General features: G+C 39.2%; 2 protein-coding genes, 1 long non-coding RNA gene and 1 pseudogene across 4 annotated transcripts; 2 read left to right on the top strand and 2 right to left on the bottom strand.

The window, feature by feature from the left end:
* Window positions 1-26228: 26228 nt before the first annotated feature.
* On the bottom strand, window positions 26229-27064 carry Krtap15 (keratin associated protein 15). Its single transcript, NM_013713.2, has one exon. The coding sequence runs from the start codon at window positions 27024-27026 to the stop codon at window positions 26574-26576; it is 453 nt and encodes a 150-aa protein (NP_038741.1). The 5' UTR covers window positions 27027-27064; the 3' UTR covers window positions 26229-26573.
* A 2863-nt stretch (window positions 27065-29927) lies between these two features.
* Window positions 29928-30782, top strand: Krtap14 (keratin associated protein 14). Its single transcript, NM_013707.2, has one exon. It carries the CDS (start codon window positions 29984-29986, stop codon window positions 30485-30487), a length of 504 nt encoding a protein of 167 aa, NP_038735.2. The 5' UTR covers window positions 29928-29983; the 3' UTR covers window positions 30488-30782.
* A 4398-nt stretch (window positions 30783-35180) lies between these two features.
* On the bottom strand, window positions 35181-57181 carry 4930553J12Rik (RIKEN cDNA 4930553J12 gene). The gene is made up of 4 exons (NR_138570.1): window positions 57131-57181; window positions 56356-56414; window positions 40061-40152; window positions 35181-35931 (listed from the first exon to the last, which is right to left on the bottom strand). It is a non-coding gene; the product is annotated as an RIKEN cDNA 4930553J12 gene (long non-coding RNA).
* Window positions 43853-44633, top strand: Gm20741 (predicted gene, 20741; annotated as a pseudogene). The gene has a single exon (NR_045150.1). The product of NR_045150.1 is annotated as a predicted gene, 20741 (transcript).
* Window positions 57182-72089: the final 14908 nt, after the last annotated feature.

The following is a 72089-nucleotide window of genomic DNA, read 5'->3' as shown; positions in this document are numbered from 1 at the left end:
ACCCTCTACCTACTGTGGTTTTTGATATTATGGTTGTTTTTGCTCTTTGGTAAGAGTAGTTACTTACTCTTGTCTGCTTTTGCTTTTGTTGTTGTTGCTCCAAGGGTAGATAGCTATAAAATACCAATAATAATATTAACTTTTGCAAACCAAAGGTATAATGAATAACCAATAACAGCATTTGAAGGTAGTTCAGAACTAATCTCGTGTCTATGAAATTAATCAAGTCAAGGAACTGATTGATTTGTGATGTACCATGCACAGCCAGGTTGTTATTTACACTTAACTTTTCTCCTGAATTTTGATGTATGAAAGATTTGATCTGTAGCAAGACATCAACAGCAGCAACCTTACTTTCATGGCAAAAAGACTCAGCTGAAGAAACAACTTAATCTCAGTAAAAAAGGTCCCAGCATAATGGTTGGCCTTGTGTTACCTCTCAGCCTTTTTGGCCCCTTTGTGTTATAGTTTTTCGGACTTAAAGAACCTGTCATCCGCCATGGGGTCCTGCTCCTGAAATAACTTCCTAACTTTGCTAGGGCTTGACTTGGTTTTACCTTTCATGACAGCACTATTTTTCTCTGTTTATCTTTGTTTTGACTCCAGTTATTTTAGTTTTAGTAAACAGTTGCTTTGAACAATGACTCAAGGTATCGATTGCATCTTCTAAATCAACAGTCATGTTGGTATTGCTTTTACTAAGAAATGGTGTTTCCATAGACTCTTGATAATAATGATTGAGAAGATTTACTTCTTCCAAAGAACTTCTAAATATTCTCTGTAACTCCTGATAAAACCTTTGATCTTAGGAACACCAAAGAAGACTTAGACGTCATTAGTGTTAACGGTGTCTGCGGACATGCTTTGTGCTCCCATTTACTCCAAAGAACAACACAGTGCAGCCACAGGGGTCATTCACACACCACATGACACTCTTGGTTTTGGTAGTAGATCATGTTCACTCCCTGCCTCTGTAGCATATATGACATGAATAAACCCTCTGTCCAAGATGTCTTTCAGGCAGTGGTCAAACTTCTAGTACCACCATTGAGAATGCCCTCTAAATATGTGCAGTCATATTTAAGGAATATAACTCCTATTAGAGCAAACAAGTGGCTGAGAATTCTTAGTGCCTCTATACCTTTTACACCTTAACTTATTGTCGTCGTCTATGGTCAATTTATCTTATAGACTACTGTATGATGTGAATTGCCTGTCGGTAGTATTTATATAGCAATCTGATAGACGAATCATAAATCAATAGAGAAAAGTGCTGCAACTTTAGAAAAATTATAGTGTCTCCTGGCTCAGCTAAAACCCGGAACCTTAAAAAAAAGAACCCTTTATTTAATATTTTGTAAAGTATCAGTAGGTGTATACATTCAAGTCTTGAAAAACTCTTGGAACTTCACTTTAAGGCTTATTTTCTTTAGTGAACTCATCTTTACTACTAAAAATAAAAAACGAGTGAACATATGTGTTTTGATGGATGTTGGAGTTATAATTTTGTCTATTCAGACTCAAGCTCCTAGGATTAATTTATTTGAATATAATAAAACCACACCATTAACATGCAATTTTATAATAAAATTTCAGCCTTGTCTTATATATAAATAGATGTCATGAATAACCCTTAAGCTCACTAATTTTAGGTTTTTTTTTTTTGTTTTTTTTTTTTTTTTTTTTTTTACAGTGCCATTTATTCTCATTATATATAAATTAGGCCACTACCTTTGGACTTTGCTCAAATTTACATTACTTCTAAATGTTTTGTTAAACACTGTCCCTACTCAAACACCTTTCTGGCTTGTGTCCCACTGTAAGCATGTTGTAAATTCTAATTAGCAAAGGATGACAGAAGAAGGTACCAAGTCTACCAAGCGTCCTTCAGCAATTTACACAGAAACTTGAGTGGTACAAATACCCTCCATCCTAAATGTCAGGCAAATGTCTGAGTATGAGCCAACGATTGGCGCACTTACACAGGAATTTAAACTTTTTCTAAATGTAAAGGCTGCCCTTGCATGGCACTTAGTGAATGGATATTGGGCTTGGTCTGCACTAGTCCTGAAGGGAATAAGCTGCATACTAGAAGACTGTGTGGCAGGTTATGGGACTTTAGAGAACCTGACCTAAAAAGAAAAGGCCTCTTTATAAGAGAGATCGAGCATTAAGGCTGACTGTTACAACTTAAGTGTTCCTTGACCTCTGCCACTGAAAACTTGAGAAAACCTTACAGATGCATGCCTTCCTTTGTGGCTCACTGTGGTTCCAAAGGAAGTCAACTCAATCAGAATAAGAGATGCATAGATAATAGAAGAAATATTTTACTAAGTTGCTCTCTTTTGGGGGCACAGTGTCCCAGTACAGACGGTTGAGAGTTTGCTATGCACATCTGATTGTTCACGGAGGGTTAATTGCCACATTTATCTTTCATCTGAAGCTAAGAACTGAACATCGGATAAAACAAATCAACCTCTGCTCATTTTAGCAAAGCTTAGCAACAACTACCAAGGCCAGAGCTCAGAAATCTGTAATCATTTCTAGACAAGAGAACACTGTATAATTGTGTCCGCTCTTATTTGGCCTAAGAACTTATTTACTTTTATGCTTGTATTTTGAGTAAAAGCTACAAAAATTTTCTCAAATGGATTTATAAAATCTTAAACCTTCAACAGAATAGTACTATGGAAGTGATACAGTTTTATGGACTATGGGAAAGATAACTGAAGATTAGCAAGGACATTAAGTCCTCTACAAGGGGCTCTTAGGAAAACAAGTGTGGAACACATCCAGATGTTTCCAGCCATCACTTTCTGTCTTCCTAGTTTCAGGGAACTACATTGAGACCCTTACAGACATCGCAAAGGTGAATTATCTTCTGTGCAAGGATAATGACATTGAATCAGGGTATTTAAACAATTTCTACAAGGTCCCAAAGTGAGTTAGTTCTAAAGCTGAGATTTATTGTTTTTTTAAAGATTTATTTATTATTATACATAAGTACATTGTAGCTGTCTTCAGACACACCAGAAGAGGGCGTCAGATCTCATTACCGGTGGTTGTGAGCCACCATGTGGTTGCTGGGATTTGAACTGAGGACCTTCGGAAGAGCAGTCAGTGCTCTCACATGCTAAATCATCTCACCAGCCCCTAAAGCTGAGATTTCAATGTGGATTTCAAGTCTCTCTGTGTTCTTTCTATTGCATCAAGGAAGCACGTGTTATCTGAGAGACTGGGTTTATACCATGTGCTGAGATGGGGGAACAAATAAAGTTGTGAAGACTGCGTGTAAGTGGGTGACCTTCTATAGCCTTGTAGAAGTCAGGATCATTACAGGCAGTGGGTAGCACAATACCTGTAAGTGTGGGTCTCATATCAGCCAGCTGTGAATCCCCTTTAATATTTCTTTTTGTATACCTAGCATTAGAAGTTTTGTACTGTAGCTATCAAATAAGACTCACAATTCTAAGTTAAAAAAGAAAGAAAGAAAGAGAGAGAGAGAGAGAGAGAGAGAGAGAGAGAGAGAGAAAACACTAGCATAAAGATCACTCATTACAAGAAAATTTGTTGTGTTCATGACTACAGCAGGGAACACAAGTAATAATACATTTGGGTAAAGAAGAACAATTGGGTAAGCAATAGCTATCATTTTCTATAATTCATCTTTAAACACTTTTACATTTATATTTGCGTGTGTTTGGTATTTGTGGGCATATGGGAAGGGAGGTGTTGGGCTGAACCCAATACCGTTTTTTTTTTTTTTTGTTTGTTTGTTTTGTTTTTTTTTTGTTTTTTTTTTGTTTTTTTTTTTTTGTAGAGACGACTTGTGGGATCATTTCTCTCTTTCTACCACTTGGATCTCCAGGATTAAAATCAAATCATCAAGCTGGGCAGTAAGGGTCCACTCTGCTGAGCCATTGTGCCAGTCCTCTTCCATCCTTTTTTGTTCTCTTCTCTCTCATACCCCAAATTAAATCTGACACATTTTAAATAAGGTGAATTTTATAGGGTTGTCTCAGAAAGAATAAAGTATTTTATTGAAGATAGATTGCATGTTAGGAAAGAGAATACTTTTCAAAAGTTTTCCAAAAGAAAGGTTATTCCTGAATATTTGCTGAAGTAAGGAAGAAATAGTCTTTCCTTGGCAGAATATCTCTACTAATGTCCAGTATTACCTCTATTATCCTGGTCATCTTGTTGCTAAAAGTATTTGGGCATCAGGTAAAGGCAGACTGTAAAGGAAAGAGAGATAGCACATTAACTGCTAAAGAAAGAAATACTTGAATTTACAAACTGTCGTGGTTGTGGTAAAAGATGGACAATTTATTTTCAATTCCAGAGTCAGTATAAATTCTAGGCCCAGATAAGTTTGGTAAACAGTTATTTGTTGCCTGGCCATGAGTCGCAGTTACAACTTCTGAACACAAGGGGGCAGATTACAATTGTACCCGCACGTAAAGGTCAGTGCCTTGCCCCACTGCCATTTATTTTGAGGCTGATTTTTCAGACTGCTCCTGTCTCCCTTTATATTATCCTGGAGCTCAAAACATAAAATTGTTTGAGAAATCCCACTTTAAATGTAATTTACGGGACTATTGAGAACCATTTTAAGACTGAAATAAAATTCTCCCAACTTTGTATTCATTACCTCTAAGCCTAAACTCTCTGCCTAAGAAGTTTGACAATTCTGTCACAAATTAGGCTGAGCAGGACCTAGTATCTGGGATTAACATCTTTCTGTGTGTGAACTCTAGTTTTATTTCTTGGAACAACTCCCATTAAAATCAGAAAAATCAGAAACAACTAAAGGACCACGGGAAAAATCCTAGAATTTTGTTCATCTGCTCTAGCAAAAATCATTCAGTTAATAACAATATTTTCTTTCAGTTACTAAAATCAGTAGCACTTTTGGAACTACTGTAACATTCACCTTAATTTCAAGACAACATATTGCAGCATTTCTGCATTAACAAAAAAAGCAGAGAAAGAAATGAACGTCTAGCCATTTTAGACAATATGACATGCATAGACTGAATTCAAGGAAGTCTATTCTTACTCGTTCTTGAAAATTTTGTCATTTTCAGTGTGTGGTAGGTATATTAGAGAAAGGAAATTGTGAAGAGCTTGTTTTGTGACACTTGAACGTAAAGGAAACAGAGGTTGTGGTCTCAACAATAGAAAGCTTGTCCTGTGATGTACCTAAAAGAGCCCAGCCATTGCAAGACACGTGTTCTCATGGGTCCGACAACATAAAGAAGAGCAGCTGATGAAGCCTCTCAGGTGTGTCATGCATTATCCACTGTTTATACTCTGGGACTGTCATTGCTGGCAATCACCTATGTATATGGGGTCAGGTAGAGTACTCATCTCCTATTAAAGTCAACTCAAACTACAAAGTGAAGCTCAGTAGCTCTGTTGTGGTTTATTTCTCAAGAGGCTCCGGTCAATTACAAGTACAAAATATATATATATATATATATATCCAGCACTGTTTTCATGTTAGAAGCTTTTTGAAAGAAGTGTCAGTTCAGAGTTGCTTAGCAATGTGATTTCACGGGAGAAAGACTGCAGAATCTGGCCCCTCTCCTTTGAGAATAATGGAACTGACGTAAGGTTACAGATGCTTTAGTTCCCACCTCAAATGCTAAATTAGTTCGTATCAACATTGAAGTCCCAATATCGTGTCAATGTTACATTACGGAATGAAGACACACACTTCCTCTTGGCATGGTTTGACAAAGAGTAAACCCAAAATTCAATTTCCAACTTGTATTTCTGTGTCTTTCACCTGTCTGAAGCTTGGGGTAACTGCCTGTCTGTAGTCTGTCTATGATCTTTGTAACTATCTGACTTATCTGTGTGTGGTGCTGTGTCTCTTTTGTGCCTGTGTCTCTCCCTAGCAAAAGACTTTGCTCTGCATTTATTGAACAACACAGAAAACATGCTATGAGAAAGAATAATGGATTTTCCACAGAAATCTTTAACGGAGTTCTAACAGGAAAGGATTTATTTTGCTGACCCCAACTGACCCAGAAAACCACTCAAAATCTCAAATATAAGTTATAAACCTAAACTCACAAGTTACTTTTAACATTTATGGGATATTTGTTTTGTTTAAGATTGCTTTCAACTTGTTGGTTGCTTTTTAGTAAATAGTTACCAAACACACACACACATACACACACACACACACACACACACATACACACACACACACACACACACACACACACACACACACGAGAGGTGGGGAGGGAAAGGGAGACAGAGAGGAGATTGGTTGGAGAGAGAGGGGGAGGAAAGAGAAGTAGGGGCAGAGGGGGTCTCCATTCTGGATCTGAGTCAGGGGCAAAGAGATTAAGCTTAGCTTGCATTATAAAGTTGATTACATGAAAAATCCTAGTTGTAGAAATCTTGGTTGTATTATTCTCTTAAAGACAAATTAGACTTAAACAGGCTAAGTACTCAGTAGTACAGCAGGCTAATTACATAGTCTTAAATGATCTCAGAGCATGTCTTCAAGGTTCAATGAAAATTCAGTCTCTGTGAAGTCAAAAGATATTTTCAGAAAAGTGTATCTCCACACAATTCTGGTTTTAGCACTAATTCATACTTTATTGAATGTCTGTTACACACTAAGCATTATAGCTGATGACTTCTCTATATTATATATCATGGCCTCTCTCTATATTTTCTAGAGTGTCTATTTTCTTGGGTTTTTTTTCCAATCTTTATTTTTTATTGAGAATTTCATGAACATATACAATGACATATAATCATATCTTCAGTCCCCCCCTCTAACTCCTACATATCCCTTTCAAAATACCCTATGCATATATATGTATATATATATATATATATATATATATACATATATGCATATATATGTATGTATATATATATATATATATATATATATATATATAACTAAGTCCACTAAGTCCAGCTGGTGAAATATTTCTCTTATCCTAGTATTTTTATACCTGCTAATGCCCACAAAGTTAGAATTTGAAGGAAGAGCTTTATAAAAGTTTAATGGAGTACTTGGTAAATAACAACAACAAATTTTTTCTAAAAGTAATCTGTCAGAAGCAGAGTTCCAGATTTGTTGATTTTCATTCTCCAATTTTAGTAAATAGACATGCATGCGTGCCCATGATTCCCAGAGGGAACTGACTATCTTGACAATTTTCTATCTAAATAACACACTGCTGTAACATAGTACCACTTCTGTGTCATTCTGTAAGAGCAATTCCGGACCCCATTTCAACATTGTTGACAAAAAGGATCAATGCCTATTAACCAAACTTTGGTAGTTATCGCTGTCTAGCTGCCTTTCAGGTCCCCTCTCCTCTGTGGAACACAACACTCAGCTGGCTCCTTTTCAAATTTTCTCTTATAGGTGACGGCAGTAAAGTGGTGGGTCAGTGAGGCTTGACTGGATTTGCTTCTAGAATATTCTATAACCCATTCTGTTTCTTTCTACCAGATTCCACTCACAGATTGTCATCACAGATTTTATGAAGTGAATTTTGCCACTGCTGGAGTGTGTGCTTTTTGCCTTGTTTTGGATTTTATTTTGTTTCAAACCTCCCGTAGGCTGCCTACAGACTGGTAATTGGTGTGTACTTAAAGAGTACACATGGGTACCCAGTTGGATACTGTCTCTCTCTTTCCCCCATAATCACTTCAGCAGTAAGTCATTATACTCCCAAGACCCCATACCATCCACAGGAGACTGATGGTCAGGTTCAGTTACAGTAGATTTAATTGCTGTGAGTTTGTGCCTGTTGTGGCCAGGTCATTATTAGAAGGTACTTTGCACTTCTTCTGCTTTCCTGATTCTTTCAGTCTTTTCTCCAGCTCTTCCACAACGTCCCCAGAGTAGTGAGAATAAATATGTTCTTTAACTAGCATCGGTGCAGCCATGGAATTCTGAATTCACCTCATTTCAATACAAAGAGACTTCTTTGATTTATACTTTGAGTACCACTTTTCTGTGTGGACAAAGAGATATTTTGAAGCTGGTTTGATGCGGTGCCAGTTTTGCTGAGCAGCAATATCATCCTCCCCATGATGCCCTAGTTGACCCTGGGTAACCTCTGTGGGACTCAAGATAAAACAAAAATCCACAAAGATGGGGAAGAGATCTGTATGGAAGAGAGGTAGGGCAGCTGAGTGGGGATGGGGAACAGGATCAGAAGGTATGAGAACACATCCAAAATTGTCAAATTTATAACAATTATTATTTTGTTATCAATTTATAACAGAAGGGACCCCTGGTAGAAATAAAAAGCGGAGGTATATAAATACACACACAAAACTGGTGATTTTGACTCAGAAAAGAATTTTTAGTGTAAACCCAAACCAATTTCACTATTAACTCTATCAGCGTTATATCCTTGAAGGTGTCCTTTGTCTTTTATTCTGTTTTTATGTAGCTACACAGGATGTTCTGACCAAGGTCACATAGGCAATCAGTAACCAGGGCTAGGGAGTTTATGCCAATAAGTAAACCATGTCCAGACTTAGGCAGGAAACAAGAGTTTCCAAGTGGTTTTAAGTTGTACTCTTTCCTACAGAGATGCTAAGAGGCTAATGTGTACCCATTCTGTATAAACTCTTTTCTTTCATAGTTACTCTCCCAGTCATAGTTTTTCTCAGCTGAGGAGAAGGGAGACCCTGTAGAAGGACCAGCAGTCTCAACTAACCTGGACCCCCAAGATCTCTTAGACACTGGGTTACCAACCAGGCAGCATACAACAGGCCATATGAGTCCTCCAATAGAGCAGAGGACTGCTGGGTCTGGACTCAGAGAAGATATACCTAGCCCTCAAGAGACTTGAGGCCTCAGGGATTGGAGAGGTCTGGTAGAGTGGGGTGGTTGTAGAGATATCCTCTTGGAGACATGGGATGTGGAACAGTCAGAGGGTGGGCCAGGAGGGGGATAAAGTCTGAACTGTAAAAAAAGATTAAAGAATAAATTAAAAAAAATACATAGTATTTCTATTGATTTCTCATTTACATTTCATCATGTACCCTGATAACATTCATCTCCCAGTCCTTTCATGTCCCATCCTTGAGACTTCCCCTGGCAATAATTAATAATAATATAATAATAACAATTTAAAAAAAACAATCTGTATTACTTATATACTCATTGGAGCATGGTCAAGTTCTCAGTAGCCCACCGCTTAAATAGAAATGAGTCATTCTTTCCCACCACCCCCACCCCCAGCAAGAAGCCATTAATTGTGAAGAACTAACTTCAGCATCCCCATCACAGTTTTTAAGAGTTCACTTTGGTGGCTTCCCATTTAGGCTGCTATGTTTTGGCGAGAGTGGGCTTTAGGGTGGGGTAGGGGTTTTCACAGAAGCGCTCCATATTCTTTCCTCTCAACTATGAGTCTGTAATCATTGATATTGCTGTAAACATTGCTTTCTTGCTCTTTACAGTAAGTGGAAAGACAAACATGAATATGCCCCTCAACTGCAGTAGGACCACAAAGACAAGGCTCTCAAAGGACACCTGGACCCTAGATGTCACTATGGATTCATGTGGTAGAACAGGACATCCAGATCCGTATGGCCTCTGGCGACAGTAGAACCCATGAACATCTACATCAACCTGGCTTCAAGCAACAGCCAACACCACGCACATCATCCTGGACTTCAGTGGCAACTCGACTCACGGGCATCAACGCAGATCCTGGCTACATTAGAACCTCAGACAGGACATGGCTCTCAGTGACAGCACAAGATCTGCACATCACCATAGCCTCAGGTAGCAGAGCAGGCTACCCATATCAACCTGGTCCTGACCACTGTGGTGTCTCCAGTTATGCTTCTCTCCACAGCTCATGTGCTACACTGTGTTTCTATCTTTTTCATCTATCCATTCATTGTAGTGGTGCCAGCTGCTCTTGCTCCAAGGAGGGGCAGCCTGGCTGGCTTCCATGCCCTGCACAGCAAGCCAGGGTGATCTATATTTTTAACAACATACATTGATGTAAGAAACAGCTTTCACCCCAGTGAGTATGAAATAGTGTATTCTAGAACCAACTATGTATGACCGTAAAGGAGAAAAATGGATTCTTTTTGTACCAAGTATCATACTGCAGGCTGACATCAGTTGAATAAACTTTATAAGCAACAGGACAAAGACAGTAATAAATGAAGTCGTTTTTCAAAAATACAGATGAGTTCATCTAAAATCTCTGTTACAAAGCTCTGCAAAAGGCCTCAGATTATCCCTAGCATCATAGTTGGTGAAAAAGTAGGAGATCTATTAATATATTGCAAAAGGACTTAGCTTATGACCATAAGGATATGAGTCCATACATACAAATGGACCATGGATCAAAGGAGCTAAAAATAGCCATAGATGATGTATTACTAAGCTCTGGATCTGAGACATCCAACTTCTTCCTACCAGCAGCTGACTGAGACAGAAGCAGATACTTACACCCAACCATTGAACTAAAATTGGGGACCCCTATGGTTGAATTAAGGGAAAGATTGAAGAAGCTGGAGGAGAGAGTGACCCCATAGGAAGACAGCAGTCTCATCTCACCCAGATCCCAGGGAGCTGCCAGAGATTAAGCCACAAACAAGGCGCATACGTAGGCTGGTCTGAGATTCCTGGCACAAATATAGCAGAGGTCTGTGTGATCTGTCCTTAGTGGGAGAAGAGCAAGGGAAATGGTTGACTGTTAGGATGGGGGTCACATATTTACACACGACCTCTCTGGTTCTGTGAAATTATTTGCCATAATTCACACAGCACACAAGAATTCGATGCTGAACCAATTTTATTTGTTATAAACTAATTGCTGTTATTCTGAGTTTTTTTTTCACCTTTATGGCTTCTCCTTACACATTGTTTTTTGAATGAGGGGTAAGATATCCTGGGTTCATCTATGCTACATCTAATTATGAAGAGATCTGATAAGGTCAGGAATGCTGCAGATTTTTTTTTTCTTAAAGAATAGAAGGAGGGTTTGGTGGCAGAGAACTTGGTCTCCCAACTTACTAGGTTAAAATTAGCCTTTTCCCCTGGAGACTGAGTTTTAGAAATAGCTTTAGTAGATCTGAAATATATAGAGAAATGTGATATGATTGTCTTTCAACAGCCTGATTCACAAAATAGGTTGTGTCACTTATTGATGATAGTCTCCAGTATTTCCAATCAAGTACATTTCTACTGATAATCTAGACATGCGGCAGTCATGGGCTTAATTGCTTTTATGAAAACAACTACAGGTGTGATTGCAGATTTTTAAGAAACAGTTGTATTTTTAATTTTCCATTTTCCATTGTAGGTATTTGGAGTGATTCGATCAGGAAGGCTTTTGTTTTCCATAATATATGATTCTGATTTTGATTAGGACACACAAAGTAGTCCTTAGAGTTTTATTAGCCATGGACACTATGCTGCTGTATACTATGAGGATTACAACATCATATTCAAAAAAGATCTTTGTTCTAAAGGAGAACCTCAAAATAAATGATTTCTAAAAGCCTGCAGAACTGCCTTCAAGAAGCAAGTGATATTTCTAACTCTACAGAAGAAGTAAAATGAAACATAACCATAGCTGCCTATCTGAATCCAAACTTCCAAAAATAATGGAATCTAAACAGTCTCTCTCTCTCTCTCTCTCTCTCTCTCTCTCTCTCTCTCTCTCTCTCTCTCTCTCTCTCTCTCTCCACATATATATATGTGTGTGTGCATGTATACATATATATATATGTGTGTGTGTGTGTGTGTGTGTGTGCAAATACACTTATCTATGAATGTATATACATGTGTGTATGCATATTATGTGTCTGTCTAAAAACATAATAATTAAGTTTATCTACAACCTGAGATCAAAAGACACTTAATTCAAAGTCAAGTTTGTCCTCTTATCTGGGCTACTAATCTTAACTAGTCAAGCCTAGATGTTATGAAATTCACATTATGTTATTATTTTCCTACCTAGGTTACTGCAAGGATGGAGCAAGGTACTGTATGCCCTTAGCCTGGTGCCTGGCACAAGTCTCCTCTAGATCACTTATGCTTCTAGAAGTTACCTATACAGTGCAAGCTTCCATTCATTAATTTATGAAATCTGAGCCATTTGCAAGCAGACACTGTACGAAGTGAACTGAGCAGACTCTGAGGGCAATTTCTTTCATTGCCACTGTCTCTGGATTTTCTGTGCTGTGTGGGGTCAGACTGCTTGTTTGTTTATCGAATCACAGGGAAAAAGAAAATCTACCCAGCCTCTTCATTTTTGAATCATGACGCTATCGATTTTTGTAAGAGTTTGTTTGGTTTTCAATTAAAATTTGGTAGAGTCTAGGGTGACCGGTCAGGTTGAAGTGCCAGAGATAAGAAGGCACCAGAGATACTGTACGGCTTCTCTAAGTTCAAACCTGTTACCCTAGTCAGGCACTCTGTGTACTAAAATCACCGCTGGTGAGCACCTTTGCCTTCTATTGATCTGCTGTGGAGACTGAGGAAACCGCCGGGAAGTAAGCTCCCTGCCTCTTTCCCGACCCTGTGCTCTGTGTTCCAGACATAGTGGTTGTTCCAAACCTGTGGACTGACACACTGACACACTGACTGACTGACTTGAAGGTTCCCGTTCCTTCTCACACTCTGTGTATGGCTCTATGCACATATCACCGTTTCCCTAATCAGACTCAGAAAGCTTAATGGCAAGAGCCGAGGCTTTGAATCATTGTGCCTTCACTCAGTCCTTTGGAATACATGCAATACCTTTAAGGGCCTTAAGAAAGATGAGTGGCAGCTAGCTTAAATTACAGTGATATAATCATTATTAGGATATTTTTTAAGACCTGCCTTTTAGGTATGTCCTCCTCTTTATTACACACATAGTACATATTCTACAGATATTTTCAGGCTAATACCATATTATAAAATTCCTTTCAATGCATAAATTACACTTTTAAATATTAAAGTTATTTTTTTATCTGACACGTGTGTTGGATTTCCTCAACACCGCCTCCCATAAAACTCCAATAAATACAAATGCACATGTCCTGCTTCTGCTGGTAATGTAAATAAGTGTAGTCAACTAATTCCAACCTTTGTAGTTACCACACTCCTGCTGTGTTAGAGCGGGGGACAATGTATTCTCCCTCCGAAAAGGAAAAATTCATCATAACCAAAAGTGCTGATGTTTGATCTGAAAGCTGCACTTCTGAAAGCTTCCTTCGAACCTTGTAGACAAGTCCATCTCTCTCCTTCACCTTCTTTCCAAGAGACTTTCATTATTCTCTTGTCAGTGCCTTTTGCAGCTGCCACCAATCCCTTGATGGCCACCAGCATCCTTTCCTCAAGGTAGCTGACTAGAGTGTGATTCATGTGTCTTCTCCCGTCCCTGACAGAGACCATCCATCAGACTTTAAGCACCAGCAGTAGTGGGTCTGATCCTGTGGACCACGGACCCCTGTGTTCCCACCTGAGTTCCAGTCAGGATTGTTCCATCATTTCCCACAGAGATACTGGCTGCACTTCTGGCTCTTAATCATTCCCAGATCAACTGATACCTTTGAGGAAATTCCAATAAACATCCTGGTACATTAATAGGAAATTTACGTTTAAATATACTAACTCACAATTCTCCATTACAAAAGATATCATCCAATATTTGGGGGGAAATTGTATATTCATAGTACAATACCTTTCACAAGAAAATCAAAATTAAGTATCACATAAGCCACAAAGCATTAGTAGGAAAAAATGTTATGCTGAAATTATTGTTAATATAACTTGAATGTGAATACCTATTTGAGTAATATCCTTCTTAGTTTACTATGTAAGCAGATATGTGGGCAATTTTATAGAATACCGAGTCAAACTTGCATTAATATCTTTTCCTGATTTTCACTGACTTTTGTCAAGTAGAAATTCCGATTTTATTGTTAATTATCTTTCAGTCCAAAGTTTTCAATTTCATCTGATAAAGTACCCAGGAATCTAATCTTTCTCCTATGCCTAGCGAGGGACCATCTGACTGACTTGAGGTTCATTAAGAACTGTGATACACTCAGGGAGAGGCCAGACTAGATTATTTTCACAAGAAAATGGAAACTGTCAGGTTAAAAAAAAGACATGGAATTAGTTAACTTAATAAATCCCGTTCCAAAAAAAAATGTGAGACTTATACTGTTAAAGTAAGAGGGGATGGCAGGAGATATTGTATCTTAGTCTCTGAAATCACATAAAAGATATAGAGATACTAGTTTCTGAGAGCTCGAGGAGAGAGGATGGATGTGGGAGAGGAGAAAAAGACAGGGAGAGATTCTGACGTGAAATATCTTTTTCAGTATGAGTCAAGATCACACAGATTTGAACTCACTGCTTAGAGGCCCATCGATTGAGGCCCAAGCTGGATGCCAGCATCATAGATGTAGAAGACAGCCACCGAGTGGAGCTAGTGGATCTGCATTTGCATAGACTCTAGAGCACTAAAAGGCTGGGAAGTAAGAAAATTCCTATGTGAAATGGCCATTTTGAGCTTACAACTCTTGGGAGTGACTTTATTCAAGAGCTAAAAAGACTTAACTGTTTGTAAAAGAGCTTTAAAAAGGTAAGGACTCCACTATCCTGCCAAGGAGATCATTTTATTGAACTTCAAAGAGATTGAAAGTAGGCAGCAAGCCACTAGAGTGGGGGGAAGATGAAGTGAGTTTCCAAAGAAAAGTGTATAGAGACCCTAGAAAATATTATTGAGTGAGCATTTTATACCATTTTACAGAGGCTGGAAAACTCCTAGACTCTTAATAAGTATGTATCCCCCTTCTTACCTAGGGTTTCTGGTCTAGAACACATACTTGGAAGGTGAATATAATTCAAATTTAAAAGAGCTAATATTAATGATACTTATTTTTAATAAAATAAAATAGTTGTGTTTGTAACAAAATACAAATATAACCTGAATATTTACTCACTATAATAATTACGATTTGTGGGATGGTGGGAAAACTGAATAAGTTAAAATTTGCCCTTATACAGTGTATTTCAAATTGTGATTTAGAGAATCCTTCCAATGGGCTCAAAGAAAATTTTAGTCAGTTAATGAGAGCTTTATAGCAGTTTGCTACTGCATTTTCAACCACCAACCAAAGTGTATACATGGGTCAGTCCATGGCTCCCTCTACATATGTAGCTGAGGATTGCCATACATGGGCATCAGTGGGAAGAGGAGGTCTTGGTCCTGTGGAGGCTTGATGCCTCAGAGAAGGGGGATGCTAGAGGGGTGAGGCAGAAGTGGGTGGGTAGGTGACTGAGCACCCTCTTAGAGACAGAGGGAAGGAGGATGGAGTGAGGGCTGCCTGGACAGGAGACCAGGAAGGGGGATAACATTTGAAATATCAACAAATAAAATGATTAATAAATAAAATAGAAAAGAATTTTTATTTTACTCTTTCGATATGCATAATATTCTAAGAACATATAAAATAATAAAAAAATCAGTATATTTTTAATCTTTAAATTGTCCACCTTTGTGTGTTTTTCTATAGGTCTGCAAAATCTAATTTTATCATTCACTATTGGAATAGTCATTTGCAGGTAGGAAAATGTCATGCCCGAATGGGTTCAGTGACAATGCATTGCATCTCAGGCATATCCCTGTGCTATCAACACTGTTAATCCTATTAATTTTGTTTACATTTTTTTATTTGTGTCCTCCAAACATCTGTATGGGCATATAGTGTATGGATTGTGTGCTTGAGTGTGTGTGTGCTGGTGAGTTCTGTAGTATGCATTTCCAGAGGACAGAAGTCATGGGGACTCTGCCTCATTCCTCTAAGACAGGCTCTCTCCCAGAACTTTGTGCTATGATGGCTGCTGGCTAATCCCCATTGTCCTCCCCTTCCTCCCCACTGAAGAGGGCTATGGATACAGACATGCACATGACTTTTTATGAGGATGCTTGGATCCATACACGGGACTTCATGCTGGCTCAGGAAGCACTCTTGCCTTGAGCCATCTTTCCAGATCCTGCTTCATCTCTTTGTACTATTTTTTCCACATTTCTGTTCTTCCATTTGTGCTTTATTGGATTAAGTCAATATTCGTAAGGCTTTATCATGTGTGTGTTAAGAGTAAAGTTCAGTATATACTCTTCTTTTAACTGCTTTAGAGCAACCCTTAATGGCACAGAAACTAAGAACTGAAAATTACTTTAGTTGAGCATTTTTGAAGAAATATACTCTAATACCTTTTTGGTTTCAAATGCTTAAAAATTGTAAGTAAGGGTCTGGCAACTAAAAAGTTTATAATGCATTTTTGTAAAATTATTAAATACCAAAAATGTGGTTTTACTCTGAAAATAATCTGTAAGTTAATATATTAATGATTCAAAATTTAATGAATTTTATTTTAATTCACAGGAAGAATTCTAAATATTAGAATCTTGTTTTGCCCTGGTGAACAAAGCCCAGAAATCTAATTTGGTATGAATAGTGAAACATTCTTCAAACTTTTTTTTTCCACTTATGAATAAAACTGATAGAAACTGTGAAGAAGAAGTACTCCTGGTACTGTAATAAAATGTTCCTTTCCTCTGAGAGGACTGCTACTGGAGTGTTCATGACGTCCTCTCTCCAACAAGAAGCAGCTCACAGGAAATATGATCTGGGTGCCCTAGGCTGGAAAATTTGGATCACACTGCATTTGAAGCAGGAGAGATGGCTTGGCAGCCAAGTGTTTACCCGGATAGCAGAGGACCTGGGTTCAGTTCCCGGTACCCAAAGGGTGGCTCAAAACTGTCTGTCTATAGCTTCACCCTCAGGAGCTCCAACTTCATGTGGTCATCTTCTGGTCTTTGCCTATACATGTCATATTGGTGCTTTTGCGGTCATCCTCAGAAATGTTTCCTCTGAAGCAAAATGCAAGCAGGTTCAGAGACCCACAACCAGACATTATGCAGATTGAGTCCAAACTGGAGGTCTCCATCTGGCCCCTCCATCGAAGCTCAGGAAACCATCAGGATAGTGGAAAGATTGTAGGAATCAGAGGGGATGTAGAGCATCCGGTCAGAAGGGATGGAGGACATCAGAAGTAAGTGATCCACTGAATGAACTAATAAAAGGACAGCATAAACCTCATTTGTCTCCATTTAAGGAACAGGTTTTGATTTTGCAAAAAAAAGGCCATAAGGTGCCATCTCCAGGAATAGACTGTAAGTCCCAGAAACTAGTCCATAAGATAGCTGCTCTAGAGAAAGAGAGTATAAAATCCAGAACAACAGGAATCTCAAATGGCTGAGAAGCACCTAAAGAAATGTTCAAAGTCCTTAGTGATCAGAGAAATGCAAACCAAAACAACCCTGAGATTCCACCTCACACCAATCAGAATATCTAAGATCAAAGCCTCAGGTGACAACACATGTTGGAGAGGATGTGAAGAAAGAGGAACACTTCTCTGTTGCTGGTGGGATTACAAACTGATACAACCACTCTGGAAATCAATGTGGAGGTTCCTCTGAAAATAAGAAATAGATCTACCTGAAGACCCAGCAATACCACTCTTGGGAATATACCTAAAAGATGTCCCACCATGCCACAGGGGCACATGTTCCACAATGTTTATAGCAGCCTTATTTGTGATAGCCAGAAGCTGGAAACAACCCAGATGTCCCATGACAGAGGAATAGATACAGAAAATGTAGTTCATTTACACAATGCAATACAATTAAGCTATTAAGAACAAGGATATCCTGAGTTTTGCAGGCACATGGATGGAACTGGAAAATATCATTCTGAGTGAGGTAACTCACACTCAAAAGGACATGCATGGTATGACTAATAAATGGATATTAAGCCAAAAAAGTACAGAATACCCAAGATACAGTCCACAGAACTCAAAAAGGTCAACAAACTAAAACGCCCAAGTGAGGATGCCTCAGTCCCACATAGGAGAGAGAAGAAAGCAATCACAAGTGGGGAGGGAGGGACCTAGGAGGGAAAGTGGATGGTGGGGGGCAGATAGGGTTAGAGGGGAACCTGATCTGGTATTGGGTGAGGGAAAAGGACTGAAGCCCTGAGGGCCAGCAGAAAAAATGGAAACAGGCAACCTCAGGAAATAAGAGGTTGGGAGGACCCTCCAGAATGTACCAGAGACCTGGGAGGTAAGAGACTCTCGGGATTCAACGGGAGGGATCTTAGATAAAATGCTGGTCAGTAGAGAGTGGGAACTTATAGAGCCAACCTCCAGCAGGAAGACAGGACATCAAGTGAGGATGGGGTTGCCATCCCACAGTCACATCTCCGACCCATAGTTGTTCCTGTTTGAAAGAATGACAGGGATGGAAATGGAGAGGATCCTAAGGAAAAGAATGTCCAGAGACAGGCTCAAAGTGGGATCCAGCTCAAGGGGTGGTCCCAAGGCACGAAAATATTACTGAAGCTATGGAGTGCTCACAAAAAAAGGACCTAGCATCACTGCCCTTCAAGGGACCCAACAAGCAGCTGAAAGAGTCAGATGCAGATAGTTGTACCCAACTAATGGACAGAAGCAGCTGACCCCTATTGTTGAATTACAGAAGGCTGAAAGAAGCTAAAGAGGAGGGTGATCCTGTAGGAGGACCAGGGGTCTAAGTTAACCTGGACCCCTGAGATCTCTCAAACACTGGATCACCAAACAGGCAGCATATACCAGCTGATTTGAGGCCCCGAACACACATACAGAGGAGGATGCCAGGTCTGTGTTCATTCAGAGATGATGCACCCAACCCTCAAGAGACTGGAGGCTTCAGGGTGTTTAGAGTTCAGGTGGCATGAGGGGTGGAGGCATCCATGTAGAGTCAGGGCATGGAGAGGAGGTATAGGATGTGGAGCAGTAAGAGGCTGTACATGGCTGGGGGGGGGGGGGATAAAATATGGAGTGTAAAATTAATTAATTAACTAATTAATTAATTAATCAATTAAAAATAAAATAAAATGAAATCCAGAACAAGATAAAAAAAAACCCTTCCAAAAAAACAGGGATAACCACAAACATGGAGAAATATCTTATCTTAGGATGAGCCATCTGTGCTGGGCAGCCCAATCTCATCCTATGGTTAAATATTCATTACATGGGAATACAGATCACCTGTGACCCCCTAGCACCCACCGATAAAATTTTAGATCACCTAATCCTTCTAGAGAATTTACCTGGTTCACTATAAGAAGCCCTGAGTACCTTTTTCTGGGGTCACAATTTCAAATACTGGTTCATCCGTCCCCACCCTGATGATTGTTTCTGCATAACAAATGTTCTTTTTTTTTTGTATACTATGAGAGTCTGTGGTCTTCCTTCAGTGATTTCCAGACCCTTACACCAATCTAGGTTCAGAGGGGCTCTTAGAGACTGAAGCAACAAGTACGGTGCCTGCATGAGTCTGCAGATATGCATTGGCTCTTAGCTTGGTGTTTCTGTGGGACTCTTTAAGGGTGGAAGTAAATATGCCTCTGACTCTTTTGCCTGCTCATGGAACTCTTTTCCTACTTTTGGGTTGTCTTATCCAGACTTCATAGAGAATTTGTGCCTAGTCTTATTGTATCTTGTTTTGTTGTGTTTTATTTTTTTTTCTCTTGGAGACCTGCTCTTTTCTGAATAGGAAATGGAGGAGGAGCAGATCTAGGAGAAAGGGGAGATGGACCGGAGACTAGGAAATTGTGTTCGAGATTTATTGTATGAGTGAAGAATCTAGTTTCAGTAAAAAAATAAGTTTAAAAAAGAAAGATAAATGAAACCATGGTACTTTATCAGTCCAGGACAATTTCTGAAAAAACTTTAACAACTCTTAAAACGTATATATACATATATGTATATGTACATAAAAATATAAAACATAAATCATAAGACATAAAATATAAAATATATAACAATATATAATATATGTGTATATATAATATATGAAATAATGAAACATTTTCAGTTACAAGATTTCCTGTAGGTGATCATTTGTATGGAAGATTCAAGCCTCCTCTGATGGATTCTTTTGGGAAAACTGGTAAAAGTTGGAAGTAAGCTATTGCAGATACACACAAAACCTTTCTATTAAAATTCTAGCCAGAGTTATTATGAGTGATAGGCAGTACTGAAAAGTTTATCTTAATATAATCCTGACTGAAAAAAATCAATTAAGAATTTTATTAAAATTATCCACTATATCCCCACCGCAATAAATGCCACATTTGGGTCTGAAATTGCTACTTGGAAGTTTCTCATAATCTTCCTATCACACAGTGTTATATTAAATTACTCATACTATACCCACAGAAACTGCATCTGTAGTTCCAGATCAAGCTCATTTCCTCACGTATGCTGTGAGGTGACATCCCAGAACTACACCAAATGTTGCTTTTCACAGTCAGCAGGCATCTTGTCCTCACTGTGATTTTTCTATATCCACAATTATTATTTAGACCCTGAATTGAGTTTTACCTTTTTGGGGAAATCTCTTCCAGTCTAATTGCTTTTCCCATTATATATGAATAGATACTATTTGCTTCTTTTTGTTCTAGAGCTTTAAGATGTGCTGTCAAGCTGCTATGTGTGCTCGCTCCAGTTTCTTTTTGGCGGTACTTAGATCTACAAGTTTTCCTGATGCACTGCTTTAATTGCGTCCCATAAGTTTTGGTATGTTTTGCCTTCATTGTTATTAAATTCTAAAATGTCTTTAATTTCTTTCTTGACCAGGTTATCATTGAGTAGAGCGTTGTTCAGCTTCAATGTGTATGTGGGCTTTCTGTTGTTTCTGTTGTTATTGAAGACCAGTCTTAGTCCTTGGTGATCTGACAGAATGCATAGGATTATTTCAATCTTTTTATATCTGTTGAGGACTGTTTTGTGACAAATTACATGGTCAGTTTTGGAGAAGATGCTATAAGGTGCTGAAAAGAAGGTATATTCTTTTGTTTTCAGATGAAATGTACTATAGATATCTGTTAAATCCATTTGGTTCATAACTTCTGTTAGTTTCACTGCATCTCTGTTTAGATTCTGTTTCCATAATCTGCCCATTGCTGAGAGTGGGGTGTTGAAGTCTACCATCTATTACTGTGTAAGATGTAATGTGTGCTTTGAGCTTTCGTAAAGTTTCTTTTATGAATATGGGTGCCCTTGCATTTGGACATATAAAACTACTGTAATCAGTCTAATTAAAATTATAGTTGATCTGTGACATGAATGTTGTCTGTGTGTCAACACCATTATCTTATTTCCCATCTTAACCTGCACTTTGGCAAGAACTGGAGATTGTTATTGAAATGAGTGTTAGTATAGCTTAATGAAATTTAAATATTTTAATGAATTTCAATATTTTTTAAATTTAATAGATTCTTTTTTTTTCCATTTTTTATTAGGTATTTCGCTCATTTACATTTGCAATGCTATACCAAAAGTCCCCCATAGCCACCCACCCCCTCTCCCCTACCCACCCACTCCCCTTTTATGGCCCTGGCATTCCCCTGTACTGGGTCATATAAAGTTTGCGTGTCCAATGGGCCTCTCTTTCCAGTGATGGCCGACTAGGCCATCTTTTGATGCATATGCAGCTAGAGTCAAGAGCTCCGGGGTACTGGTTAGTTCATAATGTTGTTCCACCTATAGGGTTGCAGATCCCTTTAGCTTCTTTGGTACTTTCTCTAGCTCCTTCATTGGGGGCCATGTGATCCATCCAATAGCCGACTGTGAGCATCCACTTCTATGTTTGCTAGGCCCAGGCATACTCTGACAAGAGACAGCTATATCAGGGTCCTTTCAGCATATTCTTGCTAGTGTATGCAATGGTGTCAGCATTTGGAAGCTGATTATGGGATGGATCCCCGGATATGCTAGTGTCTACATGGTCCATCCTTTTATCTCAGCTCCAAACTTTGTCTCTGTAACTCCTTCCAAGGGTGTTTTGTTCCCACTTCTAAGGAGGGGCATAGTGTTCACACTTCAGTCTTCATTTTTCTTGAGTTTCATGTGTTTAGGAAATTGTATCTTATATCTTGGGTATCTTAGGTTTTGGGCTAATATCCACTTATCAGTGAGTACATATTGTGTGAGTTCCTTTGTGAATGTGTTACCTCACTCAGGATGATGCCCTCCAGGTCCATCCATTTGGCTAGGAATTTCATAAATTCATTCTTTTTAATAGCTGAGTAGTACTCCATTGTGTAGATGTACCACATTTTCTGTATCCATTCCTTTGTTGAGGGGCATCTGGGTTCTTTCCAGCTTCTTGCTATTATAAATAAAGCCAGTGGTAACAACTGTGATGCGTAGACACAATATGTAGTCTATGGTCAGTTTTGTCACTAGCAATTGTGTTCTGAAAATACTTCAATTCTTGCTTGTGAACAGTATAGAGTATGAGGAAGACAAGATACAGAAAGTTCTTATAAGCGTGAGGGGACAGTAAACAGTCCGTGAACTGGCACCTGGTCTCACATAGTTTTGGTTCTTGAACATGAACAAGAACGTATAAGCAAAGTGATCTTATGTTAAATTCATAATATTCTATCCACATACTCAGTGGGGCTTGAGTTCAGTATGCACAGCTAAGCATAAACCCAAACAGTTCATTCCTGGGACATAGATTTAAAGCAGTATTACTTCAAGTATAGAGCACATTTTCTAGAGCAGTGTTTGTTATCCTTCTGAGTGCTGTGGCCCTTTAATATAGTTCTTCATGATGTAGTGACCCCCAACCTTCAGATTATTTTGTTGCTACTTCACAACTGTAATCTTCTAGTGTTATGAATCATAATGTAAATATCTGTGTTTTCTGATAGTTTTAGGCAACCCCTGTGAAAGACCATTCAATCCTAAAAGTATTGTGATCCACAGGTTGAGAACCCCTGGCCTAGAGAGAATATTTAGCTGAATTCTAATAGAGAGTATCCAACACAAATATAAATAGAGACAAAACACAGAGAATGCAAACCATAAAATTTTTTGTTTAAGCACAAGAAACCCATTTCTGAAATGTAGGAAATGAAAAAAGTGATGGCACGACAAGAACGGTCACAAAAGGACAAATAAACATGAAAATCATGTTGGCCAGTGTACTGTCTAGTTTTGTGTCAACTTGACACAGGCTGGAATTATTACAGAGAAAGGAGCTTCAGTTGGGGAAATGCCTCCACGAGATCCAGATGTAAGGCATTTTCTCAATTAGTGATCAAGGGGGGAGGTCCCCTTGTGGATAGTGCCATCCCTGGGCTGGTAGTCTTGGTTCTATAAGAGAGCAGGCTGAGCAAGCCAGGGGAAGCAAGCCAGCAAGAAACATCCCCCCATGGCCTCTGCATCAGCTCCTGCTTCCTGCCCTGCTTGAGTTCCAGTCCTGACTTCCTTTGGTAATGAACAGCAATGTGTAAATGTAAGCTGAATAAACCCTTTCACCCCCAACTTGCTTCTTGGTCATGATCTTTGTCCAGGAATAGAAACCCTGACTAAGACAGCCAGGAACAGCATAAAATGGACATATAGGTGGAGAATCTCTAGGAGTCACTGTCAGTCCTAGCATGCCTTGTATATGAAGTTGGACTTCAGGCACAGCTGTGTTCTCACCAGCTCTTCACTGGGGAGTACAGAGGGATCACCATTTGACTATGCACAGATGTCTTAGTAGGAAACTCGCTGAATAATAGATGATTCTGAAAATCTCATGTAAGTTTCACATTAGAATCTTAGATTATAAAAAGTATCTCTGAAAATAAGTTTTAGAAATTAATAGGAAGATTATGAGTAAACTTTCATTTGCTCCTGCTTCATGTCCTTTGACAGCCTGTAGACTTTTTTCTTATGAAATAGTCTATCAGCAACCAAGTTTTCTAGGAACTGGACACTGATGGTTAATTTTATATGCCACTTTGACTCAGTTGTGATGTGTTTGATCAAACATAAGTTTGAAGTCACTATAAAGGTATTTTGTAGATACACTCCAATTTATAGTTTGGTTGACCCAAATTAAAGGTAATTGTCATGATGTAAACTTCAGTTAATGGACTAAAACAAGTAGAAGAAGAAAAATGATTTTTGCAGAGAATATAAACGGAATGTTTCTAGGCTATAACAGATAATCTTCATGAATTTTCAGCTTCTGATACTGTATAGCAATGTGAGTTGCTTTGAATAACTCTCTGGAACAAAGGAGAATGATAGAGATGAATGAAAAAGGGGTAGGCATGAAGGGAAGAAAAGGAGAGAGAAAGGGAAGGGGTGGGACAGAGTCAGGAAGGGAGAGAGGAAGAGAGAGGGGAAGGGAGGGAAGAAGGAGAGGGAGGGGGGTAGAGATTAGACAGAGACAGAGACACAGAGAGACAGAATATCCCTATACAAAACTTCTTTGTAATGAAATTGGCACTATTCAGATAAAGGAGACACCTTACATTAGACTGCTACAGTAAGACATTATAGATTACATAGGTTAAACAAGTATTTGTTTCTTACAGTTCTAGAGATGAAGAAATGCAAGAACATGTATTAATTAGTTGAGTTCCTGTCCTTGAATAGGGCTTCCTTTCTCTGTGTTTGTGGCTGATCCCTTCTCTCTGTGTCCTCACGTGGCAGAAACTAGAGAAAGCAAGCATGCCATCCTTTCTTTTCCATGTGAACCTTAATCCAACACAAAGAAAGAGCTGGTGTTTCAAACCTAATTATGTACAGAAGGCCCCGTATGAGATCCTGCTTAGGGGGCATTTAAACTTGTTCTACCTGAGGCGTTCATACAAATACCTATCCCGGAGAGTGGGATAACTGAAAATGTTAAATTTTTAAAGACTTTCCCCAATCAATAGCCTCTGATACCTCCAGACAATCTGCTAATAAAACAAAGTGTTCAATATTTCTGCATTAATAATGAATTCACTTACAACATGGGTTTTTGGCATCTTCAAAGGAAGGTGTTAGACGTGAGATCATGAGCAAGTTGACTTAAAGTGTCATCTTTCCAAGAAGAGGATTTTTGTGAATGTTAGTGGGCATAGCAAAGAGCGCACACAGAAATACACAACTCCATACCAAAAGAAATTTATCCTTATATAAAGTGTTGCTTCATTAAAGAGTTGCTTATATGGGTCTTTTTCACTATGATCTTCTGTATGTTAGTCAGTGGAAAGATTTGTGGTTTTACCTTAAAGCAAAAATTAACTATTCAATTATTCTCAGTCCTCTATCATAATCAGTCACATAACTACAACTTCATCCAATGAGTCCTAGTGAATTAAGTTGTTACTGGCAAGAAGAAAAACCTGTTTTGTGTTAGATATAGGGTCTCCTTAAATAGTTAACCTGCCAAAAAACTAGGTTTTTTTCTTTCTTTAAAAATCTATGTGTGGTGGTATATGTTTGTAATCTTAGCTACTCAGAAGGTAAAGAGAATTTCAAGTTGCAGAATAGTCTGGAAATTTTTTCAAGAGTTTATTCAACATAAAATGATTTTAAAGCTCAGCAGTATGTTAGTGATATGATGATGGCTAAGCATGTACACAAGGCTGGGTTTAAGCTCCTGTGCTTCTTCCTCAGGGAAAGGCTTTCTTTGATCTAAACTTCCTTCTGTCCCTCTGTCCTTCACGGAGCCTAGACATCCCTCCCCAGATACCTTGACATTTCCCTCACTCCTACTTTGTAATGACAAATCCCTTTCTTGTCGAACCCTCTGTGGAAGATGCTCTAGCATGGACTCTAAGTGGTGTGACACATCAGTAGCATTCTTTTGATTTAAATGAAGTGACTAACTGACTGACTGACTGACAGACAGACTAACGCTTTCTGTTTGAATGATGACATTCATTGTCTCTTAGTAAAACCTCCTTAGTGTTTCCTCTGAATTTTATGTTTTCAATCTTCATTATTGACTTGTCATGCCATGTTAAGCTGGAATTGTATTTGTATGAGCCTCTTGAAAGCAGAGAATTCACACCTTTGTTCATCACAATATTTGGTATATAACAAGAACCCAATAATTCTTTTCCATTGAATGCCTCACTGAAAACAAAATGTCGGAAGTAATTACATGAACAAATGGGCCCATGAAGGAATATAAATCTCTCAAGCTATGAAAGATGACACAATATAGGGCTTATATATGAATTTTCTTCCTGAGTGTCTGCTTTTCTGTCAAACAAAATATTAGGGTTATCAGAAAACAAAATCTGAGAACAGTTAAAGCATCAGATGCATTGAATAAATGTGTCCTCAATTAAAAGAAAACACTAGAATGCCAAAATTGATGCCACAGACATAAGTTTATTTAAAATAAACGTGAGTGAACAAATCCTCAAGAAATGAGAGAAGAAATTTAGAAAGATGGATTTAGAAAGAATGGATTCAGAAAGAAGTGATCCAAGCATTTACATAATAGTTGCAATGCTAGCTCTCTATTGTAGTAGAGTTGAAAGGTCAAAGGCAGGTTAAAGGTCAAGGTTACTTCATCCTCCAAAAATAATTTGCTTCCAGGTGTATCACGATGCTGAGTCCTGGGGAGACAAACACTCATTGATCAATCCTAAATGTTGGCGAAGACATTTGAGTTCCATCAGGTAGCGAAACCTTCATGAGACAACCGGGATGCTCAGAAATTTGACCCGCAAAAGCCAGAGCTGTAGCCTGGCTGGTAGTAAGATGACTGGATACTCTTAGAAGAAAAGTATCCTGGACGGTAGAAGTTGGATCCACAGCCCTGAGAGCGAATGCCAGAGCTTCCAAACCCAAAAGCTCCAAAGCCAGTATTGCCATATCCAAAAGATCCGGTAAAGCCTCCCTGGCAGGGGCTGGAGAAGTATTGCTTAGGCCGGAAACAGGATGTGTGGAAGGATGCAGACCCCACACAGGGCAAGTGGCCTTCAAGTGGCTCACTGAAGGTCTCCTGCTGTCCATTGTAGAAAGAGGATCCCAGCTGGAAGTTCTTTGGAGAATAGACTACATTGCTGGTGGGGTAGAAGGAGTTGTAGGTAGAGACTGGCTGCCTCAAGAAACCTCCAAAAGACTGTGAGGAGTAGTTTCCAGAGTTGCAAGTGTAAGACATGTTCTCAGGAGTTCTTGTTTCAGTTGAGTGGCAGCGGTGAATCTGTGAGTGTGAATACCACCGTCTAACCTGGGCCCTTATATACCAGAAAGATGGGTGTAGAAGCCTGTGTCCATTTTAATGAGACTGCTTAATTGGGCTCCAGTAAAAAATGAAATACTTTAACCTTCAAAGGACTTTTTATGAATGTGCACTTCTAAATGAAGGAATTTCATTAGTTTTCAAAGCAATTATTCATGGAGTAAAAATGCAATTTCTCAACATCTACAGTAGGTCGAATGAAAGCCACCATAATTGAATCTTTAAGATAGATGCTTTATTTATCCCAGGCTTCAAAATGTGATGAAATGGATGATGCAGCAATAATCCTGCCTGGTTCAACACTCTACAAAAGTTTGTATTCTGGAAAGAAAAATTTGATGTTCCAAGTTTAGAAGCTTGGTTGAAAATAGAAAGAAATAAATCCCCTTTTTACATGTCTCCCTCTAAATGTTGTGGATGTTATGAGTGGAACAGTGCAATGCTAATCCTTGGGAGAAAAAAGATTCACGTTCAATGTTTATAACACAATTTGTGAATTATGTTACAAACTATATAAGGCTGAGAGGACCATTGTTTACATGAGTGCTTATAGAACATTAGACTGTAAAATATTTACATCACAGAATCCCTTTGTAGTCTTTCTCTTTTCTTCTTTTTTTTTTCTCCTCTTTTCCATTCTTTTCTCCTGGATAACAATTTTGTGGACCCATGTGTGCTCTACCACCCTGGGATATGTGGCCAACCTTTTTATATTTTAATTAGAATCTTGTGTCCCCACACCTTCATTGCTTTATGGTGGAAGTTATTAACAAACTTAATAAGCTTCATTATCGAAACAAAATATCTTTGTCTTCATAGGATACATCTCTTTTCCAGCTGGTGGTACTGGTGTCCCAGGCAACAAAGTAGCAAGTTCTGAAAAGTTATCGTATAGCCATACTGCTTTTCTTTTCTTTTTATTTAATTTTTATTGCACATGGTTTAAACATTATTAAAGAATGTGAAGAATATCTGTCTTGTGTCAATGTCATGAAAGGTTTAAGACTTAGAACTCATGGTTACAAATGACCCTTAGGTACAGCACATGGGTAGGGAAAGGTATCAAGTGAGATGGAAATGTGAAGACATTATTTTGGAGTTGCTTATGTTGTGTATCTATCAATTAGCATATATATTCTTCCCAGAAAATGAAGTGTTAAGATGTTTCTGTACTCTTCCACAAGGTGCAGCATAGCTTACTGTAGAGATGGTTCACTGGTACAGGAAATTGCCTAAGTAACCTTGGAGAAATGGAAAGACATTGTATGCCATTGTTCTCAGCACAAATTACACAGTGAAAATGAGCTGAGACTAATTTCATGAAAAGTTATGATTACTTGGTCTAAAATTTAAGGACAAAGTTTGAAAAATGAGCTGTTCTTCTAGGGTTCCAGGAATTACTGAATCAGATTTCTGTTACGAGAATTCCAATCTGATCTTCTTAAAAAAAAAAAAAGAAGAAGAAGAAGAAGAAGAAGAAGAAGAAGAAGAAGAAGAAGAAGAAGAAGAAGAAGAAGAAGAAGAAGAAGCAGCAGCCAAACCGGAGACATTTGCTAACATCTCTCAAACTGTAGATTTTATGAGTCTGAACATATTAATTTAATGAAGGAAAGAAAGAAAATGATGCTCTCTCACACAAAGAAGTAGAGGGAAATGTTGTTCTTTAAAGTGAAATAAACAGCATTGCAGCCATCCCAAGGCAGCCATCTGCAGGTTCCCCTCCCCACCTCTGGGCATCAGTCTTCATTAGGCTCTTACACTGAGGTGGAAGACAAGCTGTGGAAATCAAGGAAATATGACCCTTGCTTTGGACAATTTGCAATACTTGTCAGAAGCATCTGAAAACAATTTAAGTCAAAGTGATATATGCTGCTTTCGGCCAGAGGAAGCACCTCCCAGCGATGTCTCCTTTGGCCTGACACCTTAAGGCAATTGCTTTATAAGATTTTTTTTTCTTTTAGAATAAGGACCCTTACCGGGTTATGGAGAGTCTTTTTAGTGGGGAACAATGATCGTAATTAGAGATAGACATATCTTTGACATTATTGCCTCAAGCATTGTCCCTTCTAATGCAGTTTTACCATCTTAGATAAATAATCTTTAGCATTCAAACTAGCACAAAGCATAAAGCGTTTAGCTCACTGCACAGCAAACCACCCGTACTACAGCCACACACACACACACACACACACACACACACACACACACACACACACAAGTTAAGATGGATATTTAATATCTAGATTCCATTCTTAGGCAGGTGCATGAGAAATAAGAATCTCTCCACATTTCATTAAAATCGTTTTACTGAAGTCCAGTTTATTTTAAGTCCTTATACATCTTGCATATCAGTGTTTTGATGACACTATTCATCACAGAAGCTTGCCATTTTGAGACACCAATCAGTGTGTGTTTTTGTTTAAAAGAAATGACTGTGTGTGGATCAGCGAACAACTTTGCTAGCCAGATGGCAACAATTTTCGGACAGATTGTGCAACGGGTATCAATTATTTTTAATTAAGCTAGCTTCCCTCAGCCCAGACAGTCTACCTCTAAAGCAGTTTTCTGAGTGATGTGCAGGGTGACCTTTTGCTGAGGGAAGATGAATAACAGCTTTGAAGATTGAACACTATTACCTGAATTCCAGGGCCGCAGACATCACTGCTCTATCCAGTTGTGAAACCACACAAAAAGTAAATATGCGTGACTAGGATGGTATTCTCAATTCAATTAAAGCCGCGGGTAAATTGTGTTCATGTGCCATGGGGATGACGCACCCAAGGACAGGGGTATATAAGTGCTTTGCGTCTAAGAAGGGCTATTCCAACTCTGAACATTCTCCTTATCCCATCCTCAAACTCCTAGCTCCTCTCAACATGTCCTGCAACAGCTGCTCTGGAACTTTCTCCCAGTCCTTTGGGGGCCAACTGCAGTATCCGATCTCTTCATGCGGTTCCTCCTACCCCAACAACGTCTTCTACAGCACTGACCTCCAAACTCCCATCACCCACCAGCTGGGCTCTTCTCTTCACAGTGGGTGCCAGGAAACCTTCTGTGAGCCCACCAACTGCCAGACAGCCTATGTGGTCTCCAGACCCTGCCAGAGGCCTTTCTACAGTCAGAGGATTCGAGGGCCCTGCAGGCCCTGCCAGTCAACTTTCTCGGGATCCCTGGGATTTGGTTCCAGGGGTTTCCAGTCTTTTGGCTGTGGCTACCCATCCCAGGGCTTTGGATCCCATGGTTTCCAGTCAGTAGGATGTGGTACCCCTACTTTCTCATCCCTAAATTGTGGATCCAGCTTTTACCGCCCAACCTGCTTCTCTACCAAAAGCTGCCAGTCTGTTTCTTATCAGCCAACCTGTGGGACTGGCTTCTTCTGATCTCTATTGGGGAAAATTAGAAATGTAAAAGGTGCCTACTACCTACTGTGTTAAGAGCCGTGCTGTCTTCAGAGTTTCTATATTAGTCTAGAGATTTGACTTCTACTCATGAGTTCCTGTAATTGGAAAACGTATTTGATTAGAGAAAGATGCTAAATTGTTTTCTTGTATATTATAGGTATGCAAAAATCAAGCATAATTCTTTCTTCGCATATCTCTTAGTAATTACTCAGACTTCCGGTCTTGATTTTTGCAAAGAGGAAGGTTGTAAGTTTAAATAAAGATATGCAACTGGACTTCTTTATGTCTTGTGAATACCATTATTGTTACTTTCATTTTCTTGACTTCAAAACTACTTCAGAACATCTCCCTGGGCTTTGTTGTATCATGAACCTGACATGTTAATTGTATAGAGTTAAGTTATCCTTTTGTATTTGAAGGTTTTTTTTCAACTTTTCTGTTTTCTCCATCTGTTAATACATCACACAGTGAAATGAAGAGAGCACCTTATTAGAATAACAAACTTAGATCTGTGATTTTTTTTTTCCAAATGGTGCTATGTAATGTCGGGAGAAAGATTATCCTTATGAAGTGCATTCTAAAATATGTGCAAAGTTACAGGTGGGTAAGAAGCTACATGATCATGAATTAGGTGGAGATGGGGTCTAGTCCCGCATCTTCACTGCCAGATAAACAGAGCTTCTAAATGAAATCTCTAACACATTCAACAGTTGCTTACAGGTATAGCTAGTATTGTTCATATGTTACTTATATATCTTGGTGATATCCCAGTTGGGTCTTGTGACTCTTGGGTCTGATGAAAAGAATTTGGTTTATATACCTATACATATACTATACATACATATACATATACAGTATTTAAAAACCATGTGAATATTATTTTGTTTCAGGATTTGACTTGGTGCAGAAGTGTGATATCTTATTTGCATAGTGGACAGCATCACAAAGGCTTCTCCACTGAATTCCAGGAATCATTATCAAAGGTGGAGATGTTCTAAGCCTAGGGTCACCACATACAATTTTTTTATTCCAGTTTTGTCTCAGCATCCAGTTTTATTTGTTAATGGTCTCACAATCTTCCTTTTACTTATTACGATCAGTATAAGTTCATCAGCACGCACAGTGACTGCTCTAGGGTACTGTCAATTGATGTTTGCTGTGGGTTCATTGCGTGGTTCAGTCTTTAAGAAAAGCAAATTATTTTTGTTAAATCTGAAACAAGAGGAGTCTTCCATTATAAAAGAAGTCTTTTAACAAAAGAGATCACTTTTTTTTTTTCATTCAAAAACAGCACGCAGAAGGATTACCATGAGAGAATTTATTGTTTTTATAATGTTGTGGGCAATTAAAAAAAAAAGACCTACATAAAGGCTGCGTCTTTCCCTTTTTTATTATATATTTACTTTATTTACATTTTAAATGTTATCCCCTTTTGTGGTTTCCCCCCCAGGAAACCCATTATCACATTCCCCTTCTCCCTGCTTCTATGCATGTGCTCCCCCACCCACTCACCCACTCCCACTTCTCTGTCCTGGCATTCCCCTACACTGGACATCTAGCCGTCACAGGACCAAGGGCATCTTTAGTTTTCCTTTGTCCACTTGTGAATGTAATGGACACATCCACACCCAACATGATACAGCAATACCCAGTAACTACCAGTAGGTGGGAGTAGTGGGAAAACTAGGTGTACAGGAAGTGTGGACATGAGTTTTTGCTGCATCTGAACTCATGGAGAATAGTCTATATTCTCTGGATACTGTGGAGTGAGCATACACTGTATTGTTTAAATCCACAACCTCTTATCGTTATTTTAGCACAGCGTGTAGAATTTTACATTTTGTAAAGCAATTCTTTTCTAAAACAATTAGTTAAAAATAATGTCATTTTTAACGTAAAGAGGATTTCTGCATTGAATTTGGAATGCTATAAAAGGTTAATTTTAAGCATAGAACGTATATAATAATCGGAAGACATTCTCATGATGGTTGATGCCATCACTGATTGCATGAAAAGTTAAGCATGTAATTTTATTGAATACACACAATGTCTATGGGCCTGGAGACATGCCTTAATGAGTAACAGAAGCTTATGTGATATATAAGTACAGATCGTATTAACAGAAGGAACTGATTTAATACATAATTACATATATCAAATTATATATTATAGATAATTTAAAATAAAAAATTAAAAGTAAGAATAAAATTAAATAAGAAGATTGATTTAAGTAGAATATATAAAAGTTGTACAGGCCCAAACTAGAAGAAATCCAGGCATGGAAGGAAGGGTTGGACACAAAGTCTCACCCCTAGCCATGGGATGGTTGGCAATTTTTAGCTGCTGGAAACGGGAAGGTCAGCTTTTTTTTGTTTGTTTGTTTAGTTGGTTTTATTTTTTGTTGTTTTTGTTTTGTTTTTAAGAATGTAGTCCCCTGGTAAGTTGATCATACTTCAGCGGTGAGACCACAGATTCAGGAGGCACAATTACTCTTAAATTATTTTTAAGGAAAATATTTGGGTGGATAGAGAAGGGAGTTAAACTTGGGGAAAGTTGGCTGGGGTGGGGGTGGGCGGATAAACATGATAAAAGAAAATGTTACAGATAACTCAAGACTCTGAAGGAACTAACTAGAAGATGGTTGCTTAATGTTGGGAGACAAAAGTGTGTTTATGTGTGAACTTTATACCTAATTTTTCATTTGTTTTAAGTCATTTTCCTGGTGTTAAAATAGCATTTTATAGATAAGCAAACAAGCAAAAACCTTATGGCAACAGCAGAAAGCAAAACCATCCATTGGGAGAAGACACTGTTACTAAGGATGAAAAAGAGTGGCAGGAGACAGGGGGAGACAGAGATGGGGCAAAAAACAACAAAACAACAACAACCTCTCTTGAAACTCTCTTCTTAAATCTAAACTTGAATTTACTTTAATTTTTTTATTGTACTTTTTAATTTTTTTATTGTACTTCATCTATTTGAAGTTAATAAACTAGATAGAACAGATTAAGTTTCCTCCTAAGATACAATTACCATAGCAGCAGAAACACAAATCAATCTTTGGTTATGATATGATTTGTGATTTTTAAAACAAACAAACAAAAATTGCTAGAAAAAAAAAACAACAGGAACTGACATTTTTATGAATTCAGATTATTATAGGGTTTTCTCTGAATCTATGGCAAGCTTCCAACCCTTTTAGTGTCTCCTTTTCCTCCTGTCTAAACAGAACAATAATCTGTCTCTATGGATGTGTAAATGTTAAGAAAAAAGTCCTATGTCTCATGGTGCCTTGCTCCATAGAGCATGTTGTCATGATGATGCCAGACAGGACATTGGCACACATATCACATGATAGGCTCACAGTCCTTCTGTAAACACATGTTTCTTTTGGTGTACACAACACACAAATATGTGAGTATCTCAAAAGTCACATTAGGGTAACAGAAGGAGCCCAGTGTCATTCTTTCCCTGTGCAGTGATGAAAATCCAGGAAATTACAAAAGGTCAACTAATATAATGAGGAGATGTTGCTCCCTGTTGGACTGACCCTGAGGTGGACAACTGTGACAGTCTTTCCAAATGACCTTGAAAGTCTCTAGGATAATGCAATCCATATATTGTTGATTAGGTCAAATTAAAAATGAATTTCTTTGGTAGATGTCTTTCTTTATCATTACACACACACACAGACACATACATACATACATACATACACACACACACACACACACACACACACACATATCCTGCCATAGTGTAAAATACTTGATTTCCAGAATCATATGCCAAATTAACCGTCCCCAATCTTTGACTTCTGCTCTGCTTTCAGAATCCGACTAAGCACATTGAGTAAAAATACTCAATATTTCCTAGACATATTGTTTATAGGTCAATAGACGTTGAATTTGGAGGAAGCATCAGGGGATCTACAACAGGTCCTGATCCCGGATAGTTGTGATTTTCCTTATACATGTTTGCTGATAATGTACTGAAAAGATACTGAAACATAGAAGGTTGGGATTACAGCATTTACATGATCAAATCTATCCAGAGATTACCTGAAGCTCATATTTTTCATGCCCCCCCCAAAAGTCTGCATTCAAATGCTAATAGACTTAGATAGTTTTTGTTTATGTGTAGACTCCATTTATAAAATATATAATATTTTTTCTTTTTTAAAGTTTATTTATTTATTTATTTTAAAGATTTATTTACATTATGTATATGAGTACACCATTGCTCTCTTCAGACATACCAGAAGAGGGCATCAGATCTCATTACAGATGATTGTGAGCCACCATGTGATTGCTGGGAATTGAACTCAGGACCTTTGCAAGAACAATCCTTGCTCTTAACCCCTGAGCCATCTCTCCAGCCCCTAATATCTTATCCTTGATGTGTAAAAGTTTAGTCAGCATCCCAATTGCCTTGTTTCTCTGGATCAGCAAAACTTCCTGTTACTCAATTTCAGCAATTCTTAGTGATAGTCAGCCATGTCTTCAGGTGTGAAACATGACATTCCTATAGTTCCTTATTGCAAATGAGAATCACAACTAAATATAGAAATATGTTTTCAAAGACAATTTGAAAAGGTGATTTGACATGTAATGAATTCCCCAATGTATGAATGCAAATCCATAAGCAAATTAGTAATAAAGTGACCAATGTATTGAGGTTTCAGAATGCATACATTTATTAGATAAAAATTTTGAGTTTTCAACTACCCTTGGATGAAAACCAAACTACATGTATCATTATTTTTCCATAGTAAAGAGAGAAAGGAATAATTGGAGGTTACCCATAAATTCCAGAATATCCCAGTAATTGAGAATGAGAGAAGCTGATAATGGAAGAAATAACAGATAGCAAGAGGAGGTAAGCAAGAAACAATTTTTGCAGGGCATACAGACTTTTACTTATATATTGCATGAAGGAAGAGAGGGGCTCAGCAGTTGAATCCCTAGATAATATTACCACAGGTTGGTTTATAACATGGTTGGCAGATATTATCAGCCATGTGGATTGGGTAGCAGAATCTGTACCCATAACTCAGGAAAGGGAAGCCAGAGACTCCATAATTCAGAGGTTCAAAGACAGTGGATCCACAACCCATGATGTAGCATCTTCTAGATCCATAATCCTGGGAGAAACCGTTGCTGGACCCAAAGCCCAGAGAGCCAGCATATGTTCCCTGGCAAGGACTGCAGGGTGTGGAGCTCCTGGGGTAGTAGCAGGGCACCTGGCAGGGGCTGGGCACCACACAGAAACTCTGGCAGCTAGTGGGCTCAATGCAGGTCTCCTGGCAGCCACTGTTGAAAGAGGAGCTCAGCTGGCAGGTGCTGGGAGAGCAGCTGGTTGTGGCGATCAAGTTGCTTGAGCAGGAGGAACAACAGGAGGAACCCACGATGGGCAGGCAGCACCTAAAGGAGGTAGACAAGTTATTAGAGTGGCAGTTAGAGCTCATGTTGAGAGATGTGAGTTCTGGTGGATGTAATTGAGATGATCCTGAGTCTGAATGTTACCTGTGAAGACGTGGGCTTATATACTCTCAAGAGGAGGTGTGGTACCCAAGATTGTCAGCCCTATCCTATATGTGGGCTGTCCTTTAGAAATGTGCAACTAAAAGATGTGAATCTCACAAATTTCTCTGTAATTGTAGTTGCATTTGAATACTTCTCTACACAGTATATTTATGGCTGTTGTAATTTCATTGTGACAAAGAGCAATGAGCTACTCCTATGTCAGAAATGCCAGGATTACTTTACATTAAATATTATTTCATAATGTCCAGAAAGATCCTTTTTCCTCCTGACATACTTTTTGTGTGTTTTGTCATAGAATGTTATGAGGAAAACATTTTTCTTTACAACATAAGGGATGCAAGTTTCATGTACTTGTTGTTGTTGTTCCTGTTGTTAATGAATTGGGAAACATACTTTTTGGATTCATGTGGAACCTACTGAAGTTTAACCCTAATGTCTCCTCACCATCCTTTCTAATTTTCTCATTAGTCTCTGTGAATTACTCAACATTACCTAACAAAAACTTCAAAATAAAAAGATAGAAAGAAAAACTGAGTAATATTGAACCTTGCATGAAAGAGACAGAATCTGGCAAATGTTCCATATCTCAGACCTTAGGTGTACATATCCATAACTGAGTCCTTTGGAATATCCTTCATAACAAAGTAGTATAAGGCAGTATCTCTGTCAGTTCTGCATGCTGATACAAAATTTAATCAAAACTGGAGGGGGGTTGTGAGAAGCTTGATTGCACACTGCTGGAGTTGTGGGTGGCATCCAGCCCTAGGGAGGCAGTCTTGTAGGGTTGGAGTGAGATATAAACAGCATGTCCACGTGCCATAAGAAATATGCCAGATCAATAACACCTGGCTGCTGCAGAGTCCTCTGAGGTCTTACACTCTCAGCTCATTGTTCAGTTCTTGAGCTCTGTGTCAGTCCCCAATACTGCAAGTAGAAGCTTCTCTAACAAAGGTTCAGTGATACTCGGCTTTATAGATACAGCACTAGCATTGGGGGTCATTTTACTGCCACGTTCCTTTACAAGAATAATAGCACTGCATTTTGTCCTTTGTAATCTATCAGCCACTTGGCTGCTTCAGCAGTGTAACAGAGTGAACCGTAAATCCAACGGATAAGTGGGTGGTCATTGCTATAACATCTATACCACGATTGCACTAACTCAATTGAAATTTCTATTCTGGCTCTTAGGATCAAGATAAAGCTTTACAAAGGTTCTATGTCTCATTCATAATAAAAGATACAAATCATGATTAAGGATAATGTGTCAACTATAATAAAGTGAGAAACCAATGCAGAAAATTTTGTGATTGTTATGAATAGGCTACTCAGTAGGGTTTTGTTTCCCAAATTGCAGTATTGAAGCAATCAAAGTGGAGTTTTAAACTGTTTTAAAATGTGTAAATTGCCTAAACTTTTATTAAAGGTTTTTTTCCTTATTTTGCCAACCATTTGCATTTACCTTGTCTCTCATTTACTATTTAAAAAGAAACACATGTAAATGCGTGTTTTGTCCCAATGCATGTCTTTACAACATTTGCATACCTGGTGCACTTGGAATCCAGAAGAGGGCTTTACATCCTCTGGAACTGGACTTACAGATGTTTGTGAACCACCAGGTGGGTGTTGAGACTTGAATGCAGTTCCTTTAGGAGAACATCTTGTGTTCTTAACTACAGGGCCATCTCTCCAGTCACACTGTATGATCATTTTTGAGTCTTTATTTCATTCATTTTAAATTAGAATTGTTTTAAAATCAAAGCTTATGCATTACAACAAAGGACTCAGGAGAAACAGCAAAAATCCTTGAGATCTATGCAGAGTCATAGTGGTTGCTTAGGGCCTGTGGTGGAAATTCTGTGTTAACATTAGCCATCAGCTTCTCCCTCCAATGTTTTTTATCTTTTCTAGGTTCAGTCACTTTCTAAAACAGTGCTTCTCAACCTCCCTAATGCTGTGACCCTTTTATATAGTTCCTCATGTTGGTAGTGACCCCCAACTATAAAATTATTTTGTTGCTATTTTATAATTGGAATTTTGATAATTTTAAGAATTGCAATGCAAGTATCTAATTAACAGGATATCTGGTATGTGATTCCAAAGGGGTCACAACCCAAGATTGAGAACCGCTGCTTGAGAGTTTCTTAGTAACATTTTCTATAAACACATAAACATTCTATCAGGAGTAAAGGTGGAGATGCTTCTGCAAATTATGGAATAAGCATTAGTGTAAATCAGGCATGACATTTCTGTCTCAGGAATAGCTTATTATATTTACTACAACAAAATTACAATAGATTTTGTAAAATCCACTATGCAGGAATCTGCTCCAGTGCAGATACATCAACAGAGAGACTTACTACTGAGTTGCACACTTAAAAAGCTGAAGCCACACAAATATGCCAAGGACAACACTGTTGGGTACCAAACCTATTGTTGAGATTATAACAGCTGCATCTCTCCACAAGGTCACATTAGACTCAGCATCTTCTCAGTTACATTGAGTCTACCTTCTTATCAACATGTCATACAAAAGGCTATTTTGGAGTATTCTCTTGAGTGCTTTCTGCTCTCCGCAGCCTCCTCCTATGTCCGCTCCTAGCCCATGTCTATAGCACGGCCAACTATTCTCCCGGCATGCGTCAACTTGGCTCCTCTCTATGGAGTGGCTATTAGAAGACCAAGTTTCCCAAGGTCCTATGTGTTTATTACTATAAAATGCCATGACTTACAGGCCCTATGAGATAGCTTACAGTGGATTTCTAACCTTTGGTTCAAGGAGTTGCCATTCCAGATTCTATGGATCTAGAAGCTGATAATCAGTGGGCTGATAACTGGTGGTTTCAAATCTCTGGACTATGGAGCTCATGCCTTCCCTTTAATGGGTTTTATCTCCCATACTACCCAACATATTTGGGGATTTATACCAAAAACCCTCTTGTTACAGCCAACTTAAGCAATGACTTCTGTGGCATCAATTACTAGGTCTTATATTCTCTCAGTTTTGAAGTCAAAGTCTGTATGCCCTTATCTAGTGTTTCCATGATTATTCCTACTACTAAGAGTTTCTTATTCATCCTCAATTTCTGGCAGGTTCTGAAATAAGTGAGTAATCAAATTACACCTATTTTCTGTACTATGGATATATGCCTGTGCTGTTTGTTTCTAATGAAAGACCAGCTTTAGAAATTCCATTGCAACCTAACCCCACAACATACTTCTATTATTAATATTTTGCTAATAGTTTTTGCATTTGTGAATTTGGGAGACTAGTTAAATATAGGTATGATCGTTTAAGTATATTGGGAAATATATACATTGCACTGGATTCTGTGCCTTATTCAGAGTAGCCAATTCCTGGAAGACTGTCCTTTGTAACTGTAGACTGTGCTCAAAGGCAGTGAGTATTGGTCAGACTGGAGGGCATTAATTTCTGCAGATTCAGAGAAAGTAACTCATTAGTACAAAAACAAGCAGTGCAAAAAGAAGAAAAATGTATATAATTTTCAAGGTGTTTATACACAGGAAAGAAGTAATGTATTATCTAAATGTAGGTTTTCAGCCTTGAGAAAATGCACCATACCTTTTCCAGATGGACCATCTTTGGCTAGTATCCATGAGTTTCGTGGTTGGGACATTATCCCTGCATATCTTTTCCACAGGGAAGGAAAATCACAATGATTTTTAGCTGGGAACACCATAATAAAAGAGGTTATAGGAATTTCCTAATACTTCTAGGCTCAGCATCCATCAGCCTGGGAGCAATGTTTCCTAAAAACCTTGAAGATATTTTATTACTTAGTCTTACTTAATCTCAAGACACAATTTAAGCCAGAGACCTGAGAATAGTTAAATTAGCCTATGGCCTTGGAAAGCTGGTGTTACTATGAGAATACATAAAAACAAGTTCTAAAGAAACATCTTAAAGTTGTTTTTACAAGTCACAACTGGTATGCAGTGTTCTATGAATTTACAGGCACATTTTAGAGAGACTCATGAAACCACATACCTTGGTATCTGGTGATACTAAGGGAAAAGCATTTCTTCATCAGCTTCTGTCTTCTACTGGTTGAAAGTGTGTAATTTCTTGAATTCTTAGCTCTATGTAATAGAGGAACAATAAGTGGGACCATTTGTTTTCCTAGTGTGACCTTTGAGATAACTAAATACATAGCCAAAGAAATATTGGGTAACCTCTAGGAAACATATTATTCATAAACTGTATGTGAACCTACAATCTTGTATGTCATGTCATCTATGACAGCATGCTATGTGGAATAAAGTAATACAAGTCAAGGAATTTTCATTTAGCTTTCAGATATGCGAGAGAACAAAAAATTATTGACAATTACGACAAAATTAAAAAGTTCTCAAAAGAACTTTGAGGCTTGCCACATTATCTGTACCAAAACCTAGTAAAATCTGAATTTTTAAAGGTGTCTTGGTACTTTGTTCTTTCCTAAATTATTGGTTTCCAAAATAAACAATTGTTACTGTAATCAAGGAGTCTTTTATATTCTCACTATAGAGGAAATGGATTCATATGAGTAGATTGAATCAATTGTATCAGTCTCATTATCCCCATGGATATTCTCAGTAGAAGGATATAAAGTACACAGGGGCATGCCCAGGAATAGTGTAGCTGGGTTATATGGTAGATTTATTATATGGTAGATCTATTTTTAGCTTCATGAGGAACCTTTGTATTGATTTCCACATTCATTGCACCAGTTTTAAATCCTACCAACAGCAGGATTGTACCTTTGTACCAGGATCATGTCAGTATTATTGTTATTTTTCAAAATCTTAGCAATTCTGACTAATGTAAGAAATTTCAAAGTAGTTCTAATTCGCATTTCCCTCATGGCTAAAGATGTTAAAATTTTAAATATTTAAATATTAAATACTTTTCTTAACCATATACCTTCTTTTACTGAGACCTGCCATCCAGTACCATTCTCCATCTTTTCTTAGTTTTTGTTTCTTTGGTGATGTTTTGTTTTGTTTTGTTTTGTTTTGTTTTGTTTTGTTTTGTTTTTGCTTGTTTGTAGTCCTTTGCATATTATCAACACTACCTCTCTGTCAGATGTACAGCTAATAAAAACTTTCAGTCTAGGCTGTCTTTTTAATCATATGATGGGTTCTTTGATCACAGAGGCTTTTTATTTAGTTTTATGAGATCTGATTAGTAAATTGTTGGTCTTAATGACTGCATTACTGGTATTGAGGTAGTCTGAAGTCCTAAATTGAAGCACAGCTCCTAATTTATCCTTTAACAGATTCAAGGGATCAAGTCTTAAGCCAGAGTCTCTGATTCGTTTAGAGTTGTGTTTTTGATGACAGGAAAGATTCTAGCTTCATTCTGCTACCTTTAGCTTTCTAGTTTTATCAGTATCATTCTTGAAGACCCTAGATCACTTTGTCAAGAATCAGATGACTATATGATAGTGGGCTTACATCTATGTCTTCAACTGTATTCCAATGACCAATATTCCAAAATATACAATTACTACTGTATTAATATTCATATTGTCATTTTTCTCACACTCTAGGAGAACTTAGAACACAGGATATGATACTTCTACCAATATTTTGTTCAATATTGTTTGGTTTATCTAGAGTCTTTTGTGTTTCCATTCAAATTTCAGAACTTTTTTCAATTTCTATGAAGAATTACTTTGCAATTTTGATGTATATTTTTCTGTATTAAACTTACAGGTTGCATTTTTTAAGATGACTATTTTCACAATAGGGCCCTTATGAATTGAAGAACATGGGAAGTCTTTCCATATTCAAGTATTGTCTTTAATTCCTCTACACATTTTTGTAGTTTCATTGCAAACTACATTCATTCATTTTCTTTATTCCCAAGAATTTTTTAGTAGTAAATAGGATCATGTCAGGATTTTTTTCCTGGTATGTTCATAAACCCATGAATAAAAATAATTGACAAGAACCATCTATGAAAGGCTATGGTAAACCAGTGAGTTCCCTGGAGACAGCCCAATGTTTTACACAGATGCAATGGGGGCACTCTGGAGAGGTACAGCCCCAGAGACTGTCTCAGGAATGCTTCTCGCTGCTGATATGCCTTTCCTGCCACTATTACATAACCTAATGATTCCTGGGCATCAACCTACCCTTCTGGGCAAATTTCCTGCAGATCAACATGAAGAGGAACTTTCATGAATTATTGCTGTTTAGTTGAATTCCTTATTTATGAAATTGCCAAAGTCATCAGCTTTTGGCTCTAGAACAGTAGGAGATAGCATGCCAGAAGCCATTCGCTTCTGAGAAAAGATTACTAAAACTAAATCCTTTTGAAAAGCCAAATACAAACCATCTACCATAGAAGCTACACACACACACACACACACACACACGCACACGCACACGCACACGCACATGCACATGTATATTTCCATATAACAGAGATAATCCCCCTCCTGGACAACACATGCAAGCCCCTTGCTAGGAATACCTCACCTTTCTCAGAGTTGGTGAGTGAGGCCCCTTGGAGCCCCAAACATTAAGGTAAATTGGCATTGTTTTTGGTTAACCCCAAGAATTTGATGAGAGGATATTGCTGAAGATAGCACATACTTGAGTCAAAGAACATGGAAAAATCATGTTTCTGACATGGAAGCTTAATCTCTACTGACTTGTTTTCAAAGCTCTGGAAGGTGGCATCTATGATATACTCTAACTATAGGTTTTATTTTCAAAAATGGTACCAGCAAGACTTGATAGGTTTAGTCATCCTTCTCTAGATTCTTCTACAATAGAAGGTTCAGAAGAAAGATAAAAGGCCTGAACACTTATCCAGACTCAATGTGATTACAGTAGAGCAGAAGGAGAAGCATTGATTAAATTTGGCCATCACAGTCCCCTAGGAGTTCCTTAGGCTCAGTCCTCTCCGGAAGCAGCCTATGAATATTGAGGTGTCCGCAGAAAGTGATAGTGTCAGCTAAATCTCCGTTGCTTAAAATGTTAGAAAAGTAATGTCCATGCTCAGCAAAGATGAGAATCCAGGGCCACATTAAGCATCATGTCAGATGCACTGGATTTAAAAATTTGTTTCCTTCTTTCATCTCTCAGGAATTTACTGTCTTAACTCCATTAGAATGGTCCAAAGTCTGGCTCTTGGGAAGCTACAATTTCTCCTCTCCTAGTCTTCCTTACTCTTCCTAGGGCCACTGTTATTAAATCTTTCTTTTTTTCACTGTTTTTCTTTTGTCTTCTCTTCTACCCTCTTCTTATTATCCTTTAGTTACTGGAGGAGAAACAAGTGGGTAATGCTGAGCAACAAATATTGGATGTTTGAAAAACAATTTATAAAGGTGACAATAGGGTTAATCGTCAGTAGGTTCCATATAGAGCCCAAAGTGATGCTACCAATTCTTTAACAAAAGCATGTCAAGTTACTCTTATCCCATGCCATGCCAAGAAAATTATTTCCTCATAACAGCCTATGACAAAACACACCAAAAAAGTATGTCAGGAGGAAAAAGAGGAATCTTCCTGGACATGATGAAATGACCTTGAGTGTTCAACAGTCATTGCATTTGTGACACAGCAGTAGGTCATTGTCTCTTGATAGAACCACAAAATTGCAACAGCTATAAATATAACGTGCAGAAAACTATTCAAGTGGAACTGTACCCACAGATAAATTTGTGTGTTGCATATTTGTAAAGTACAGACCATAAATAGGACAATGGTGGCCCTGTTAGGCACCACACCTGCTGCTGAGAGTATATAAACTCTCTTCTCCATGGATGACATTCAAACTGAGAATCTTCCCAGTTACATCCTGCTGAGCACAAATCTCCTCTCAATATGACCTACAACTGCTGCTCTAAAAATGACTCTCCCTCCCTTAGGTGCTGCTGCCCACCTCGGGAACCTGCTGTGGCTCTTCCTGCTCCAGCTACCTGGTCTACACCACTACCAGATGATTCTCCCAGCACCTGCCAGCTGGACTCTTCTCTGCACGGTGGCTGCCAGGAGACCTACATTGAGCCCACCAGCTGCCAGATGCCCTGCTATTACTTCAGGAGCTTCACACCCTGCAGTCCTTGCCAGGAGACATATGCTAGCTCTCTGGGCTTTGGGTCCAGCAGCTATCACCCCCTAGGCTATGGATCTAGAAGCTTTTTCCCAGGGAGCTGTGGATTCAGTGGCTTCAGATCACTGAATTATGAAGTCCCTGTTTTCCCTCCTCTGACTTGTACATCCACACTCTGCTACCCAATCTACATGCTTTTCAATAGCAACCAACCTTCATTCTGTGTTCCAACATGTGGACCACATCTCTCTGAAATCAGCTGTTAACTACCTACATTCTACAGTATTGAAGTCGGTGTCTCTACACCCTATACTCTTGTTTTCTTGCTTTTCACTTACAGCTATCCTCTTTCTTCTAATAAGAACTTCTCAACTTCTGGTGGAACCTGGGAGGAGGGTAAAATCACAAATTATGAAATTCTGGCAGTAATGCTGACATATGTATGTGCTCTTTGGTTGTTATCCAACAGCAGGCGATGACCAAAAATTTATCATAATAAACTTGTGCAACCTGACACCTCAGTGTAACGCTCACATTATTATTGTTGTTGTCATGAATTATGTGTGCTTTTTCAGATCTCTGACAGAGGTACTGTGATTAGATTTTAAGGACACATAATGAAATGACATGGCATATATTTTGGGGTTTCCTGTTTGGAGTTTTTAGTTCTATGAAGACTATCATTTATGTCTGCACAGTAGATGCATTGATGGTGCAAACTGTGTGAGATTTAGGGCATCCATGTCTTCTCACAAATGAAATAATGTAATTAAGATGGAAAGCAAGCCTATTATTAAAAAATGTAAGGTGGGGTTTATATAGAGGAATTAAATTGCCTAGATCAAGTGTTTAAAAATAACTATCAGGACAAACTCACCCTCATTCATATATATACATCTCTGCATCTTATCTCCATACTTGGGTATGGATGATCACAGTGATCTGGATTCAAGCTATGCTGGCAACTCCCTGATCCTACACCCTGCTGCAACTTCAATCAGTCTAAGACTGTGGTACCAAAGAAATATTGCGCAGTTTTTATTTATTCATCTTAGTTGGGATTTAAAATAATCAACATCAAAGTCTTGGGTACAGTTCATTTCTTATGGTCCTGGAAAGCATGCATCATGGGTTCTATGGGATGTTAACAAAACAAAACAAAAAAAGATAAATGGAAAAAAGGTGTAGTAGAAAATGTAATATTTTACAAGAAAATAAATAAAATTCAAAATGTCAGGTACTTTCTGGAGCATTTAGAAAGACTTACAGACATGTCCACCCCAGTATCTTATTCCCTGGTAAAACCACATTTTCATAGGAGTCTGCTTTCATTGATAAAGTCAGACAATTTTCTGGCTTCTCATAAATGTGTAAGGCAAGAGTGAAAGTGGGTTTCTTCTATCAACCTAGCATGATTTTTGAGATAGCCAAGAACATATTGCTCACATTGCAAGAAAGATTCTGTTTAGAGAAAGACATTGAATCCACCACAAATGGTGTGTTCTGTAGCCAGGCCTGGGATCATCTGTAACAGCATGCTCTAATGCTGAGGTAACGTGAGACTAAGAATTTTCATGTAACATTTAGACATGAGATGCACAGAGGCTATTATTATTGACAAATGTTTGACAGGAGGAGGGGGAGACTCAAAAGGGCTTTAAAACATGCCAAGGTTTGTAAATCAGAGCCCAGTAGAACCTGAATTTGTAAAGCAATGTCAGTTGTTTCTTCTTTCCTGAACATCATCACCATCACCATCACCATCATCATCACCACCACCACCATCATCATCAATTAACTTTATGTCTTGACTGAAGCTTCCCTCCTCCGAGTCCCTCCCTCTCACCTTCCTTCCCTTCCATCTCCCTGTCCTCTCTTTTTCCTCAGAAGAGGATTCCTATGCATATCAACCTTCCTTGGTATATCAAGTTGCAGCAGGACTAGCATCCTTTCCTATTGAGGCTCTACAAAGCAGACCAGTTAGAGGAAAGGAATACAAAGTCAGGCAACAGAGTCAGAGACAGCCCTTGATCCTGCTACTAGGAGTCCCACATGAAGACTAAGCTACACAACACTGACATGCATGCAGAAGGCCTAAGCCACTCCCATGCATGTTCCATGTTGGGTGATTCAGTTTCTGTGAGCCCTATGGGGATAGGTTAGTTGATTTTGTAGGTTTTCTTATGGTATCCTTGACCCCTTGGGCTCCAACAATCCTTCCTCTCCATCATCCACAGGATTCCCCCCGAGCTCAGACTTATGTTTGGCTGTGTTTGCCTGCTTCTGTTTCTGGGTAAAGCCTTGCAGATGATAGTTAGGCTGGGCCCCTGTCTCCAAGTAAAGCAAAATCTCATTAATAGTGTCAGGGGTGGCCTCTCTCTTATGGCAGAGGTCTCAAGCTGGACTGGTCATTGGTTGGCCATTCCCTCAATTTTTGCTCCATCTTTTCTCCTGCACATCTTGTAGGCAGGGCAAATTGTGGATTGAAGGTTTTATGGCTGGGACCATGTTCCAGTTCCTACATTGGAATGCTTTCCTGATTCCAGAAGGTGGCTGTTTCAGGTTCCATATCCCCCATTGCTCAGAGTCTTATCTAGGTTCATCCTCATAGCTTCCTGAGAGTTTCCATTGTCCTTGGCTTCTAACTTGTCCCAAAGATGCCCACCCCCAAGGGTTCTAGTTCTGTGTCCCAGGACTCTTTCCCTCTGTCTTCCCCCACTTGCTCTCTCCTGTACTGTACCCTCTCCCCTTTTTTTCACCAAGTACCCTCCCCTCCATCCACCACAGATTCTATTTCCCCTTCTGAGTGAGATTCATGTTTCCCTGCTTGGGCCTTCTTTGTTACTTAGCCTCTTTCACTCTGTAGACTATGGTACTGTTATCTGTGAGAATATACCACGTTTGTCTTTCTGAGTCTGGGTTACTTCACTCAGGATAATATTTTCTAGTTTCATCCATTTGACTTCAAATTTCATGGTGTCCTTGTTTGTAATAGCTGTATAGTATTCCGTTGTGTAAATGGACCACATTTTATTTATCTATTCCTTGGTTGAGGGGCATCTATGTTGTTTTCAGTTTCTGGCTATTAAGAATAAAGCTGCTATGAACATAGTTGGGTAAGTGTCCACAAGGAATGGTAGTGTGTCTTGTGGGTATATGCTCAGGAGTGGTACAGCTGGGTCTTGCGATAGAACTATTCCCAATTTTCTGAGAAGCCTCCAAACTGATTTCCAAAGTGGATGTTCAAATTTAAACTCCTGGCAGCAGTGGAGGAATGTTTCCCCTGCTCCACATCTTGGCCAGTGTGTTCTTTCACTTGACTTTTTATTATAGCCATACTGATGGGCCTAATGGGGAATCTCAGAGTAATTTCAAGTTGTATTTCTCAACATATTTCTAAAAAAAAAATAACACCATTGAAGTGTAGTCAGGATTTTTTGGTGTTTCTATTATAAAATCATGTCATAAAACAGATAGATGTAATGTGTTACATTTATCCCATTATTCTTATGCAAAGAAGACATAATAAAAATAAAAATGTAATTGTGGATTTAAAGAAAGATCTATATGTGACTTGAGATAATTTATTTCAAAAACATTTTTATTAGCTATCATCTATTCTTATGCAGAATGACTGAATGACAGGAAAACAGTTGATGACATCTTACCAAGAAATTCCTAGTAAATTTTCAGGCTATGACAGGTCTTCTTTATTTAAATTATTATTGTCTCATCAGTCACATTTCCTCATCAGTATGACCAAAATCATGTGTTCTTTCCAATAAAACTGAAGATGGAGAGGGAAAGGAATGTGCTGTCTTAATATATATTTGATTTTTATTCTGATATATTATTATATTATATTTGATATATTTATTATATCAATGTGATAAATATTCATGACAATTTTATTTCCAATGAAATTGCTCTGTTTCAGCAAAGATCCATTTTTAAACACTGTAAAAAATGTATCTATTCTAAGTCATGTTCATAGAAAGTTTTCTTAGCTTGCCCACTACTGCCTTCATCCCTGTATGTTACATACTTATATTTATCTCTTTTTACTTGTTTTTAAGTTAAAATTAAAATAGTTTTCTAAAACAAAGCATATACATGTTCTGTGTTTCAATGAGCTGTACATTCTGTGCCAAATTCTGAATCTTTTTTTCCTCACAATCCTCTATTGATTTTCTGTCCTGTTATGATATTGCTCTCTTCCAAAGCTCTTCTACAATTCATCATTGGTCATTCTCCTTCTGTCTGACTAACCCAAACCAGTCGGATTTGTGTTGATGAAATGTCAGAGAAGTTTGGTCAATCCAGTATTCTTGTACATTTCATTAAATCTTCGAGGAAAGAACATTGGATATTGACCATACCTATGACCAAGTCACAGTGTTCTGACAACAATAATAATTAACATCATTTATATTTAAATTAAGAAGTCATGTCTTAGCACTCAGATTTACTAATAATTTTCTGCTAAGATATCAACAAATTTTCTCCTGTCAGTTTCTTATTTGGCATAATAACATATAATAGTTAATAATAGTCCTTTTGAAGCAAATTAGCTTAAGCCAAGTACCACTTTCCATAACCTATAATGTATTTTCATTTCTACTGTTCATTGTAACAAGACAGAGTGAATAGATTAGTAGAAATACTACACATCCTCTGATTACATAAGCAGTCGGGTGTTTATACAACATTTAGGAATGAACAGGGAACTAAGTTTCATTAAGAATCCAAATGCAGTATCTTCCGGTCAGCACCAGCACCAGGTCACCTGGGTGTGGAGTCGGTGCACAACCCCAAGGTCCCTAGAGGACTCTCCATGTGATCTTAGGACCACCGGTGAGTGGAACACAACTTCTGTTCCATTCCAATCATGTGGGACATGAGACAGCATTAGGGAAGCAGAAAACCCAGCCTGACCAGGGTCACAAGTCCCTTCAGGTCAGTGCCAGCACCGGATCACCTAGTCTGAGACTAGTCTGCTCAGGTGAGAGTGTAGACTACAGAAGCTAACAGCTTCTGGGACAGGCCAAAGCAACACAGCTTCTGGGACAGGACCTGTTTCGGGCCTTCATGTTCTGCCAGGAAGTAGGTCCAAATGCCAGATATCTGTGCACCTTCCCTGCAAGAGGAGAGCTTGCTTGCAGAGTGCTCTGACCACTGAAACACAGGAGAGAGCTAGTCTCCCAGGTCTGCTGATAGAGGCAAACAGAATCACGAAAGGAACAACCTCTAACCAGAGACAACTATAACAACTAACTCCAGAGATTACCAGATGGCGAAAGGTAAACATAAGAATCTTACTAACAGAAACCAAGACCACTCACCATCATCAGAACACAGCACTCCCACCTCACCCAGGCCTGGGCACCAAAACACACCCGAAAATCTAGACCCAGATTTAAAAGCATATCTCATGATGATGGTAGAGGACATCAAGAAGGACTTTAATAACTCACTTAAAGAAATACAGGAGAATACTGCTAAAGAGTTACAAGTCCTTAAAGAAACAGGTAGAAGTCCTTAAAGAAAAACAGGAAAACACATCCAAACAGGGGATGGAAATGAACAAAACCATACTAGACCCAAAAAGGGAAGTAGACTCAATAAAGAAAACCCAAAGTAAGGCAACTCTGGAGATAAAAACCCTAGGAAAGAAATCTTCAACCATAGATGCCAGCATCAGCAAGAGAATACAAGAAATGGAAGAGAGAATCTCAGGTGCAGAAGATTCCATAGAGAACATCAGCACAACAATCAAAGACAATGCAAAATGCAAAAAGATCCTAACTCAAAACATCCAGGAAATTCAAGACACAATGCGAAGACCAAACCTACGGATAATAGGAGTATATGAGAATGAAGATTTTCAACTTAAAGGGCCAGCAAATATCTTCAACAAAATTATAGAAGAAAACTTCCCAAACCTAAAGAACCAGATGCCCATGATCATACAAGAAGCCTACAGAACTCCAAATAGACTGGACCAGAAAAGAAATTCCTCCTGACACATAATAATTAGAACAACAAATGCACTAAATAAAGATAGAATATTAAAAGCAGCAAGGGAAAATGGTCAAGTAACATATAAAGGCAGGCCTATCAGAATTACACCAGACTTTTCACCAGAGACTATGAAAGCCAGAAGAGCCTGGACAGATGTTATACAGGAACTAAGAGAACACAAATGCCAGCCCAGGCTGCTATACCCAGCCAAACTTTTAATTACCATAGATGGAGAATCCAAAGTATTCCACAACAAAACCAAATTCGCACATTATCTTTCCACGAATCCTGCCCTTCAAAGGATAATAAAGAAAAAAATCCAATACAATGATGGAAACCACGCCCTAGAAAAAGCAAGAAATCAATCCTTCAACAAACATAAAAGAACACAGCCACAAGAACAGAATGCCAACTCTAACAACAAAAATAATAGGAAGCAACAATTACTTTCCCTTAATATCTCTTAATATCAATGGACTCAATTCCCCAACAAAAAGACATAGACTAACAGACTGGCTACACAAACAGGACCCAACATTTTGCTGCTTACAGGAAACCCATCTCAGGGGAAAAGACAGATACTACCTCAGAAAGAAAGGCTGGAAAACAATTTTCCAAGCAAATGGTCTGAAGAAACAAGCTGGAGTAGCCATTCTAATATCAAATAAAATCGACTTCCAACCCAAACTTATCAAAATAAGAGAAGGAGGGGCACTTCATACTCATCAAAGGTGACATCTTCCAAGAGGAGCTCTCAATTCTGAATATCTATACTGCAATGCAAGGGCAGCCACATTCATTAAAGAAACTTTAGTAAAGCTCAAAGAACACATTACACCTCACACAATAATAGTGGGAAACTTCAACACACCACTTTCATCAATGGACAGATCATGGAAACAGAAACTAAACAGGGAGTAAAACTAACAGAAATTATGAAACAAACTGATTTAGCAGATATCTACAGAACATTTTTTCCTAAAACAAAAGGATATACCTTCTTCACAGAACCTCATGGGACCGTCTCCAAAAGTGACCATATAATTGGTCACAAAATAGGCCTCAACAGATTCAAAAATATTGAAATTGTCCCATGCATCCTATCAGACCACCATGGACTAAAGCTGATCTTCAATAACAACATAAATTATAAAAAGCCAACCTTCACGTGGAAACTGAACAACACTCTTCTCAATACCTGGTTAAAGGAAGTAATAAAGAAAGAAATTAAAGACTTTCTAGAGTTTAATGAAAATGAAGCCACAACATACCCAAACTTATGGGACACAATGAAAGCATTTCTTAGAGGAAAACTCATAGCTATGAGTGCCTCCAAAAAGAAACAAGAGAGAGCACACACTAACAGCTTGACAACACATCTAAAAGATCTAGAACTAAAGGAAGCAAATTCACCCAAGAGGAGTAGACAGTAGGAAATATTCAAACTCAGGGGCGAAATCAACCAAGTGGAAACAAGAAGAACTATTCAAAGAATCAACCAAACAAGGAGCTGGTTCTTTGAGAAAATAAAAAAGATAGATAAACCCTTAGCCAGACTCACTAGAGGGCAGAGGGGCAGCATCCTAGATAACAAAATAAGAAATGAAAAGGGAGACATAACAACAGATCCTGTAGAAATCCAAAACAAGGTCAGATCCTTCTACAAAAGACGATACTCAACAAAACTGGAAAACCTGGATGAAATGGACAAATTTTTAGACAGAAACCAGGTACCAAAGTAAAATCAGGATCAGGTTAATGATCTAAACAGTCCTATATCCACTAAAGAAATAGAAGCAATCATTAACAGTCTCCCAACCAATAAAAGCCCAGGACCAGATGGGTTTAGTGGAGAGTTATATCAGACCTTCAAAGAAGATCTAATTTCATTTCTTCACAAACTATTCCACAAAATAGAAGCAGAAGGTACCATACCCAGTTCATTCTATGAATCCACAATTACTCTGATACCTAAACCATAGAAAGACCCAACAAACATAGAGAACTTCAGACCAATTTCCCTTAAGAATATAGATGCAAAAATACTCCATAAAATTCTTGCTAACCGAATCCAAGAACACATCAAAACAATCATCCAACCTGACCAAGTAGGTTTCAATCTAGGGATGCAGGGATGATTTAATATATGGAAATCCATCAACGTAATCCACTATATAAACAAACTCAAAGACAAAAACCACTTGATCATCTTGTTGGATGCGAAGAAAGCATTTGCAAAATCCAACACCCATTCCTGATAAAAGTCTTGGAAAGATCAGGAATTCAAGGCCCATACCTAAACATGATAAAAGCAATCTACAGCCAACCAGTAACCAACATCAAAGTAAATGGTGAGAAGCTGGAAGTAATCCCACTAAAATCAGGGACCAGACAATGCTGCCCACTTTCTCACTACCTATTCAACATTGTACTTGAAGTCCTAGCCAGAGCCATTCAACAACACAAGGAGATCAAGGGGATACATATTGGAAAGAACGAAGTCAAAATTATCATTTTTTACAGAAGATATAGATATAGAAGTATATATAAGTGACCTTAAAACCTCTACAAGAGAATTCCTAAGTCTCATAAACAGCTTCAGTGAAGTAGCTGGATATAAAATTGACTCAAACAAGTCAATGGCCTTTCTCTACACAAAGGATAAACATGCTGAGAAAGAAATTAGGGAAACAACAACCTTCATAATAGTAACAAATGATATAAAATACCTTGGTGTGACTCTAACTAAGGAAGTGAAAGATCTGTATGATAAGAACTTCAAGTCTCTGAAGAAAGAAATTAAAGAAGATCTCAGAAGATGGAAAGATCTCCCATGCTCATGGATTGGCAGGATCAATATAGTAAAAATGGCTGCATATGTATCAGAAGATGGCCTAGTCTGCCATTATTGGAAAGAGAGGTCTATTGGTCTTACCAACTTTATATGCCTCAGTACAGGGGAACGCCAGGGCCAAGAAGTGGGAGTGGGTATATAGGGGAGTGGGGGGGAGATTATGGGGGACATTTGGGATTGCATTGGTAATGTAAATGAAGAAAATACCTAATAAAAATAAATTAATTAATTAAAAAAAGAATCCAAATGCTTCTTAATGTAAGAGTCTAGGCACCAACAGGTAAGGGCTCCTCAGACCTACAACCCAATATCTACCAGCCTTGTCGTCCCTAGACACTAACAAGTAAGTGCTCTAGGTCCTAGAGCTGCTCCCAGATTCCTAGATCTCAGTCCATAATCTCTGTATCCTCCTATATCTAGGCACAGAGAGATAATGCATCCCTCATCCAACAGAGAACGTTCCCGACTGCCGAGACCCTGGTACCTAAAATGAGGGATAATCAAGCCCTGACCACTCTCATCAAAGCTTCTCCCATCAGCCTAGCTCCTGGTGATCACATAGAAGTTTCTGAAATCCTCACCCTACATTCTCTTTCTTGTACATCTAAATGTTCAATGGAATATTTATATCCTGTTTCCTTATTCTTCATATCATGTTGTCACAGATGACCAGAGGCCAGTCTATGGAACACAATATAGTGATATTTTAGTGTACCTTCCATAAATAGCATCGTATGTGCAGTGTACATAATGCTTACCTTGCCATACATCTTGTCATATTAAATATCACATTGTGGTAACTGAAGATGAAGTAAATTACACATCTTTAATTAAAAAAAAAGATGAAAGTTTGTGAAGAAAAGGATTTTTTTCTATAGATCAGATTTTGGGATGAACAATTCTGAATCTTTCCAAAAGTTCCTAAAACAATGTGAACCCAGTTCCTTTTTTTTTGTTGTTTTTTTATTTTTTTGTTTTTGTTTTTTTGTTTTTCGAGACAAGGTTTCTTTGTGTAGCCCTGGCTGTCCTGGAACTCACTCTGTAGACCAGGCTGGCCTCGAACTCAAAAATCAGCCTGTCTCTGCCTCCTGAGTGCTGGGATTAAAGGCATGCGCCACCACACCTGGCTCCCAATTCTTTTTAAAAAACAATACTCAAAAGTACTTTCTGTTAAATTAGATCTTTCGTCTTAAGCGATTTTTAGAAAACAAATGGTATTCTTAATTCTGGAAAAAATATACATTTATTTGATCACAGTCATCTCCATTACTCCCATAAGCTGTTCTCAGATCCATTCCCACATCTTTATCCTCCCTATGTTGTGACCATTTGTCTTCTTCAATTTAGTAATTCATTGACTCAGGTTGTGCTGCCCGTACTTGTCTGTGGAAAGGCATCCACTGGTGCGTGTTTTGTCAACCAGAAGCTATATACTTTAAGAAAATTGACTGTTCTTCTTCTACAAACTGAATAGCTCCTTAATTAAGGGTGGTCTCAGAGTCTTGAAAGAGTATGCTATCTAGGTGTGCGATCTAGGTGTATAGTGGGTTTGGACTAATGCTGTTTATATTATAATGTTAATTTTGGCTCCCCCAAACTGCTTGCATTAGTGCCTGCACATAAGACACTGAAGGACTCTGCCCCCAGTTGTTGGTTCTGATTGGTAAATAAAGACACCTGCAGCCAATGATTGGGCAGGGTAAACAGAATTGTGACTTTTAGGATTCATGGGCTTTGGATCAAGAGAGAGAAGGAAGAAGGAGATCCGCCATGCTGGGAGGAGGAGAGGAGAGATGCCACATCTGAGAAGAGTGGAGAACAGGGAGCCATAGCCTGCATATGAAGGAACAAGGAGAGTGTGGCCCAGATGGGCAGCCAAGTGGGTCCAGGGTAGCTAAAGTAGAATATAGAATTTAGTAAGTAATAACCCTGGATTATCAGCAGGAGGTGGACTAACCTCATGGAGGTTAGGAAGTGGCTCAACTGTTGCACTGTTTAAGGCATATCAAAATATAAAGGCTGTGTGTTCCTTTCACTCAGGAAGGTAAATCATTGGGGAGGGTAGCAGAAACACCACTGGGATTTATATATAAAAAATATTGCTATGTAGGTGTGCTCTCTATCTAGGTGTGCTGTCTATCTAGGTGTGCTATCAATTTAGGTGGGCTATCTATTTAGGTGTGCTATCTATTTAGGTGTGTTATCTATGTAGGTAGTGCTATCAGGGTGTGCTATCTATGTGTACTATCTATTTAGGTATGCTATTTATCTAGGTGTCCTATTTTGTGGCTGAACTTCCCACATTCACTTTTTCTCTGAACTTTGACGGGTCTTGTGTTTTCTTCTTTAACCACCATATTCTACATAAGTAAACCTCTCTGAAGCAGTCTCAGATCTATACTAATCTACTGATAGAGATATGAAATTAAAAGACTGTAGGAATATCCATTTACCAAAACAATAGTAATATATTTATCATTGAGACCCATTGATCTCACCAGTTATGGGATTTTGGCCAGATTTTCAGTACCAACAATTTTTTTTATCCCCCTGTGGAGTAGGCCTAACCAAACCTACATTCATAGTTGTTCTATTTACAATAGCCATGAAATGGAAACAGCCTTAATGTCCATCAATTGAATGGATAATAAAGATATGGTACTTACATACAATGGCCTTTTATTCAGAAAAAATGTACTAAATGGATGGGGCTGTAAAAGAGTCTACTGAGTGAAGTAATCTAGACTTAGAAAGACAATTGTCTTGTGTTCTTCCTCACATGTGATTCTTAGTGTTGATTCTTTATACTCATATGTTTGATTTAGGGTAACTGTGGAACTCAGAAAACCAGAAAGACACCAATGATGGTGGTTGTTCATAATAAAGCATAGGTGATATGAGGAGGGGTGCTAATGAGGAGGGAGGGTGAATAATGGGGGGAGAAATGCGAGGAAGCATAAAGAAAGAGAAAGGTTGATTGGGGAGTAGGTAACTTATTTACACGTGCTCATCCCAAAGGCCCCATGTTGCCAAGTGTGGGAAGACTTTTCTTAAGTTGTTGGTAAGAAGTGTTCTAAAACCCTTCCAAAGAAAATCCAGGCTACTGTCATTGCTCTTGGTTACATTTCAAACTTGATAAGATCATTAATCTTCTCTACTGTTTAATAGTCTGTGATATCTCTTTTATAGGATCTAAGATAAACTGAACCCAATCTCTCAACCCTGATGTAGAACTCAGAGTTAACCCAATGAAGAAAATCATCCAACATTTCCTAGATACCCCACTGTTAGTATGATGGATGATGAACCAAGGAGAAGCATTGGCAAGTTATCAACACTTGCTATATCCAGGTTTTCCTACCTACGATCTGTGATCTTCTTGCATGTGCTGGGAGATGAAGAGTGGTGATAATCCCTCAACTGTGAGAAAAGGAAACACCATCAATGACATCAACCAGAACATGCATGCCTTCAGAAATATTTAAGGATCACCTTTATCATGTCTGGAAATTACATTCAAATACTAGATTTGTACAGTATTTTGTTTATATAAAGATACACCATGTAAAAACTATGTTATCCTAATTGTTTGCATGTTTAAATAATATACCAGTTACTTTGTTGTCTGAGCCAAGATTCAAGGCCACAAGTTTCAGGCAATTCTGATTCCATTGAGCTCAACCTCAAAATCAAAGGTAATGATTCAATTGAGTATTCCCAGTAAGCAACATAAGCAAATATAGAACTACATATTCCCAAATCCAGTGGCATATCATAATATGGAAATTTAATTGAAGTTTTCAAATCTACAACTGAGAAACCCATAAAAGTAGTAAAGTGAGAAATATATTGAAGTGTCAGGCTATAGAAATTGGTTAGATGAAAATTTTATTTTCAACAACTCTCAGGAGAAAATAAGATATCACATGTACCTATCACTCATATAGATAGTATGAGAAATTTATGGTAACAAAGTTCCAAGGATCTGTCCAAAATTGAAAATGAAGAAGCTGTTAATAGAAGAGTATAAAGATAGTGTACTTGGGAGCAAGCATAAGAAAAATGGCTACAGGGTATAGAGACTGACTTGCATGGTGTGAGAATCTAGCCAACATAACAGTTGAATCCATAGAGACCTGATCTGTGTTCGCCTTTAACAAGAAGGTTGATAGATTCTAGCAGCCAAATGGACTGGACAGTAGAATCTGGTTCCATAAGTCACAGTAGGGATGTCAGAGACTTCATAATTCAGAGTTCTGAGGTCTCCTGGGAAGCAGTTTCTAGATTCATGGCTTAGGGAATAGTAGCTGCCAGGCCAAAGGCCCAGAGAACCAGCATATGTATGAGCATATGTCACAGCATATGTCCCTCAGCAGGGAATACAGGGTGTGGAGCTCCTGGGATAGTAGCAGAACATCTGTCAGGGATTGGACACCACACAGGGCTTCTGACAGCTGTGGGTCTCAATACAGGTCTCCTGACAGCCACTGTTCAGAGAGGTGCCCAGATGGCAGGTTTGGAGAACAGCTGGTAGCAGTGTAGACCAGGTTGTTGGGACCGGAAGAGCCACGGGATCCAGAGGAGGGCAGGCAGTGCCTAAGGGAGGGAGACAAGTTTCAAAAACAACACTTAGAGGACATGGTGAGAGATATGAATATCACTGAGAAAAATCATGAGTTTAAATGTCACTTTTTGGAGAGGTGGAATTATATACTTTGAGTGACAGGTATGGTATCCAACAGGTTCACCCTTCACATCTTTGTGTGCTTCCTTCTTTACAAATGCATGGCTCAATAATTTCTCTGTAATTACAGTTGCATTTGGATAGTTTTCTGTAGAGTATATTTATGTGTATTACAATTTCCTTGTTATGGCCAAAGGAAACGAGCCACTGATGTCAGAATTGCCATGACTGTTTCACACTAACATGTATTCTGTCACATCTGGGAACATCCCTCCTTTTCCCTGTGACATACTTTTTATGTTTTTCATAGAACACTATGAGGAAGATAAGCTTGCTTTTCATTGTAGAGCGTGAAATTCGTGTTCTTTCCCTCCTATTAATGAACAGGAAGCATTGTTTAGAGTATTGTTTAAAACTTACTGAAGATTATGCAGACTTGTCTTCATTGCAAACTTCATAGTTATTCTATGTGGACTATACAGAATTAGCTGTGTGTTTCACTCTCTAGTAGCAAGAGAATTAAGGGAAAAAAATATCAAAACAGAGAGTGAGCAAGGCTACATGTTGGGAGCCGCCCCCACATTCGCCGTCACAAGATGGCGCTGACATCCTGTGTTCTAAGTGGTAAACAAATAATCTGCGCATGAGCCAAGGGTATTTTATGACTACTTGTACTCTACCTTTCCCGTGAACGTCAGCTCGGCCATGGGCTGCAGCCAATCAGGGAGTGATGCGTCCTAGGAAATATAACTCTCCTAAAGAGGGAAGGGGTTTCGGTTTCATTATTGAAGGGGCTTTCGTTTTTGGGGCTGGGCGCTGGGCGCTTGCCCTCCTGGCTCCCAAAGATGTAAGCAATAAAGTTTTGCCGCAGAAGATTCTGGTTTGTTGCGTCTTTCCTGGCCGGTCGTGAGAACGCGTCTAATAACAATTGGTGCCGAAACCCGGGACGAGAAAAAAACTCGGGACTGGCGCAAGGAAGATCCCTCATTCCAGAACCAGAACTGCGGGTCGCGGTAATAAAGGTTCCCGTAAAGCAGACTGTTAAGAAGGATTCAACTGTATGAATTCAGAACTTTTCAGCTGGGGAACGAGAGTACCAGTGAGTACAGCTTTACGAGGTAAGTCTGATCTTGAACTTTCTAAGGAAATTCAAGACAGTCTATCAGAAGTAAAGTGGAAAATGTTTGGCCTTGAATTTTTTCTAATGTTAGGAGCCCTTTTGTTCCTTTTCACATGTTATCAGGTGATTAAGATAGGGCTGAAAATTCTGGATGAAATTCAGGGCAATCTATCAGAAGTAAAGCGGGGAGAGAGAGTAGGAGCAAAGAGAAAATATGGTACACAAAATAAGTATACAGGCCTTTCCAAGGGTCTTGAACCCGAGGAAAAGTTTAGGTCAGGTAAGAATACCTGGGGAGAGATTAGAAGGAAGGAAAAGAAAAAAGAAAAGAAAAAAGATCGATTAGCGGAGGTCTCTAGGAGATACTCGTCACTAGATGAGCTCAGGAAGCCAGCTCTTAGTAGTTCTGAAGCAGATGAAGAATTCTCCTCTGAGGAAACAGACTGGGAGGAAGAAGCAGCCCATTACCAGCCAGCTAATTGGTCAAGAAAAAAGCCAAAAGCGGCTGGCGAAAGCCAGCGTACTGTTCAACCTCCCGGCAGTCGGTTTCAAGGTCCGCCCTATGCGGAGCCCCCGCCCTGCGTAGTGCGTCAACAATGCGCAGAGAGGCAATGCGCAGAGAGATGCGCAGAGAGGCAGTGCGTAGAGAGATGCGCAGAGAGGCAGTGCGCAGAGAGATGCGCAGAGAGGCAGTGCGCAGAGAGGCAGTGCGCAGAGAGGCAGTGCGCAGACTCATTCATTCCCAGAGAGGAACAAAGGAAAATACAACAGGCATTTCCAGTCTTTGAAGGAGCCGAGGGTGGGCGTGTCCACGCTCCGGTAAAATACTTACAAATTAAAGAAATTGCCGAGTCGGTCCGTAAATACGGAACCAATGCTAATTTTACCTTGGTGCAGTTAGACAGGCTCGCCGGCATGGCACTAACTCCTGCCGACTGGCAAACGGTTGTAAAAGCCGCTCTCCCTAGTATGGGCAAATATATGGAATGGAGAGCGCTTTGGCACGAAGCTGCACAAGCGCAGGCCCGAGCAAACGCAGCTGCTTTGACTCCAGAGCAGAGAGATTGGACTTTTGACTTGTTAACGGGTCAGGGAGCTTATTCTGCTGATCAGACAAACTACCATTGGGGAGCTTATGCCCAGATTTCTTCCACGGCTATTAGGGCCTGGAAGGCGCTCTCTCGAGCAGGTGAAACCACTGGTCAGTTAACAAAGATAATCCAGGGACCTCAGGAATCCTTCTCAGATTTTGTGGCCAGAATGACAGAGGCAGCAGAGCGTATTTTTGGAGAGTCAGAGCAAGCTGCGCCTCTGATAGAACAGCTAATCTATGAGCAAGCCACAAAGGAGTGCCGAGCGGCCATAGCCCCAAAAAAGAACAAAGGCTTACAAGACTGGCTCAGGGTCTGTTGAGAGCTTGGGGGACCTCTCAGCAATGCAGGTTTAGCGGCTGCCATCCTTCAATCCCAAAACCGCTCCATGGGCAGAAATAATCAGAGGACATGTTTTAACTGCGGAAAGCCTGGGCATTTTAAGAAAGATTGCAGAGCTCCAGATAAACAGGGAGGGACTCTCACTCTTTGCTCTAAGTGTGGCAAGGGTTATCATAGAGCTGACCAGTGTCGCTCTGTGAGGGATATAAAGGGCAGAGTCCTTCCCCCACCTGATAGTCAATCAGCTTATGTGCCAAAAAACGGGTCATCGGGCCCTCGGTCCCAGGGCCCTCAAAGATATGGGAACCGGTTTGTCAGGACCCAGGAAGCAGTCAGAGAGGCGACCCAGGAAGACCCACAAGGGTGGACCTGCGTGCCGCCTCCGACTTCCTATTAATGCCTCAAATGAGTATTCAGCCGGTGCCGGTGGAGCCTATACCATCCTTGCCCCCGGGAACCATGGGCCTTATTCTCGGCCGGGGTTCACTCACCTTACAGGGCTTAGTAGTCCACCCTGGAGTTATGGATTGTCAACATTCCCCTGAAATACAGGTCCTGTGCTCAAGCCCTAAAGGCGTTTTTTCTATTAGTAAAGGAGATAGGATAGCTCAGCTGCTGCTCCTCCCTGATAATACCAGAGAAAAATCTGCAGGACCTGAGATAAAGAAGATGGGCTCCTCAGGAAATGATTCTGCCTATTTGGTTGTATCTTTAAATGATAGACCTAAGCTCTGCCTTAAGATCAACGGAAAAGAGTTTGAAGGCATCCTTGATACCGGAGCAGATAAAAGTATAATTTCTACACATTGGTGGCCCAAAGCATGGCCCACCACAGAGTCATCTCATTCATTACAGGGCCTAGGATATCAATCATGTCCCACTATAAGCTCCGTTGCCTTGACGTGGGAATCCTCTGAAGGACAGCAAGGGAAATTCATACCTTATGTGCTCCCACTCCCGGTTAACCTCTGGGGAAGGGATATTATGCAGCATTTGGGCCTTATTTTGTCCAATGAAAACGCCCCATCAGGAGGGTATTCAGCTAAAGCAAAAAATATCATGGCAAAGATGGGTTATAAAGAAGGAAAAGGGTTAGGACATCAAGAACAGGGAAGGATAGAGCCCATCTCACCTAATGGAAACCAAGACAGACAGGGTCTGGGTTTTCCATAGCGGCCATTGGGGCAGCACGGCCCATACCATGGAAAACGGGGAATCCAGTGTGGGTTCCTCAATGGCCCCTATCCTCTGAAAAACTGGAAGCTGTGATTCAACTGGTAGAGGAACAATTAAAACTAGGCCATATTGAGCCATCTACCTCACCTTGGAATACTCCAATTTTTGTAATTAAGAAAAAGTCAAGAAAGTGGAGACTGCTCCATGACCTCAGAGCCATTAATGAGCAAATGAACTTATTTGGCCCAGTACAGAGGGGTCTCCCTGTACTTTCCGCCTTACCACGTGGCTGGAATTTAATTATTATAGATATTAAAGATTGTTTCTTTTCTATACCTTTGTGTCCAAGAGATAGGCCCAGATTTGCCTTTACCATCCCCTCTATTAATCACATGGAACCTGATAAGAGGTATCAATGGAAGGTCTTACCACAGGGAATGTCCAATAGTCCTACAATGTGCCAACTTTATGTGCAAGAAGCTCTTTTGCCAGTGAGGGAACAATTCCCCTCTTTAATTTTGCTCCTTTACATGGATGACATCCTCCTGTGCCATAAAGACCTTACCATGCTACAAAAGGCATATCCTTTTCTACTTAAAACTTTAAGTCAGTGGGGTTTACAGATAGCCACAGAAAAGGTCCAAATTTCTGATACAGGACAATTCTTGGGCTCTGTGGTGTCCCCAGATAAGATTGTGCCCCAAAAGGTAGAGATAAGAAGAGATCACCTCCATACCTTAAATGATTTTCAAAAGCTGTTGGGAGATATTAATTGGCTTAGACCTTTTTTAAAGATTCCTTCCGCTGAGTTAAGGCCTTTGTTTAGTATTTTAGAAGGAGATCCTCATATCTCCTCCCCTAGGACTCTTACTCTAGCTGCTAACCAGGCCTTACAAAAAGTGGAAAATGCCTTACAGAATGCACAATTACAACGTATTGAGGATTCGCAACCTTTCAGTTTGTGTGTCTTTAAGACAGCACAATTGCCAACTGCAGTTTTGTGGCAGAATGGGCCATTGTTGTGGATCCATCCAAACGTATCCCCAGCTAAAATAATAGATTGGTATCCTGATGCAATTGCACAGCTTGCCCTTAAAGGTCTAAAAACAGCAATCACCCACTTTGGGCAAAGTCCATATCTTTTAATTGTACCTTATACCGCTGCACAGGTTCAAACCTTGGCAGCCACATCTAATGATTGGGCAGTTTTAGTTACCTCCTTTTCAGGAAAAATAGATAACCATTATCCAAAACATCCAATCTTACAGTTTGCCCAAAATCAATCTGTTGTGTTTCCACAAATAACAGTAAGAAACCCACTTAAAAATGGGATTGTGGTATATACTGATGGATCAAAAACTGGCATAGGTGCCTATGTGGCTAATGGTAAAGTGGTATCCAAACAATATAATGAAAATTCACCTCAAGTGGTAGAATGTTTAGTGGTCTTAGAAGTTTTAAAAACCTTTTTAGAACCCCTTAATATTGTGTCAGATTCCTGTTATGTGGTTAATGCAGTAAATCTTTTAGAAGTGGCTGGAGTGATTAAGCCTTCCAGTAGAGTTGCCAATATTTTTCAGCAGATACAATTAGTTTTGTTATCTAGAAGGTTTCCTGTTTATATTACTCATGTTAGAGCCCATTCAGGCCTACCTGGCCCCATGGCTCTGGGAAATGATTTGGCAGATAAGGCCACTAAAGTGGTGGCTGCTGCCCTATCATCCCCGGTAGAGGCTGCAAGAAATTTTCATAACAATTTTCATGTGACGGCTGAAACATTACGCAGTCGTTTCTCCTTGACAAGAAAAGAAGCCCGTGACATTGTTACTCAATGTCAAAGCTGCTGTGAGTTCTTGCCAGTTCCTCATGTGGGAATTAACCCACGCGGTATTCGACCTCTACAGGTCTGGCAAATGGATGTTACACATGTTTCTTCCTTTGGAAAACTTCAATATCTCCATGTGTCCATTGACACATGTTCTGGCATCATGTTTGCTTCTCCGTTAACCGGAGAAAAAGCCTCACATGTGATTCAACATTGCCTTGAGGCATGGAGTGCTTGGGGGAAACCCAGACTCCTTAAGACTGATAATGGACCAGCTTATACGTCTCAAAAATTCCAGCAGTTCTGCCGTCAGATGGACGTGACCCACCTGACTGGACTTCCATACAACCCTCAAGGACAGGGTATTGTTGAGCGTGCGCATCGCACCCTCAAAACCTATCTTATAAAACAGAAGAGGGGAACTTTTGAGGAGACTGTACCCCGAGCACCAAGAGTGTCTGTGTCTTTGGCACTCTTTACACTCAATTTTTTAAATATTGATGCTCATGGCCATACTGCGGCTGAACGTCATTGTACAGAGCCAGATAGGCCCAATGAGATGGTTAAATGGAAAAATGTCCTTGATAATAAATGGTATGGCCCGGATCCTATTTTGATAAGATCCAGGGGAGCTATCTGTGTTTTCCCACAGAATGAAGACAACCCATTTTGGTTACCAGAAAGACTCACCCGAAAAATCCAGACTGACCAAGGGAATACTAATGTCCCTCGTCTTGGTGATGTCCAGGGCGTCAATAATAAAAAGAGAACAGCGTTGGGGGATAATGTCGACATTTCCACTCCCAATGACGGTGATGTATAATGCTCAAGTATTCTCCTGCTTTTTTACCACTAACTAGGAACTGGGTTTAGCCTTGATTCAGACAGCCTTGGCTCTGTCTGGACAGGTCCAGACGACTGACACCATTAACACTTTGTCAGCCTCAGTGACTACAGTCATAGATGAACAGGCCTCAGCTAATGTCAAGATACAGAGAGGTCTCATGCTGGTTAATCAACTCATAGATCTTGTCCAGATACAACTAGATGTATTATGACAAATAACTCAGCAGGGTTGTGAACAAAAGTTTCCGGGATTGTGTGTTATTTCCATTCAGTATGTTAAATTTACTAGGGCAGCTAAATTGTCAAAAAGTCTTTTTCAGTATATGTTACAGAATTGGATGGCTGAATTTGAACAGATCCTTCGGGAATTGAGACTTCAGGTCAACTCCACGCGCTTGGACCTGTCGCTGACCAAAGGATTACCCAATTGGATCTCCTCAGCATTTTCTTTCTTTAAAAAATGGGTGAGATTAATATTATTTGGAGATACACTTTGCTGTGGATTAGTGTTGCTTCTTTGATTGGTCTGTAAGCTTAAGGCCCAAACTAGGAGAGACAAGGTGGTTATTGCCCAGGCGCTTGCAGGACTAGAACATGGAGCTTCCCCTGATATATCTATGCTTAGGCAATAGGTCGCTGGCCACTCAGCTCTTATATCCCATGAGGCTAGTCTCATTGCACGGGATAGAGTGAGTGTGCTTCAGCAGCCCGAGAGAGTTGCACGGCTAAGCACTGCAATGGAAAGGCTCTGCGGCATATATGAGCCTATTCTAGGGAGATACGTCATCTTTCATGAAGGTTCAGTGTCCTAGTTCCCTTCCCCCAGGAAAAACGACACGGGAGCAGGTCAGGGTTGCTCTGGGTAAAAGCCTGTGAGCCTAAGAGCTAATCCTGTACATGGCTCCTTTACCTACACACTGGGGATTTGACCTCTATCTCCACTCTCATTAGTTGGGTGGCCTATTTGCTCTTATTAAAAGGAAAGGGGGAGATGTTGGGAGCCGCCCCCACATTCGCCGTCACAAGATGGCGCTGACATCCTGTGTTCTAAGTGGTAAACAAATAATCTGCGCATGAGCCAAGGGTATTTTATGACTACTTGTACTCTACCTTTCCCGTGAACGTCAGCTCGGCCATGGGCTGCAGCCAATCAGGGAGTGATGCGTCCTAGGAAATATAACTCTCCTAAAGAGGGAAGGGGTTTCGGTTTCATTATTGAAGGGGCTTTCGTTTTTGGGGCTGGGCGCTGGGCGCTTGCCCTCCTGGCTCCCAAAGATGTAAGCAATAAAGTTTTGCCGCAGAAGATTCTGGTTTGTTGCGTCTTTCCTGGCCGGTCGTGAGAACGCGTCTAATAACAGCTACAGTTAACATTCTGGTGAGGGCAAAGGACAGAAACCACATAACCTCACACAGGCTGGTATTTTGGACCATTATAAAAAACACAATGTTCAGGGATCCATGCAGAAAAGGAGATGGAAAACGTAAAGGTGATGGAAACAGTGTCTTCAGAATCAATAGGTCTGATGCATGTGTGAGTTCACAGAGAATGTGGAACCCATAAGACCTACACAGGTCCAAGCCACACAGGGTCCCAGCACCAAGAGGGAGAAATAGACATAAGCTGCCACCCCTAACCAAGAAGATGTTTGCAATTGACATCCACAGGCAAAGTGAAAATCAGCCTCCTTCAATGACATGCTCCTGGTTATAGTAACCCAGGACAGGACCCATGTGCGGGACGAATGGGCTTACACAAAGCTAATTCCAGGGTTGTCTTAGGGCTGATTTTTCTTTTGGAGTTCTTTTGTCTTATTAGAGTTTTATTATGTTTGTTATCTTTTGTTTGTTTGAAAAAGACAGACATGCATGCTCACATGCACACAAACATATATGTACACACACATACACAGAGAGAGAGACAGAAAGAAAGAAAAAAAGAAAGAAAGAGAAAGAGAGAGAAAGAGAGAGAGAGAGGCAGGGAGGGAGAAGGAAAAGGAGAGAGGGAGGGTAGTTACATAAAGAAAATCTGCCTGTGAGAAGTTGGGAAGGGGAAAACATAAGCAAGTATAAACATGTTAAATAAAAAGGAAGTCTAAATAAAATACAGTTAAAGTGTAAATCACAGAAAATATGAGAACATGAAACATATATTAGTACCAGAGTATCTGTCAGGTGGCCTGAGGAGGTAATTGGGTTTTATATGCCTTTGGCAATATAGGGAATTCAAATCCAAGCCTTTGGATAAGACATTAGAGGAGAACCTATCACTTGTAGTCTTCTAAATGGACAATGTCTTAAAAGACTACAAATTAATCACTATACAACCACAGATGGGTGCATCTCTCAACCTCATCAGAGAAGCTTCTATTTGCAGACTTGGTGATTAATACAAAGGCCAACAAGCAGCAGAGGATGTCTTGTTCCCTATCCCTTTGCTCAAGGGTCACTGTGGAGTCAGATGCAGAAAGAGGTACTAGAACCATGTGGAACTGGGGCTTTGTTTTTTACAGACACAACAGGGCTTTTGCAAATATTAACTCAGAATGATTGTGATAACATAGACATGGCTCACAAAAGTCCAAGCCAGACCAAATCACTGCATGGAGGGGACATTTAAAGAAGTCCACCCCTCTCTGAGGTGCTATTGACAACTGATAGTTGCTGGGAAAGAGAGCATCAGTTTCTGTAGGTGTTTATCCCCTAAGAGGTCAACCACTATCCAGTGAAAGACCTCACATCTAACATCCTATGAACAGCACATACTGGACTTGATGGATTAATAAAATGCAAAGCGGTAAAAACACAGAGTGTGTAGGGAGCAGGACCTGGAGAAGTTTGGGGGTTGAATATAATCAAGCCACATTTCAAAGAATTAATAAAAATGAGAAAAAGATTTCTTTCTAAGGTGTCATTAAATATTTTTCTATGAGTCTTTCATTTAGTATAATAGTTAATAAGATATATTTGAAATGAATTAGATTATTCCCTTTTAGCTCTTTGCCTAAATCTGAGTTTATTTTTATTCTTATTTTGAATCTTTCATATGAGGCTAATGAGATAGATACAATAGGTTAAACCTATTCTATGAAGCAATTTCGAGAATAGCAGAAACACTAAAGACTCCTTGATTACACTAGGTGCTGTATGTTTTAGATTAAATGGCTAAGGAGAGAACAAGGTATAGAAATTTCTTTAAGAATTCAGCTTCTGTAATTATTTGATTTATAAACATGGCAAAGTTTTAAACACTTTGTGAAGCTCCTTTCTGCCTAAAATAATCAAAATACCTTGTCTCTCTCATATTTCCTAGAATTAAATGAATATTGTATGTCTGTTACCTTGTTTAATGTAGCATGGCTGCCTCAGATATCTATGTCACGGCTACAGCACATAATATTTTTATTTTAGCAGTATATATATATATATATATATATATATATATATATATATATATATATATATATATATACTTCTCTGTGTGTGTGCATATATATCAACAGAAATTGTGTCTGTGATTCCTCCCTCATAACCTTATGGAAATGCAGTGAATCACATGCCATCAGCCACTAAAAGATAAGCTACTCCCTGTGGGTAAGATCCTGAGGTCCACAATTTCATGAATGAGTTTAAACGTTCCTGCAAGTCCCTGGAATTTAGAATTTCAATTGCAGCTTACAAATGCAACTTCAAGATATACTTACAGATCTTTTAAAACCAGAAATTTTCTCTTTAATTTTATTTTATGTATCTACTGTAGGGAATACCAGATTTCTAATATATTTGTCAAATAATGTATAGCTGAACTCTTGAGTTGTATAGTGCTTTGAGACTCAGACTAAGACTAAGGGTAAAATGTTCTTCCCTACATTCTTAAGTACATTGGAGATGAAGTGCATAGATAAGACCCCAACCTGGGGAAGGAGGGAGGTCCACATGCCTCTGAACTATAAAGTGCCTTGCTTTAAAGTAGTTCAAGGCTCACTTTCTTCTTTGGTGAACATCTACACTTAAATACTAATCTTAGATCATTTTTATCTATGTGGGGAGGCCTCACCTTATGAATTATATAATATCTGACACTTAGTGTTTATATTTTAGTAGCATCCTAGTTACTCTGGTCCTCTGGTTCAGCAGAAATTCTTTATGCTTCAGTGTCAAGCACCTCTCACTCCTGATTAGCCCAGTGTGCAGATGCCTATGGCAATCTTCCTAGAATTGAATACCACCAATAACTAAAATGACAAAGGCAAAATTATATGTTCTCAAATCCATCTGTATAATCATTTGGATCTTTAATTGCATCTCTTAAAAATGAAATGTTACAAAAATAATACAGTGAGAAATATGTGGAGTTGTCCGAATGCACAAGATTATTAGAACAATGCTTGCATTTTAAACTGCTCTTAGATGCAAAGCAAAGAGCATGTGTATGCATCCACAGACCAAAGAGTAAGGCATAGCTTGTGGATAACCAAAACACCAAAATCTGGAAGAAATTGAAAATGAAAGTATCTGTCAACAGAAGGGATGAGTCAGTGTCCTAAAAAAGAAAAAATAATAAATGTTGTAAGCACAGAGACATTATCACTGATAATGTAAGGATAAAGACAATTACCAGTAGAATCCATAAAGGACAAATCCTAATTTCTGTCTATAACAAGAAGGTTGAGAGGAACTAGCAGCCAAGTAGGTTGCGTACCAGATATTGAAACCATAACTCAGGGAAAGGAAGCCATAGAGTCCAAAATTCAGAGATCTATAGCTACTGCATCCTTGCCTCAGCCCCCCTCTCAACGGAGTAGCTTCCAGATTCATACACAACCCAGGGTATAGAGGTTGTTGTACCCAAAACACAGAGCCCTAGCATATGTCTGCTCAAAGGGATTGCAAAATGTAGAGCTCCTGGGGTAGTAGAAGGGCAAGGACTGGCAAGGACTAGGCAGTACACGAGACATCTGGCAGTTGGTGGGCTCAATGCCGATCTCCTGACAGCCACTGTGCCAGGAGAATCCCAAGTGGCAGGTGCTGGCAGGTGCTGGAAGAGCAACTGGTAGTGCTGTAGACCAGGTTGCTGAGGTAGAAGAGCCACAGCAGGAACCAGGGCAGGTCAAGCAGCACTTAAAGGGGTGGGAGGAGAAGGTCCCAGAGTAACAGGCTATGCTGAGAGTATATGAGCTCAACTAGATGTAACTGAGAGATCCTGGGGAAATTTTCACAATGTGAAGAGATGGACTTCAATCCTCTCGACAAAAGGTTTCATGTTAAACAGTCTCATCCTTGCTCAGTCCTTTGGCCTCTTTTGTACTAAAAGAGAGTAGTGGATTCTCTGTACTTGTAATTTCACTCAAACACTTTCCCCTGCAGTTTATTTAGGGATGCAATTTCAATAATACCTCAAAAGAGTAAGAGTATACCATAGCCCATATCTCGGAAATGCCATGACTGTTTTACACCCAAGTTTATCACATACTATCCAAAAACATCCCTTCTTTTCGTGTGTGTGTGTGTGTGTGAGAGAGAGAGAGAGAGAGAGAGAGAGAGAGAGAGAGAGAGAGAGAGAGAGAGAGAGACAGAGAGAGAGACAGAGAGAGAGACAGAGAGAGACAGAGAGAGAGACAGAGAGAGACAGAGAGAGAGAGAGAGAGGAGGGGTATGCTTACCTTTCATGGTATAAAATGAGAATCATCATTTTTCTTGTTTGAGAATTTGAAGCCTTTCCTTGGGTTCTGTGTGAATGTACATGAAATGACCATACTTAGTTGCATCCTTTCTAATTTTCCACAACTTGAATGAGGGTCACACAATATTAGCATGCATGTCACCTCCAATAGCAGACATTCATCAAGCAAAACTGAATTGAGATTGAACTTGGGAGAGAGAGAGGCGAAGGGAGATCATGTATGTACATAAGAGGCTTCGAGGTGAGATACGGTCACAATTCTCGACATTTAGAGCTTTATGGATGGAAAAATGATAAACCATGAGGGAAGACAGGAAAATGATACCTTAGCTCCTGAGTCTGACATGGGACGTGAGATCACACCAGTTCTCATGTATGAACTCATAGTGGTGTCCATTCTCACACTTTAAGCAGGAGGTTTCAATGACTGTGAGTGTCCCTGATATGGAAGTCTGGCTTTGCATAGAATTCCCTAGGCTATAACTGAACCTGGGGAAGATACAGAGATTCCCAGGAGAGTCTTGTGATCAGCCTTAACACAGGGGGTTGCTGAGAAACTTAGACCTAATCCCTGTGTCTGTATAGGGATACAAATATTTGGAACCTTTGCTCTTTCTCCTCAGCCATCTTCTGTCTAACATTTTGGAGAAGGAACATAAACATGAACAAAGTCTGAGTACATCATATCATGCTTTTATTGTTTAGAAATAAAATCTAGTTTTTCTATATAACAGAGAATTCATATTTTCCCCTTGGATATGTTAAATAGGATTGATAAAGGGAATCATTTTTCCTGGTAATTTCTTATCTATGGTTATTTACTCTGTGCTTATACAGCCCTGGTAGCACCTAGGTCTACTTAGTATTTACTAAGAACACCTGTAACCAATTCTATGTGTAGTAAAAAATTCATCAGAGGAAAATAATTATTATCTCAATTATTAATATTTCATAAAATAATATAATTTAATAATATAAATTATTATTTAGGAAAAAAGTAATTGTTTGATGGCCCTCTTTAGAAGATGATCACTCGGGCTCAGCAGATGAAAGGATGTGTTGACTCATTGCATTCACTGATGACTAAAGGAAAACTGAAAACGTGCATGCATCATTCCTTGCCAGTAGCAGAAGAAAGAATCACTGAAGGTGGACTGTAACCAACCCCATGCCAGGTCTATAAATATCTCAGACAGACAATTAATTCTGATAATCTGATTTCCTCATCTGCTCCAAACAAACTAAAAAAAGATTTATAAACCCCTAACATTTTTGTCAAATTGATAATAAATCTCACAATTTCAACAAAGTATGATATTCTTGTTAATAATATTGTGTAAGGTAAGAACATAGGCATTCCCAGATAGGGTTGAGGGTGTTTTTGTAGACCTGAGGGAGAGCATAGCCAGAGGCATATGGAGAGTCCATAGTAGACTGAACATGGCCAGCAGACTGGATTTGGCCAAGAGAAGAAAGAGAGACAAGGAGAGTGAGAGAGGAAGAGGAAGAGATGATTATGAGAGAGAGGCAAGAGAGAGGGGACCAAAGATGGGGATAGCTGATATAGAAGGGTTATAAGAGAATGAGAAACTGAGGGAAAAGAAGCCCACGTGCTAGAGAGGTTTAGGGTAGGAGTCCCTGAGAAAAGCCAGGCTGCCAGCATGGACTGAAATGTGTAAGAGCGCTTGTGATGGTGAGGAAGCCTGGAAGACACGTGCATTTTGGTTAGCTCATAGGTAGCCATTTCCCCCTTTCTGCCAGAAATAAGAACTGGCTCCTTGAGGAATGTTGGCTTTTGTCTAACTGCTAGAATTTGTGCCTTAAAATATAAATGAGAATGCGTTAAAGAATTTTGGACTGTAATAAATACAAGAGTATTAGTCCCAAACAATTTGCAGTATTTGACCACTCAGATTAGAAATAAATACATATAAAATGTACCCATGCAAACCATCTTGGCAAGTACAGTTTTTCTTAGCTTGTCAATCACTGTCTTCACCACTTTTTGCGGCATAAATTTTGAGCTCTCATTTCATTGAATTTAAATTATAATTAGGATAATTACAAGCTAGTGCTTCTCGTGGTTATTTTTTTACCTCTAGAAATTGCTGTCAAATATGTTTTTCAACATTCGGGTAAATTATTAAAATAAACGAAAGGCTGCCCATCAAGTCTATACACCAAAACATCTTTTCATTTAATAACAATAAGTGATCATCTTTAAAGCAGGTTTCTCATACTAGCTTTTATTCTAATAAAGCACAAACTGCTATTTGTGGGAAGGGCTCAGAATGGGCCTAGCAGACATTATTCAGATATACGCTGTGCATC

Source organism: Mus musculus, chromosome 16 (assembly GCF_000001635.26).
Source record: "Mus musculus strain C57BL/6J chromosome 16, GRCm38.p6 C57BL/6J".
In the NCBI taxonomy this organism is placed as follows: domain Eukaryota; kingdom Metazoa; phylum Chordata; class Mammalia; order Rodentia; family Muridae; genus Mus; species Mus musculus.
This window is presented reverse-complemented; position numbering and strand designations above follow the sequence as displayed.

Bases quoted from the DNA above. Each gene is read 5' to 3' on its own strand.
- Krtap15 (NM_013713.2), bottom strand. From the start codon at position 27,026: ATGTCTTACACTTGCAACTCTGGAAACTACTCCTCACAGTCTTTTGGA.
- Krtap14 (NM_013707.2), top strand. From the start codon at position 29,984: ATGTCCTGCAACAGCTGCTCTGGAACTTTCTCCCAGTCCTTTGGGGGC.